The sequence below is a fragment of the Denticeps clupeoides genome, chromosome 5 (genome assembly GCF_900700375.1).
Source record: "Denticeps clupeoides chromosome 5, fDenClu1.1, whole genome shotgun sequence".
Taxonomy (NCBI): Eukaryota; Metazoa; Chordata; class Actinopteri; order Clupeiformes; family Denticipitidae; genus Denticeps; species Denticeps clupeoides.
In genome coordinates, this window is record NC_041711.1 from 20590177 (window position 1) to 20655072 (window position 64896).

General features: G+C 41.0%; 2 protein-coding genes and 1 non-coding gene across 6 annotated transcripts; 1 reads left to right on the forward strand and 2 right to left on the reverse strand.

The window, feature by feature from the left end:
• Window positions 1-1882: 1882 nt before the first annotated feature.
• Window positions 1883-42381, reverse strand: thsd7bb (thrombospondin, type I, domain containing 7Bb). Of its 4 annotated transcripts, none has more exons than XM_028981611.1 (29): window positions 42218-42381; window positions 34485-34641; window positions 26525-27392; window positions 24243-24488; window positions 23994-24154; window positions 23684-23839; window positions 21985-22185; window positions 13438-13629; window positions 12702-12933; window positions 12497-12612; window positions 12270-12402; window positions 11877-11980; window positions 11275-11466; window positions 10888-11196; window positions 10505-10683; window positions 9539-9544; window positions 9157-9308; window positions 7648-7795; window positions 6965-7106; window positions 6736-6851; window positions 6339-6450; window positions 5797-5942; window positions 5431-5602; window positions 4525-4698; window positions 4250-4345; window positions 3898-3980; window positions 3618-3795; window positions 3422-3509; window positions 1883-2631 (listed from the first exon to the last, which is right to left on the reverse strand). In XM_028981611.1, the coding sequence occupies exons 2-29, from the start codon at window positions 34615-34617 to the stop codon at window positions 2550-2552; spliced, it is 4917 nt and encodes a 1638-aa protein (XP_028837444.1). In that variant the 5' UTR covers window positions 34618-34641; window positions 42218-42381; the 3' UTR covers window positions 1883-2549. The 4 variants fall into 4 exon arrangements, with proteins under 4 accessions (XP_028837444.1, XP_028837443.1, XP_028837446.1 ...); XM_028981610.1 differs by having other exon boundaries at window positions 3898-3983; XM_028981613.1 differs by lacking the exon at window positions 9539-9544.
• Window positions 42382-49335: 6954 nt separating this feature from the next.
• lims1 (LIM and senescent cell antigen-like domains 1) lies at window positions 49336-59144 on the forward strand. The gene is made up of 10 exons (XM_028979652.1): window positions 49336-49501; window positions 50686-50845; window positions 50955-51021; window positions 52386-52506; window positions 52858-53007; window positions 53449-53599; window positions 54588-54680; window positions 55067-55115; window positions 55261-55336; window positions 56980-59144. Exons 1-10 carry the CDS (start codon window positions 49473-49475, stop codon window positions 57092-57094), a joined length of 1011 nt encoding a protein of 336 aa, XP_028835485.1. The 5' UTR covers window positions 49336-49472; the 3' UTR covers window positions 57095-59144.
• Window positions 54015-54121, reverse strand: LOC114791379 (U6 spliceosomal RNA). Its single transcript, XR_003749989.1, has one exon. It is a non-coding gene; the product is annotated as a U6 spliceosomal RNA (small nuclear RNA).
• Window positions 59145-64896: the final 5752 nt, after the last annotated feature.

Sequence of the window (64896 nt, forward strand, 5' to 3'; positions counted from 1 at the left end):
TATTTACCATTAAATGACCAAAACAGCAGGTCGCTGTTAGGGTTTTCACTTCATAGAAACCATGTTTGTGTGTGTGTGTGTGTGTGTGTGTGTGTATATACGTGCTACATTGTGTGTTTTCAGTGTCAATCAATAAGTTATTGTGAAATGATAAATTGCAGATTTGCTGATTATGCCTGTGCCTGAAGAATCAATATGATTCAATATCATCCTGTGCGAGGCCGTCGATACTCATCTCCTCTTGGGATAGTTAATGTGCCACTGAAGCTTAATGCCCTTTAGGTTGTGCTCTGCAGAATTAGACCTTCAAGCACCACAATCGCAACGTTACTTAAATTTTTTTTTTTTCATTTTTTTATTTGTGGAATCAATAAAACTGCAAAATGCCATCAGAATATAGTAATCAGAATCAGGCCGTCATTGCCCTCTGTGTCCACTTGCTGACTGTGTTGATTGCCAACAGGAACTTGTTCAGCCTTCAGCACCCCCAATGTATTATTAATTTCTTTTGGTGTAGCACCATTGTACAAACATTTATTTGACCTTTTTAAAGTTAATAAAAGAACAGAGTTTTCAGAATTCAGCAAGTTTAAAAGGACATTCCTCTTGGATAATTATGTATAAGAGCTTGCGCCTCCTATCTTGTATTAAGGAAGTTAATGCTGCCACCCAGTGATTACTTAACACACTTACAGGCACCTTCAATGGCAGGGGAGTTGATCAGGCATAAATAAAGAAATAACAGGCATGAATAAATCAACAAATGAGTGATTTAATTATGTAGGTAAAATTTTCTGGATGAATGAAAGGATTTGAATTAAATTAAGTTTACCTCTCCTGGACTGAGACTCCCGTTCCATGTATTTAACCCATGTGGTTACCACACTCATGGCAGCTTTGTGTAGTGCTGATTCCTGGAGTGTTAAAGTAGTGATAAAACACTTAAATAACTCACTGGATGACTGAATGAATTCATCTCAATTCAAGAAGGCTGACTCACTTCAGTCACTTTTGAAGATGAATCTGTCCTGAAACCCTGTAGCGGTACTGAACAACCTGAAACTTTTGATAGGATGGAAACCACAAGGAACCACTTTGCAGAAACTGTGGTGCAAATCCAATCAAGTGGACTAATCGTGCTAATTACCTGCTTAATATTCATGAGCTGACTGCCCCTGAAGGCAGAGCTGATGGGAACTTTAATCAGGCCTTAATGGCGACTGCTTGGTGGAATCCCGTCCGGTCCTGAAGAACCTTCTGATGGATTGAAGCTGACAGGTCACACCGTCGCCGGGAGTAACGCATGGACGCTAACGCCAGCTCTGTTTAATTTCATTCTGGGTCTAAACTGAGCTGACAGCCCTGACGACACACTTTGATTAATGACAGGTATGGCCAGTGTATTGCTGTGTCTGCAAGGTGCCGCCAGGTGACACTTAGGCTCTGTCTGTCCTCAGTCACCATGGAAACGGGGTCTAGGGGCAGGTGGTAATGTGTGTAAAGCTATTAAACTGCTTGACATTTCATTACATGTAACATATACCGACCGCACCTGGATCTCTGAATGGTCTTCCAATAAAAAATGTTTTATAGGGTTTATAAATGTGAATCTTTGGTAAATATTAACCATTTTTGTGGACTCAGTATAGGCAATGTCAAATTTGCACTGACTTTCTGTAAATGGAATGTGTTTCACACATGCACGTGTTTCACTGTATATCCATGCCCAGAATATCCATTCATAAGGGTCAAATTTACAGAGAATTTGGGTGTAACATAAGGTATAAATGTATTAACAGTTATTTTAACACTGCCACAGCACTGGCCAAATCAGACTGAAAAAATGTAGTATTGAACAAAGCTCAGAGGTCAGAGGATCAGATCAGTTTATTTATTAAAAAAGTCCCATCACAAAAAATGCTTATGTGGTGGAGTTTTGACGTGTTAGACATTGAACGACTTCAGAAAGTATACCCAGCTCACATAGTAGCCATTAGAACCTGAAAGGATTTAGAAATGTTCATGTACATTCAATGTTGCACTGTTTAATGACATTATTCTCCACTCTTTTGATAGCACACAGTGTATCTTCCATAATAATAATAGTGACACCAAACCACACAGCACAACACAACTTTTCCAGTAATGTTAATTTTTATACTCCCTCTGTAGTGCATGGAGCTAATTAATGAATGGACAAGAACATTGGGAGCACTATCTGAGAAACCATCCAACAGTGGATCCAATTTCTTAGAGATGCAAAAGAAAAGGAAAAGGTTCTGCACTAATATAGTGCATAAAATCTGGGCTTTGGCCAGTAGTTTTCAGTCTTGCAATTAGTGTCTGTGGATGGACATATCAGTCTTTTCAGAGATGGTGCGTTTTGTTCCTGCATGTCTTCATCACTGACCACAGAACGTTGGAATGGCAGCTGGAGACATTCTGACATCAGATCGCCCCCCCAAAACCAAGAATTCTGTTGGGGCTCTGTTAAGTTTGTGTAGATGTGAAATGGTGTCCTCAGCGGCACCGGCTCCATTGCAGACTGGTCACATGTCCACATCCCCATCGTATGCCAGTGACAGAGATTTCTGAGGAACTTCTATGCTGGCACTGTCTTTGGTTTTTTTACTGCACATAGACACACAATGACAGGACAATGTCAGAGGAAATCCTTCTGTGAACACTGGGAGTGTTGGGTCTCAATTTCAGATCTCTTCTACTTTCCTATTAAACACAGTCCTCAATGAGGAAGACATTATCATCATCACTATGCGCTCCATGTATTCAGAGATTTGAAGGATTTCTAATACGATATAGCTGTCAATTATCACACAAGTCAACACTAGACCACAAGATGGCACTAGAATTCTGTCTTCACCTGACAAGACAAGAACAAGACTGACAGTTACTACGTTTTATTGAATTCTTATTCACTGTGCTGGGTTAGCAATGGTGTAGATGTTAATGTTATATTTATCAGTAAGTTTTTATTTGAATTCATTCCAAATGTTTACAGAGAAAGGTTTTGGCCTTGCTACCATTATGAAAAATAGAAATTTTGTATGACAGCATGATCCTTAAAGAGATCTAGGTCACTCCTGGGACTCAAAATACCAACACAGCATGCTGTATTGTAGTGGTTCCTTTTTTTACCTTGAAGCTCCCCTTACCTGTGTCTAAGACCAGCCAGGCCCCCAACTACACCTCCTACCCGCATACTCACATTTAAAGAATAAAGTCATTAATGACAAACTTTGATTTGTAACACATAAACAGCAGTTGAAGGTTTTTGTTCCTGTTCTCTTTGTTTTATACTGTAGGCTATATAGACAATTTTATTTAGAAATTAATTACAACCTCACTGGTTAGGGTTGGGAATCACTGCAGTTATTGGATATACGAATAAAAGCATGCATACCATAATAGAAAAGACATGGCAGTGATGAGCAGAATGAGGATGAAGGCAGCAGCCATGAGTCCATACATCCAAGGCCTGACCCGTCCGTCTGTCAACAGAGACCTGCTATAATTGTGCTGGTGGCAGGATATTTATATTGAATAATTAAATCTATTTGCATTTCATTCCCCTGATGTAAGGGTATATTTGTTGGTACCTGGTCCCACTGGCTGCAGGACCCAGTCTCTGAGCATGCGCTGGTTCCTCAGTTGCCCTGAACTGGTTTTGACATCTGCCCTTTTATGGTCTGACCCTGGGCTTCTGGTACAGTAGTCAAGGAAGCCATGAGAGGTCATGACCTCTGTGAAGCCCTTGTCACATCCGCATACACCACTCTGAGTGACAGATGAAGAAATACAGACAGGAAAAGGGCACAAGAAGGATAAATAAAGGGCAGCTTTTGAAGGTACTGTAAGAATTGCTTCTGCCAGTATTACCTGCGTGCAGAAGGAAAACGGTTTGGTGCAGGCGGGGTGGCATTGTCTCACTGTAGAAGGTCGGTTGTGAGGAGAGCAGCCTCCTGCTGAAAAAGGGCTACCTACTCAGTCATTCGACAAAATAGATTAGTATTAAAGAACACGATGTGCTCATTTAATTTGACTGTTCAACACTCCTTGATAACAACTTCATTAGATGACAGAAATGAAAGCATGCCGTCTAAAACTGCAGGCTGCATCTGAGCGGCTTTGTGTTCATATCAGTGCTCACAGACACATACTTTGTATTCACCAGCATTGTCATTTTATTCAAATAAACCTGAAGCCCAAATTTGGAAAATGTGCTGCTCACCTGTGACATTGACCCCATCTGACCTTTGGCACCATACATTCCTCTCATTGTTCCTCCATCCACTTGTCTTCCAATTGTAGCTATGGCACACCCCTCCTGCAGCATATGGACGTTTCAGATTTTTGATCAGATTTCCCCAAAGGAATATTTATGGTTCATGTTTATAAAATGTTCCCTGCCATTCATGATTTTAGCAATAAAACTCAGAAAAAAACAGCTGCTTTGAGCTCCACATTCCCTGTGTGGTTATTCCATCTGCAGTTGGTGTCTTGTACCTTTGCAGGGCCGGGTCTCATACACGGGGCTTGGGCAAGCACTCTGGCTCTCAGGCACCTGGGGGACCACAGCCCTGGAGCGTGCCTGATGGCCCTGTGCACCAAAGCCACGCCCATCCAGACACATCAGCTGACATGAGCTCCATGGTGACCACTCAGTGAGATGACAGTCGCCTTTGGTGAAAGAAGGGAGAAAAAAGAAGAGTGAGAAATGAATGTGCGAACTGGAAGAACACAGGCGGAAGCTGTGCCAGTGAATGAAAAGCTGTGGGACAATGGAAATAATCGTATCAACATTCCAGCATCATCCTCATTAGCATTAAAGCAAGTTAGTAGTGAACTTTTTTATGTTGTGGTCTGAGGTCAGAGAAATTGTCTTGCTAATTGGGTAAATTTAAGGCCTGGGACATTTAAGAGATGGACAGCAAAGAAAACTATTTACTAACCCTAACCCAAAAAAATTGGGAACATGGCTCTGAACCATAAATGGAAGGGAATAAAGATATTTAGACAAGTATTTAAAAATGACATAAAAAGAATATTAGATGTGTTAAAAGAAATTATGTGGACAGTTGTGCAGTCAAGTCCAAAGTCTTTTTCCAGTGTTGCAGCTCCATAATGGCTCTAAAAGCTAAAGTTACTAAACTGCAGAACCGTGAGGGTCTGATAATAACAACGACCATGACGTGTTCAACTAATTTAATTATTACGGTGCAAGGTACTTACTCAAGAAGACATGAGCAATGCACCTCCTGCTATTTCATCTGTACAAGTCACATTGCTGCTGTTTATTCCACAATTCAGTTTGACTCATTTTTATTCAGGCTGCAGTGTGTTGCGGTATGTTACTGCGTGAGTGTGATATTTATTCATCTTTTGCTTGTTTCTGTTGCTGTAATCTGGTACCTGGACAGGGTACAGAACAGGGTATCTGAAGCTCCATCTCTCTTTCTCGCCTCTCCTCCTTCTCACACTTGTCTTCCTCCACTGCTGCAGAATTAGATAGGGCCTGCAGCGCCCCCCAGTGGACAACACAGGTCAGGTTCCTCTGTTTCATTCCGTCCCCACAGTCTGCCCCCTGTAGACAAAATGAGGCAAGTAAATGAATTAATGCATGGACGACTATTTTAGGGATTTTTGGACATGATTTCATTCAGAACACATTTAATATTTTAATATATTTGTGAGATGTGTGCAATTTTAATGCTCAAACTTTGTGACTGATTATTACACTGAATGATAATTTTCCTTTATAACAATAAAATCTCATACCTCTATTTGACAAGGAGACCAGTCTCCAAGCAACCAGTAGTAGCAAGGCATGATGGGACAGGGCTTGGTCTGGGAGAGCTGTAAGGGGCAGGGCTGCCCTCCCTCTCCAGGTTCCTGCACAACTACCCTGGAGCGGAGCATCTGACCTACAAAAGTACAGACTTATAATTTATACGTCCTTATTGTTGTATACATACAGCAATCATGCCAATTAATATAACGTACATACCGAGCACACATTCCCACACCCCCTAATAAACAACCTGATGAGCCATTTTCAATATAAACGCAAAAACACTGTTTACAGTCAGAGACTTAATAAGGCCCTTTAGCTTCGACTCTGGAGGATCCTCAGTTGTGTTGATGAGAGCGCACCATACCAAGATAAATTAAAGAGATTAGTGTTTTTAATTAAGCTACTAACGAGGCACTCTCCCCGAGGGGTGCCGTCATGGGACATCAAACGTATGTAGACCGAAGACAGTAGCTGAGGGAGAGACTGCATGATGGGATGAACCCTTTATTGGGAGAGGGGTTCCTACTCTGGTTTCCGCAGGTGTGTGAGCATTCAGACCACGGTGACCACACTGAAAGCAGGCAGTTCACTGGACAGCTGACTTCACAGGCGGCTTGTAATTCTCCTCCCAGACTCCTCTAAAAAAAAAAAAAAAAAAAAGAAGGTGAGCTCCATGTAGAATCTACATTAATAATGTGCACTTCCTATAAGAAAGATAAGGTGTCTATGGTGCTCAGTTACATTCTGAGGCCATTTTTGCAAGGGCAATGCTGATCTGTAAAGAATGTGTGCATTTATGTTTGATTTAAAATTTTACTTCTCTTGACCAGTAATGGATGAAAGCTAAAGAACATTGGAACAAATCATTTATATCTATGCAAGTAGTGCATATTTAAAAAGACCTAATAAACAAGAGACTTCACCTCTCTGCAAAAGGCCAAATCCACTGCCTTGCCATCACTGCGGATACAGATCTGGAGGCGTGTCCTATAGCCCCGCCCACACACAGCATTATCATTGAGCCTGCAAGAGCTCCACTCTGCACAGCAAACAAGCACAATAGTTTGAGAACTCTGAGAACGAACAGGACTGTGTGAAAGCAAAGGTATGCCTGGTGGACTTGCTATGTGATTGTGTAGGTGTCATGAATACCAGAGTTGCTGTAAGAGTAGGTGAAGCAGGTTGAGTTCAGGACGCAGGGTGCGGTTTGGTTCAGCTCAGAGCACATGTGCCCCTGCTGGGGTCTTCTGAGCACATTTCTCACCCTCCACCTATATGCATTGTCGTCACATGACTGGAAAGACATTTAGATTTAGACGCCGTCTTCTAACACTGAAAACATATCGCATTTATTTTGTGAATGAGCCCTAGTTGCCCTGTTTTTATCTTCCAGGTGGACTCCATGCAAATGCATATGTTTGTGAGAGCATGTAAATGAGATCCAAGTTACTTGAATTACAATAATGTCACATTTCGTGCTCTAGCGTTTAGTATCTTTTTTTACTTCATGCTGCAAGAGTGTTTCCTTTGACTTGCCTCTTGCTATATCACTTTAGTAATACCCTTTTAAAGCAGTGAAGATGAAATAAAATGATGCATTTTTCAGTCTCTATGAGTCCAGTCAATTGCACTAAAACATTAGAGAAAAAATCCCTGTGTTTTTTTGTGCAAACCAAAAAGGAAGGACAAAAATTATATTATTGTGATATTAAGGATACATATATGACATTATCGTGATGTTATAGGAAGGACATTTAATTTGCATTAGCAACAATAGAAATTTATAGTCATGTAACATAAATTCAGCCACAGTAGTCATTTGTTTTTCTGATTACCATTGGACAGGCACTCCACTGGCCCCATTGTGATGTCACGCAGTGGGCGGGACAAGGCAGTAGGCAGGACTGAGTTGTGACTGGAGACTCCATCTGACCACACAGAGACTTGTTCACAGCCTCCTGCTCTCTGCCTCTCTTGACACATCTGCAAGGCAAATAGACTCCATTCACACCTCCAGGTTTGAGATAATTCATCTGTCCCAGTGAATTAATTTGGCAACACTGATGAGAAGGAAGCCTTGTGTGATTCTTGTTAATCAAAGGTCAAAGAGTTAGTTTTCTTATATAAAAAGTATTCAAACAAGGACTTTTCATTTCATATTTTACAGAGATGAAAAAGTCTTCTAATTAAAACCAACTTTTATTGGCTTTCCATTGAGAACTGTGCAGCCCTTGCATTTATATTTACATTTATGCCATTTATCAGACTCCCTTATCCAGAGCGACCTACAATCAGTAGTTCAACTCAGGGTTATGAGTCTTGCTCAGGGACACGATGGTAGTAAGTGGTGTTTGAACTTGTGACCTTGTGGTCTTCTGGTAAATAGGCAAGCGTGTTATATATACCCAATTGCGTAATCAATAAAATTATTTAAATGTCCCAAAAATATGGGTTCTGATAAAACATTTGTACAAGTCACAGATAATTTGTTCATGAATAAATATCACACAATTCACAAATATATTTCTTGATTCAGCAATGAATTTAAAAAAGATTAACAATTATAATTTATAATTTACTAATAAATGTAACACCATTCACAAATGCAGTTCTCGACTCAAAAAACTATATTATACCCTATGCCCTTAACTATGGAAATAGTTTAGTTACGTGATTGGTAAAATTTTTACATGATGCACAAATGTCAGTGCAGTTACATTTATTCACAAACCATTAAACCTCCATTTACAATCCACTGTATATTAAATGGTCTGGTGTTGGACACTCGGACAGCTGCACTTGAACTTCCCTTTCCATTGGGTTGTAAGGATTTTGCTGTTAACCTGTTCAGAGAATTTCAGATCATATTCTTGTATCCAGGCTGTCTGTGTTGACATGTGATCGACAGACACCATGTGGGAAACGTTCATCTAAATTAAGCAGAAACACAGTTTCTACCACAACAAAACACTGCAGGATTTGTGTCATATTTATGACTTTTGTCCCGATTCATTTTATGCAACTTTTATGCAGCAATTCCTTCTAAGAGGCCATGACAATGCGTGAAAGTAGCGCAATCACATCAACTGAAGAAATAAACTCTGGAGAAATTTGATTGGCTAACTTTTGAAACAAAAAACACCAAAAATCAAACGAGCACCGTCAGGCAAGTTTCAAAAATCCACAAATAAATGAATAAGGGTATTCACAAATATATATGGTGATTTGTAAATAAATATAACTTCACTGACATTTAGGAATCAAGGAAAATTTACCAATCACGTAACTCCATAGTTGAGGGCATAGGGAGTAATGTTGTTTGCTGTGAATTTTTTTTTATTCACCTCTTGCTGCGTGCCTGGACCCCCTCACCACAGGCTGGTTCCTGCTCCACCACATCGAGTGGCTGGACTGGGCTGATGGTGCACTCAGACCAGGGCTCAGGCAGCCAGAAATACTGATCGCACTCGCTGTAACACGGTGATACCTCTGACACCTGCAGATACACAGCCCAGTCGTTTTTCCAAAATATCCCCCAATCCCTCGCGCACATTAATATTACACACATTACACAAACTATCATTTACCCCTTTTCCTCATAAAACATCCATTAACACACCCCAAAGTCAGCACACACTCCGCCTCTGGCTCTCATTAACACACTATAGTCAATTACATCTCACGCAAGCATTAATCTCAGATGCACCCCGACGACTGCTTACTGACCTGAGCCTTTGTCGACGGTCGTGTTAGCAGCGTGCGACCAGCAGCAGAGGCAGCAGCAGCAGCAGCACAGATGAAGGGGAAATGTTTCCGTTAGTTCCTGCTCAGACCCATTTCAAAGCTACACCTGGAGTCTATGGAAATTCATCAATAATAAACAAGCTGCCTCCGCCTAACTGACCCCAGGTCAGTAAGCAAAAGTGTTTATTTACAGGAGTGAAATAGAGCAGAGGAGGTCCCCCATGCTGTTTGTCAGGGAGGCATTTTTTGTCCTTTAATGATTCATGGTATTTGAGAGAGGAATCCTTTAAGGCTCTGAAACCACTTCTGAAACGCTGCCATTTGAAGAATAGCTTGGAAAAGGAAAGAGGAAAATGGAGTGAAAGAGTGAAGTATAACAGAGGGGTGGTGTGAAACATCTGCGCCATGGTGCTTTAAAAGCCCTTGGACTGCAAGAGGCCCAGGACAGCTGGAAAACACACACAACCTCTCTGAGGCTTTCAATTATGTAGTAGATGCTGATACACACATACACACACACACTTCCAAACCCCCTTTGTGTCTGAGTGTATATGTTGGTTTTCTCAAGTGCAGCAGGATGCAGGGTCAGTATCATCACTTTACCTGTACCCTCTGACAGCAATAATGGCTAAAACATTTATAACACACAGTGTCTGGGCAGTTGGGGTCAAACTGTACCAACACTCACTGCCAACTCCAGCTTGGAAAGTTGGGAGCACAATGTTGCTTTATTCTCAAACACACACACACACACACACACACACAAAACAAATCAAAACACAGGCAAAAAAAAAACATGGCACAGGAATTATTATGATTACACGGCATTATAATGCTGGCAATAATTTTCCATGTGAAAATGCATATTGGACTTTTCCATGTAATTTCTACATTTTACAGTTATGTATGACCTTTAGTAAATCTAATAAAAAAGATCAGAGACCTCACCTGATTCTTCAGGTCCAATTTAGGGCATGGCCGTCCCCCGTTGAAGGCTTTCTCCTTCAGCCACTGTGACCTGAGCCTCACTCCCCAGCCACAAGAAGAACTGCAGGTGGACCAGGCAGACCAGTCGCTCAGCCTGCAGTCCAGAGGGCAGGGCACATAACAGTCCTCTTCCTCCAAACCTGCAAAATGAAATGACAACCTTTATATCAGCATACACCCAACGGCAATTTATGGAATAACTACATGTAAATGAGGGTTAAGAGGAGATATTTTTTGCAATACTTCTTTCCCAGCCAAATCACTACTGTAACTTCTGCATTATGCATTTGATTAATTTTGATGTAGTGAGGGTTTAAAAGGAGTGGTCTCATTTTTATACATGCCTGTGTTATTGCAGAGCACCGGATTAACCAATCTTCCTTGGTAATCCAGACAGGCCAAAGCTCTGTAATGAAGGCCCTGTCCACATTCTCTGACTCCCCCACGGGCCCTCCACCTCGACGTCTCCTCCAGACTTTGCAGGTAGGCTCCCAGGCCGGCCTGCTGACTTGATTGACCCCTGAGCTCTGGGAATACGCAGGGCGACCAGGGACCCTGGGCCTGAGACTGAAACTCAGAGCAGGGGCATGGCTCCCTCTCCAGCAGCGGGTACAGCGCTCCCTGCTGACATTTCAGTCTCTTCTTACTGCGCCCTGATGGACAAAATAATATACGAGGAATGTGATGAAGAGTAATTATAACCCATCGTAGTTCGCATTTATTTACGGTACCTGTCAGAGACCGCGTGCGGATGCGCCAGCTGCCACAAGCCTGGCACGCAGAGAAACGGCTCCAACTGCTTAATGTGCAGACGTCCCTGCATGTCACATGACATGGCCTCACCCGTGCGGGCATGGGCCCTGCCCATTCCAGGCAGTTGCCAATGTTTGCCGGGACATCGTCTGTCCCCACACATGTCACTTCTGGCATGATAAACAAGTGTAAGGGGACAACAGAAAAAAGCAGACAAATAACAAACAGGACATTATAACTTGTCTTGTTATGTTTAGCTCAAATGTTGACTTAACCCAAAGGATTACATCAAAGATTGTATTGGGTCTCAGAAACATCTTCAGTGCATGCAGCTGCTGTATTTTGGCACTTGGTGCCAAGGATTACAAAGTTATGAATATTGATGAGAATCCATGCAGCTGTTCCTTGAGAGACCCCGTGGAGCTGCCTCAGCCGTTCCCTTCCATAAACATCATTTAGCGCTCGGTCTCAGTGGTGAGCCCACAGCACTTTTTCATTGCCCGTGGTTTAATGTATGGGTACAGTTCAAGCTCTTTACTGATTTGCCCCTTAGGGGAGCCATTCATTTCCATTGCCTAACCTCTTGTCTCCAGACCATGTCCACAGGACTCCGTGGACCCACCAACAGCCTGTCTCACTGATCCAGGAACCAGGATGCACTTCTGCCAGCGGTGGGTCTGCCACCTGCCAACCAAACGATAGAGAGAACACACACACAGATGCTCCTGTAATGTGTCACATGGAAATATGTATTAATATGTAATTATTTCAATATTTTCTCCAAACATTTCACATTAAAACCAAATTACTTGTTTACAGACATTTATAACTTTGTCTGCAAAAATTTTAATAAGCTGTAATTCCAAAATAGTTCCCAAAATGTCGAAACTGACAAACAAGATATGAAGGGAAAAATAAATCATAAACCAGTGAAAATTGTCTCACAAACATTTCTACTTTTTCTTGTGTGTACCTGTATGTAGGACAAATTGGAGCTGCGTCACACTCTCTCTCTTCATATAGCGTGTCTGGACAGTCTCTGCCCCCATTGGCTGCTGTCTGGATGATGATCCTATGCCGTGATTGACTACTTGCTGTGACATTAACTTTTAAGACACGTGTTCACAAAAAGACTTATCAGCATGCTTCCGGAAGGGAATCTGTACGTATGTATAAAGGAGCAGGACGGAGAGCAATTACCTGTTCTACATTTGGAGGAACAAAGACTCCATTCAGTGAAAGGAGTGAAAATGCAGTCAGTTTGACAGGGGACAAGACAAGACTGGACAGACTCAGGACGAAAGGCATCTGGACACCTAGAGAAGACAAGAGAAAAACTCGTAATGGGGGAGATAAATCCCATCTTTTCTCAGTCTTTGCGCCTCTTCTTTTTCACTGTTCTGACCTTTTTGGAGAGACTGGTCCATTGTTGACCTTCACACAAGTCACCCGACGCAGTTGCGTCCCAAAGCCGCAGGTGGAGTGTGAGTCTCCATTGGTGATGTTAGTGATGGAAAGCAGGGGGTCTGGAGTGCAAGGTCCCCATGGCGAGACATGCCAGTAGAAGACTACGCATGCAGAGGTTTTGCAGGGTCTTGACTGCACCATGTCAGGGGTGGGAGGACACATTTTTCCCCCTGAAAGCAAAACACATACTGTCATATTGACTCACACATCGTAGAGAAACATTCTATCAGTCTGAAGCTTTGATTTAAAAATAATTGATGATGCCATTGGTGAATGGACGTTGGTTTTGTGTGTCATCATAAAAATATATGTCATTGTGTATTTCCCTTTCTGCCAGTCTATGATAGCTGAAACATTCAATTCAAGTAAAATTAGTCTCCTAGAGACCACAGACACCAATTATCATCTTCAGAACAGAGGTTTGCTTTCTCCCTGAACCGTCCCACTCCATCAAAACAAAGAAAGGCTTCAAACAACTTGAATACCCCAATCAGCTTCCTCATAAAGACAATTAAGGCTTCTGGAACACTTGGTATGAGTCACCTAATAGGATGAACGTGGGGGGGGAAACAGCCATTATTACCGAGGCTGAATTTACACTACTGTTTAACAGTAGGCTCTTACCAAACACGACCCTTTGGATGGGGTGAAGAGGCTCATTGTAAAAACCTTACCCATTCCTGGCAGTGCGAGGACCAAGCGGGTGCGGCTCTGCCTGCCCTCTGAGTGCTTGCTGGAGCACAAGTCAGGGCAGTCTGTCCAAGGTGACCAATCACTAAGCACACAGTCCCCAGGACAGGGCACAACACAGGGCAACGCCTGGGCAGGATGGTCCCTTGTGCACCACTCAGTCGGAACTTCTTCACCTGCAGGTGACAATAGAAAAAAAAAGATAGGGAATTTAGAATGTAATTAGTCATTGTGTTTGTACATGTCCTAGCCGCAGTCTTTACAATTCAAATGCAATTCTACAATGACCTGAACGCCTACTAATTACATGCTAGTACATTTCTTTTTCCTGGGTTTACTTCACCTCATTAACTGTCTCTGTGGATTATTTAATACGAATCTGATCAGTGCTAATCAGAGACGCTTTTCATTTCTGACTGTGATTAGGAGAGGAATGTACCAGCCAGCCAGACCTCCTGTTCATTTTGGTATGGTATCTGTCTATCAGAATAATAAATATTTTTAAATAGACGTTTTCATGAAATATGGATCTTTTTGTGCAATAACCTTATTCACTTTCACTCAACAAATGCAAATGACGTGATTCCGCCTGATGACAGTGGGGATTTTAAACTGTTTTGAATATGGAAATTAAACAAATCCTACCATTAATTTCCACATTCTTAGCACATTACTGTTCTTTAGAAGAGATAACAGATATTTCAGATATTTAAAAGGCTGTCCCTCTTTGCAAAGCATTGAATGCAAGTACATACATTACATTTACATTACATTTATGGCATTTATCAGATGCCAGAGTGACAGGGACAGTCCCCCTTGGAGACACTCAGGGTTAAGTGTCTTGCTCAGAGACACAATGTTAGTAGGTGGGGTTTGAACGTGTCTTCTGGTGTGTTGCCCACTAGGCTACCACCCTCAACTACAACCCACATAAGTTCCTTATGCTCCAGGAGGTGGCGAGAACAGAGAGAATCTAATTCACACTACTCAGCTAGTGCAGTGTTGGAAAAGGTGTAGAAATATAGACACGAGTGAGAGTCAAGTAATCTTTAGTGTCACTGAGCAGTAAATGAGAGAAACTGAGCTCACTCTTTTTTTTCTCATTCTCACGTTGATTAAAAAACTTTTATAAACCGAAGGTCCTGTGCTGTTTTGCTAGGAGAAAATATCTAGGAAGTTTCCATGGAAATGGATCGAACACGACCCTACAAGGGGGACGTGTCCGGGAACCCTTGAGATAGAACTCTCCACTTCACAAAGGAAACAAGAAAAATAAAGCTAAGAGGATTAGCCACAAGCATGCAAACAGACTGCTCATGTCTGGGATTGTACAATCAGTCATTAAAATGACAACATCTCCGTAACTGATTTCAAACCTCTCCAAGCATCCCTCTGAATAAGCAGTTTTATGACCTCAGAAATTACTTCAAGGTCTAATTTAGTTAGAAATGCTAATTTATCTTCCCTCAAGTGGAGCCAAAGTCTCCCTCATAACTCAGTAGAATTGGAATCTGAATCTGCCTTTGTGGTGTAAAAAATGAGCCATGATGTTGGATTTGTTTTGAATGATGTCCACTGGGAAAGATATGGATGACTGTAGTGATTATTTGTAGCAAAATCAAATACATTTGTGGCTTGGTGACTGTAATGCCCACCATTAACTTGTATGATGACACAACAATATGTGAGGTTTATATTTGTAGTTTATTTGAAATTTATAGATGTTTATAATATATGGATTCAAGATGAAGTTTGGAGCATTTTATTAAAACTGATATTTTCATGGATGACATTGTATGGCCTCCAGTACCTTCCAATTTCCAGTACCATTTTAATTCCCACTCACATTTAAAGCCATTTGCTTATTGCTATTATGCTGTAACAGTGTCATGTGCAATGGTAAGCAAATTGGTCTGGCTGTTAAACCAAGCTTCTACAAATATCGGACATTCATACCAGTTGATGCCCTTGCCCTGTTCCTCTCAGGATGTCTTAAAAAAAGTGAAAGTGAAGTGATTGTCACATGTGATACACAGCAGCACAGCACACGTTGCACACATTGAAATTTGTCCTCTGCATTTATCCCATCACCCTGAGTGAGCAGTGGGCAGCCATGACAGGCGCCCGGGGAGCAGTGTGTGGGGACGGTGCTTTGCTCAGTGGCACCTCAGTGGCACCTTGGCGGAACGGGATTCGAACCGGCAACCTTCTGATTACAGGGCTGCTTCCTTAACTGCTTGGCCACCACTGCCCCATGTCCATGTTAAGCCATTTAACATAGTCCACACATGGTTGTTATTGCACCGAACCCAAATCAGCCTTTAATTAGTGATAAATTACACTTTGAATGCTTGAAAGGCTTGTTATATAGTTACCTAGTTACCTTGTTGCCTGGTTACTATGCTACTATGCTAGGTTTAGGAAGCTTCCAAATTAAGAAAATAAAATGATCATTAGTTGTCTTGCTGGTGACACAGTCTCCTATATTCACTGTTTAAAGGCATTACAAAAATGTTCAGGGTGCCATGTCTGGCTTTGCTGCTTGTCCCCATAGATTACTTTGTATTAAGTCTACCATATTCCAAACAGATCAATAAATATGTGTATGATAAATGCATATTATACTGTACAACAACAACATCAACAACATAATAATAAGAACAACAATAACAACAACAACAACAACAATAATATTATTATATTGTCCATGGATGCAAGATAGAGTTTCCCACATTCACAAAAAACCTCACCGGAATGATAAAACAATCTCTGTGTTTGTACCTCAAAGAAATGTCTGTTACAGTGTTATCTGTCATTCAGAAATTCAGGCAGCTCTGTAACAGGTAGACAGCCTCCACAGGGAACATTGGGAAAGTGTCATGGCTCATATCTCTGCTGGACTGTCGCTTGTTAAAATCTCAGGGCTTTCATTCAGGAAGCGCAGAAGTCAGACTCACACACACATGTTCAGGAGGATTAGACCCTCTTTTTACAGCATGTCTCTGACAGTTAGTAGAAAAGTCTGAAAGGACTATCGGCCAATCAACTGGGGGAAAAAAAATTTTTTTTGAAGTCCAGTGGATGTCTACAGAAGTTCTTTCTCTTTTAAAGAAAACTTCAAAAGAATGGAATGTTTACATGAGATTAAAATTTCCTACCTTTCATGAGCAGAAACAGTAAATAGGTTTACTATTAGTAAATAGGTAGAACAGAAAAACTGAATAGTAAAACACATTAAAGGACCACAGGACAATAAAAAGACAAAAATGTACTAAACAGATGAAACAATGAAGTTAACAAGTCAAATCCTGACTCTTGATGACATTTGGGGCTATCTAAGCTATGACACCAGTTCCTTCTGCAATCATGTTCTGCAATGAAAGGAAAGTAAGTAGAAAGACAGACTATCTCAGCTATACCCTTTCTCTCTGTGCATCTCGTATATATATACACACACACACACACACACATATATATAATTAACACACACACACACACACACACACACACACACACACACACACACACACACACATATATATATATATATATATATATATATATATATATATATATATATATATATATATATATATATATATATATATATATATATATATATATATATTAACAATGTATTCTGTCTCAATATTCTTCCAGGTATTGATGATATAGCAGGTTATTGTGGCAGTAATGAGTGTCATTAACACACCAGAGTGGCTATGATGTCCCCTATTACCATGTGGACCGTTCAGCCCTGACTAATGTCCTGCATTCATTAGTGTGGAGAGCTGGTGCAAAGGTGACGTCGACCTCTGCCTCCCTACAGATGGTGGTATAGGGACCAGTTTGTGCTGCGTATATGTATATGCTGCATTGTTCAATATATTTTCCTTTTTTTAAATGCTTGGTCTAATGCAGAGGGCATGTGTGTGTGTGTGTGTGTGTGCATATATATATATAATTCATGTATATGTCATTTATTTCCTAATAATAAAATCTTCAAGTAGTGAAACAATTTGCCAGTGTAGCACAGTTTGTAGCCAGTGTAGCCTGAAATGTACTTCACAATATATTTTGAGGCACAGATGGTAATGGTATAAAAAAAATCAGCACTATCTGTGCCATTACCATATAGAGAACAAAGTGTCAGTAAATAATGGGTTTGAATATTTGATATAAATGTTGCACAAATCATGAACATACATGCTCAGGATTGTCAATCAGGTGTTTCCAACTATACTCTTCAAGTCCATCTGCACAGTTTTTGGTTTACTGTCATGTCTGTGCCAGCTCCACACCCTACAAGTATTAGGGTCACTGTCTGTGTGTCATGTCTTGCGTGGCCGCCAACTTCCTGTGTGATCCGGAGTTCTACAGAGCTGTACGAATCCTGAGGTGTTCCCTGTGTCCCATGTTTCCGCATACCGTGTCTGTGTGTGTCTCAAGTGTGTGTGTGTGTGTGTGTCTGCTGGGCCATTTGTTCGCTAAACTCTTGATCAACTCTTCCAATGCATAGGATTTGTGGAGGTTGACAAGTGGGCAGTGGTATATTACAGCTCTGCATGAAACACTTAAAAGCACCGGAGGTGCTCCAGTGTTTGACGTGGTGGCTTGTTCATTACCTTTCATCCTTTGTTACCCCAAAAATTAGTCATCATCTTCCTCCGCTTATCCGGACCAGGGTCGCTGGGTGGCATCCCACATAGGGAAACCCAGACAGCCCTCTCCCCAGCCTCCTCCTCCAGCTACTCCAGCAGGAACCCCAAGGCATTCCCAGACCAGACTGGAGATATAAGTGTGTCCTGGGTCGACCCGGGGGCCTCCTTCCAGCAGGACATGCCTGAAACACCTCTCATTGTGGCAGTAATGGCATCCAGGAGGCATCCTGACCAGACGCCCGAACCACCTCAGCTGGCTCCTCTCAATGTGGAGGTTCTACTGAGTCCCTCCCAAACATCCGAGCTCCTCACCCTATCTCTAAGGCTGCGCCTGGCCACCCTACTGAGGAAACTCATTTCAGCTGCTCTTATCCGCTATCTCGTTCTTTTGGTCATTACCCAAAGCACATGACCATAAGTGAGGATTGGTGACGTAGATCGACTGATAAATTGACAGCCTTGCTTTCTGGCAGGACCTCTCTCCCGTCCTGGAGTTGGCAAGTCACCCTTTTCTGGTCGAGAACCATAGATTTGGAGGTGCTGATCCTCATCCCAGCCGCTTCACACTTGGCTGCGAACCTACCCAGTAAGCTGAAGGTCAGAGCCTGACGAAGCTAGGAGGACTAAATCATCTGCAAAAAGCAGAGAAGAGATTCTCCTGCCACCAAACTCAACACCCTCCACACCACAACTGTGCCTAGAAATTCTGTCCATATAGGTTATGAACAGAACCGGTGACAAAGGGCAGCACTGACGGAGTCCAAACCTCACCGGGAAAAGGTCCGACTTACTGCCGGCTATGCGGACCAAACTCACGCTCCTCTGGTACAGGGACTGAATGGCCCTTAACAAAAGGCCATCCACCCCATACTCCTGGAGCACCCCACATAGCGTACACATGGGGACATGGTCATAAGCGTTCTCTAAATCCACAAAACACATGTGGACTGGTTGGACAAACTCCCATGCCCCCTCCATCACCCTAGCAAGGCTAGAGCTGGTCCACATTTCCACGGCAAGGACGAAAACAACAACAACAACAACATTTATTTCTTATATAGCCCAAAATCACATACAGTATGTCTCAATGGGCTTTGACAGGCCCTACAGTTGACACCCCCCACACTTGACCCTTCTGCACACAAAAACTCTAGGAGAGAGAAAAAAAAGAAAGGAAGAAACCTTGGGAAGGAGTGATACAGAGAGGGACCGCCTTCCAGGGTAGAGTGAGCCTGCAAATGGTGTCAGTGCAGGGTTGGGGATGATATAATAAGAAGTCCTACAGTTGTAGGGTTGGAGGATGTCCAGGATGTAGTCAGTGTCATGGTCTAAATTACGTGTCCATAATGATGTTACTGGTCCATTTGAAGATCCCTATAGCTGTAGTTGTAACGGTGGTGGTGGCTGTGGTGACCCTCTGGTTTGTTTCATGGTATGTCCTTGTTAAGCAGTTGTCAGGAACCAGGATTTATTTGCTGGTCTCTTCACTGGGGTCTGCCAGTAGTCTGGGTGCTTGATTCCGTGTCTCGGAGAAAAACAAACAGAAGCAACGGCAGACGGTTGCACTGTACGACCGATACTGAAATATGTGGTTATAGTGGTATATTGGTGCTACAGTGGCCCAGTACCCTAACTAGGACAGCCTAACTGGTGAATTTAACTTTGTCTGTGTCTAACAGGGGGACTCTGTGATAAACTGGACTTTATAATTGACACTGCGTCAAAATGAAGTGAAATGAGGGTCTAGGACTTTAGCAAAAAGCCAGAGAAAACAGATTAGATTTAAACACTGAGACTGTGTCTGAGTCCCGCATTGCTCCTCCTCAATCTGAGATTCAACTGGACTCTCCTCTCCAGTACCTTGCAGAAGACCTTTCCAGGGAGCCTGAGGAGTATGATCCCCCTATAGTTGGAACACACCCTCTGGTCCCCCTTCTTAAAAACAGGGCCACCACCTCAGTCTGCCATGGGAACTCTGTCTTGGCTCTTCTCTGTCTTGGCCCCTCGGTGGTGGAATGAACTTCCCCTCGAGGTCAGAACAGCTCAGTCACTGAGCACCTTCAAACGACAGCTCAAGACCTTCCTCTTTAAAGAATATTTAGATTAAATTGTAACTTTCTTGTTGTCGAACTTGTGTACAGAATCTACAACAGAGTGAATAAATAGATGTATTCATAGTTGGGGTCCTAGTGAACCGGAATTGATCTCTTCATCGATGGTAACTTGAAAGCACGTTGTAAGTCGCTCTGGATAAGGGCATCTGCCAAATGCCGTAAATGTAAATGTAAACTTCTGCCCCTGAGATTGGATAGTCCATACCCAGGTATCCCAGCTCTGGTTCCACCTTGGAATGCACGTTGGTGGGATTGAGGAGCTCCTCAAAGTATTCCTTCCACCGCCCAACTATAGCCCCAGTCGATGTCAGCAGCTCCCCATCCCCACTGTAAACAGTGTGAGTGAGTTGCTGCCTTCTTCTCATGAGGCATCGGATGGTTTGCCAGAACCTCTTTGGAGCTGATCGGTAGTCTTTCTCCATGGCCTCACCGAACACCTGAAGGCTCCCCTAACCTCTTGTGTCCACAAGCTTGTACGGGGGTTACCACCATGACTTGCAACCACAGCTAGCAACAGCCGCCTCAACAATTGCAGAGCGGAACATGGTCCATTCAGACTCAATGTCCCCCACTGCTCTCGGGAAGCGGTCAAAGCTCTGAGGTGGTAACTGAAGACCATCTTGACAGGTTCTTCTGCCAGGTGTTCCCAGAAGACCCTCAATATACGTTTGGGTGTGCCAGGTCTACGTGGCATCTTCCCCTGCCACCTGATCCAACTAACCACCAGGTGGTGATCAGTTGACAGCTTTGCTCCTCTCTTCACCCGAGTGTTCAAAACATATGGTCGCAGGTCAGATGATACAACTATAAACCTGCGACCTAGGCTGCCCTGGTACCAAGTGTACCGATGGGCATCCTTATGTTTGAACATGGTGTTCGTCATGGCCAACTGTGGCTTGCAAGTACAATAATGAAACACCCCTCGAGTTCAGATCCGATCTTCAGATCCGGTGGGCCGTGCTGTCAAGTCCCCCAGCAGGACAATGGAGTCCCCAGCCAGAGCACTATCTAGCACTAGTCCAAGGGACTCCAAAAAGGGTGGGTACTCTGAGCTGTTATTTGGTGCATAAGCGCAAACAACAATCAGGGTCCATTCCCTGACCCGAAGGCACAGGGAAGCTACCCTCTCGTCCTCCGGGGGAAAACCCCAACAAACAGGCTGAGAGTCTTGGGGCTAACAAAAAGCCAACCCCAGCCCTCCGCCTCTCACTCGGAGCAACTCCAGCAAAGGAGAGAGTCCAACCTCTCTCAAGGACTTGACTTCCAGAGCCAATGCTCTGTGTCGAGGTGAGTCCAACTACATCTAGTCGGTATCGCTCAACCTCTTCCACAAGCTCAAGCTTCTTCCCCTCCTTCCATGAAAGTTCTTCTGATCCGTTCTTTGTCTCAACCTTTGCCTAAGACCAATTTGTCATGGGAGACCCCACCAAGTGCCCCAGACAAAATAGCTCCTAGGGTCATTAGGGCTCCTCCACCACGATAAGGTGATGGTTCAAGGAGGAGTCCTCCATATCTCCTTGTTGTCAATTGATTTTTAAGATAAATTCTTTCTTTCTTTATATTGGTCAAGATAAAAGTCATGTGGGACACAAGAAATTAACAACCAGCACATGACATCCTTACCTTAACTCATCATCAAATATGTGCTTCTGTAACAGAACTATAGTATGTGTAGATTTTTGTATTACAATAAATACCCAATGATGATTTAGGTGTTGTACAGTCTAGTACATTGATTCCAGTGAAAAATTCTTACCTGTTATATTAAGACATGTGGCAATTTGTTCTTGAAGTCCAGAGCCACAGACACCATCTTGAGGTATGCAGGGCCCCTGTGAGGTCACTTTCCACAGGAAGCAGACCGGGTCTTCACATGGCTCAGACTCCAGCAAATGAGGGCAGTTCTCTGTCAAACCTTCAATCTGTCCCACAACAGTGCGACTCCTCTGCCTGAATCCTGCAAATGACAGACAGGCTGCTGTACAGTTACTGCTGAAATGGCCTGATTTTCTCTCTTTTTTGACCTATGAATTTGCCTTTTTCTGTTTTGCTTATTTTTTATATAATGGACAAGTCTTTCTCTTATATTCTTTTTTGAAGAATACAATGTAAGAAACGGGTTTAATATTTTTGTGTAGCCAGTGAAACCAAAGTATGTCTGATGAATATGTTGATAAGTCACATCTTTTACCTTCATGACGGCTTTGTTCACTGTTTTCTTTATTATAAAATTTTAATAACAACATTTATTTCTTATATAGCCCATAATCACACATAGTATTGTCCCCATGGGTTTTGACCTAGAGTTGACTAAGTTATTAACAGTTGATTAACACATCAATTAACCATACAGTTATTAACATGATTAACATGATATAAACGCACACAAAAGCTAAAAAAACAGCTCAATCCGGGCTGGCAGGAGGCCAATATTATTATTCACCGCAGAGAGGAGAAAGTGGAAGCAGATGATCCAGTAAGGTGGGGTAAACACTTTTCCTGTTTCCCCTGTCAGCAGCAGGGACTAATGTGGCTAATGTGCACCAAAACAGACTAAACAAAAAAATATATATATAAACAATAATGGATTTTAACATATATATATATATATATATGTTTTGAAGAAACGTGTGAAGGACAGCTGTAAATGAAAAATCCAGTTATGACTTGTCAACTTTACTTTGACTTTATTTAGTGGGACTGACCAGCTATCTTAAGAGCTTGACACCCAGCCATGCTTGTCTGGGTAATCACTGGCTGCCTGGGCATCACTGAAATTATGGTTGGCTGGCATTTGTGGGTGAAAAAGATGGCTGGGTCAACAAATACCCACTGACGTGGAGGCAACTGCTGCTATCAGTGGGGTGCCCAAGGACACAAGAGAAGCCAAGGGAAACAGCATCCTTCTGCATGATGTGACACTCATGAAAAATAGAGGTGACCTGACAGTGGATGTGCCAGAAGAGGAATGTGCTAACCCAGCCATGCTGGAACTGATGCGAGAATTATACAACTGTGGTGACTTATATCTCCTATAGATCAGGAATATTGGCCAAAACGCAGAAAGGGGAGCAAGAGTGAGATGCACAGGATGGTGTTTATGTTACAGACACAATGGTTAAAAGATTGGGTGTCAGACAGCCCATCTACACCTCAGCTTCTGGATTAGTTCCACCTCAAAAGCTAAAAAGCAGTGCAGAGGTGAAATGGGGTTACAGCACCAGTGTGAGAGAAACACATCAGGTGTGAAATCTGAGGAAACAATGTGTAGTCGAGTCGCATTATTGATTCCAGGTTCCTTGTGGTGATGTTTTGTTATGAGATTTTGCAATTACGCTAGAATTTCAATTTGTTTTATTGAATAAACCAAATCCGGACTACACTTAAAGTTTTGGATTGCTTTGCTAGTGCATGCATATGTATGTATGTATGTGTATATGTATCTGTGTATTGACCTTTATTGCCCTGTGATTCCATGCAGTTGTCATGGATACAGCATCCCCATTCTGACCAAGATGAAAGTTTGCAGTAGCTGGGGCAGGTGATGGAGCAACTTTGCACCAGTGAGGGCAGGGTCCCCGAGCACAAATCTCGCGTCACTGGACGAAGCTCTACAACAAAGCGTAAATGAGTGAATGTTAATAAGTAATGTGTCAATGGTTCCAATGTATGAAATGTTTCCAATTAATCTCCAGACGTCATAACAGAAAACTTTTTTTGATCATCAACCAAACTGCCTGGTGAAATGTGCATGTTCTGTCTTACTGTGGGAAGGGGTAGAGTTGTTCTCAGTCTGGACACAATATGCATCCCTGGTTTGGATGCCACCCCCACACAGGAAACTGGAGTTTCGAAGGTGATAGTCATGCTGGCCAATTAGTGGAATAATCTGGCACTCACTCCAGTTTGTTACCAACCAATGGTACCTAGAGAACAGCCAACTTTAAACACTCAAGCACACACTGTACAGGTTTACATGGAAATGAAAAGCCAGGGTAGGATACTTTATCTTACCGTGGGCACAGAGGAAGATGCTCCCCTGCAACATTGCATGGTTCTCTCTGCTCCAATGATGGACAGTCCTGAACCCATCCAAGAGTCATTCCTCTAAGGCTACGCTTTCTTTTCCTATAGCCAGGTGATTGGTCTGCTGCGCCGCATGTTTTGGAACAGGGGCTCCATGCCGACCATTCAGATAACTCACATTCTCTGGGCATCACACATGACCGAAAGTTCACAGGACTATCATGGTAGCAGAGGCTTAAAAAAAAAAAAGAAATGGGTTATACTATATAGCTGTTTTTAAAGCAATCATTTATAAAAAATGAACTGCTTTTATCCCTGTTTTAGAAACATGGTGAACATAACACAAAATCATTGCAGATTTCGTATTGGTTTTTGAAGTTAATATTAAGACGCTGTAGTCAGTATCTTCTGTTCCTTTCAATGTGGTCTGATTCTGTTATGTGGGTCTTTGCTTTGGTGTCTTCTCATTACAGATTCGATTGAAGTGTGCTAATCACCAATTTTAATAATTATTCATTAAAATATATTGTCATAATATGAGTTATTAATCAAGATAGGTAATGCAACAAAGTCATTACTGTCTTCTTTTAGTCTGCATGAAAGGCTCAAGAATTATCAGCCAATGAAACTTGAAACTGTGTAAATCAATTTTACACCCGACTAATTCATTAGGGTTTTTTCTGTCTTTCATGAATTTATGAAGTTCACACGGAAACTAGATTAGAAAGTAAATTGCATGAGATATGAAGCTCAGGTGTGAAATCTGAACTTTTAAGCAGAACAAGGTTCTATTTGCAGAGGTTAAGTAGGAGCGTGGATTAGTGATAGTTTGAAAATCTGGACAAAGATTGTGTTCCGGCCCAACATTGCAGCAAAAATGAGGATTGTGTTCCATTGTGAACATTAACCCTTGAGTGGTGTTAACATTTTTCTGGCTCCAGTCATTATACAGTGTGAAATAATTGAAAATGTGTTTTAGACATGTTCTTCTAATAAACTGAGCCAAAGTGAACTAATATGCATAACATTGAAATGGTTCCCACAGATGTAAAACCTTACAAGGCTTAAGGTTTCAGAAATTGACTGACACTGAGTACAGCAGCTGAAAACCCTTTTAAACCCCCTGGTGATCCCTCACTACCATTCACACTGGAAAAAAACACACAGTAACACAACAGAGCACAGAGACGCAGTTGAAACTGGGCTTTCCTGCAAGGAATATATATAACATCTTAAAAGATGTTTGATGAGAAACATTGTCCTCACACATGAATTTAAGATAACGTGTCTCCTCTAAATGCTCTGACTGTTCAAGGATTACTTTACAGTAACCAAAAAATGGCTAAAATAAAAAAATAGATAAATTAGATTTCCACCAAACGTTTATCAAACCTGAAATTTTAATAAACACTATTATCCAAAAACAGTGCCCCGGCTGTATGTAAATAGAAATAGAAATCCATTTTGATTTTATGAAATCAACTTCTGATTTGACCACAATTTGACCAAGACAGTATTAAATGTTTAATCATGAAACATGCTCACACTCAGATCTTCTGGGAGAAGGAGACTAGTTTGAGTTTGGTATGCTCAAAGCTACCTGACACTCGAAAAGTAGACAGACCAGAGAATCCATTAGCCACACACACCCAAAGGATGCCATGATTTATTCATGTGTTCACACGTTCAGTGCAAAAGCGTGTCTCCTGAACACAACACTTACTACAAGCTCCATCACAGGACAAGTGAAAAAGCTTGTCAGCCAAACATTGTGAATTGGCTTGTTAAACACAGAATGCTGCAGGAAAATATATTAAAAGGTCCCTGCATTTATCTCCTTTAAAAAAAAAAAACAATGCAGAAAATGTACTTTTGGCTAAAAGGGTGGTCAGTTCTGGAAAGAGGATTAAACACCCTCATTTAAGTGATCCTCATTATCCTCATTATCAGATTTCTAAATGAATGCTCATTGTGTATACATAAGGTGTCCAGTCTGTCCAATAATGTGTTCAGCACCTGGCAACAATTCTCTGATCACCACACTTAAAGGGCAAAGTGGGTCAGTGGGATTCGCTGAATGATTGGTTTTGGTCATTTTTTATTTAGTGATAAACGTTACACTGAGATGCAAGGTATCTAAATGAAAGCAAAAAAAAAAAAAAAAAGCTGGGACAATTGCATGTTTATTGTGGTTTATTTCCTATTCTGATACTCAAGTTTCAACAAAAAAGGGACTAGTCAGAAGAAACAGATGAATGGATAGAAATTACCTCAGCATGACATTTTTGCCATCATTCCTTGTGCATCGGACCTGACGTGTCTGATAGCCGATGTGTATCTCGAAGAATGTTTTGGTGCCGTCATGATACTGATGATGGTGGAGGGACAAATGACGATCTGTTTCTGCGTGCCTCCTGACCAGATAGGACTCAACGGTTGAATTGGACTGTGTGGTCAGGCTCCTGCTGGAACTGTCCATGTTGAAGTCGACTGTGGTTCTCCCACCTGCTGACACCCCTCTGACTCTGCAGGCACTCCAAGGCCCCACCCATAGGCTGTAACCGTGTTCTTGTTGGTCAGCGGGGCAGGGCGGGGCGTTGCCTTGGTTGCAGCTCTGTGTCTGTGTTAAACTCGGACAGTCAGCTCCACCGTACTGCGGCGCGACCAGCACCTGTCGTGTCCGATGCTGCAGAGCAGGGCCGCAGCTGCGGCTGCAGGCAGACCAATGGGAAAAGGTGGAGAGGACGCAGTCCTGGGGGCAGGGCAGGAGACACGCTTGTTCGTTTCCTGGTGGGGGCAAGAACGCTTCGCATGACTGTGGACTCACCACGGCCGTCCCATTAAAGCGGCGCATGCATGTCACCTGGCGGCGCTGCAGGCCGTACTGAGCCGTCACGCACTCTGTGATTGAGGCGGGGGACGAGATTGGGATGCATGGCCCCCAGTGAGAGATATTCCACTCGTACAGGGCACTATGCCACTCACAAACCCGCACACACATACGCTGGGGTGCGGGGCGCTCTGCCACGGGACACCTGGATGCGTGTGTGTTCAAGCCTTCGGCGTCCACACACCAAACTTTACGGGTCTCTGTGCCTGTGGAGCCGCAACTGATGGCAACGCACACATCCCATGGCCCTATAGAAGGAGTGAGAAGAGACAAAGAAGGCAAAAAAATTTCAGTTCTGCTTTAAGGAACATTTTGGATGTACTTTGCCCTGAAATGCCCAAATAAGAAACATTAACAAGCAAAACTATTTTTTTGTGCATTGTGAAATGATTCTCATTAGAATTGTGCTTCAGAAAGGTGACCTTCACCATACTTTCTCTCCAGCAGTTGTCCAGCTAGCATGGGCACTGCTCTGTTGTTGGCGGTACAGACCAGTACAAATCCACCCCTCAGTACAGGAGAGCAGTCAAGGCTTCGAATCCAGTTTTTTCATAGAGGGAGACTTCCTATGTGAAATTTAGATTTTTAGTAGGGCTGCAAGAAAAATGCAGGGACTACATTTTTTTAAATCCTTTTTTTTATTACCAGTACTGAATTGATAAAAACAGCAGCAGGTAGTGCACTTATCAAAGGCAAAGAAACATACCTACAGACAGTACATTCAACATGTAAAACAAAGTTTCTACTGAACATGAAGAATTTTTAACATGACTAAAATCTAATATATTTTATTTAGTACATAGCATAGTACACCTTACAAGCCTCAGCAGTCAGGGCTGCTTTAAAAGAAGCGTGAGCCAGTGCATTTCGAAAATACCTCAGAAAACACTGAGAGGCAGAACTGCCCATGCTAATATTGGATTCATTTTAACTTTTGACATCAACTACAGAAGAACAGCAAACAAAGTAATAATAGGCAGCTTTAGTTATATTTTCTAACATGTCAATTTTTAGAGGGTCATACATTATGGGCCAGCTTAATGCTTTCAACTTCAATGTCAGTAACATTGAATAAAAAATCAGTAGCAGGCAATGTAGCATCTCCACACAGACAGAGAGAAACTACAGTCACCTTGGCCACTGGCTCTGGGTCAATACTAACTCATTGCCAATGCGACAGATAGCCCATTAAACTGAATTAAGCCAAATTACAATTTGCTAATTACAGCTAATGAGCTCCCCTTACCATTACAAACGACGGTTTGCACAGCGCTGTATGCTAATTACAACCCCTGCACTAAACCTCTTAAACCTTTTAAACTCTGCTCTGTGTGGTCTTTAGACTTTTCTCTGTCTGCGCATTGATTGTCACACTCTTTAATGTTGAGCAACACAAAAAAGCAATGCTAACTAAAACGAAATGAAACATCTAGTTGGGGCTGCTTATCTGTCACAAATACACTCAAATGTGAAAAAAACTGCAACAAAAAATGGTTCTTAGAATAATTTAAGTGAGTGAGTTTAATGCAGCGCATGTTCAGTGGGCTACACAAGGAGACATTTTGGTGGGGTCAGTCAAGGGTCAAGGTCAAAGAGGAAAGCTAATAACAGCAGAGTAACACTGTCCCACCCGCCCTGTAAACTACACCACAATCATTTCTGTACCAACAGGTATTGCAATGAAGATTTCACTCATTACACTGCAATAGAAACAGTTCCCTCCTGAAATCTATTTTATCTACGGATCTATCATTAGCCTGCTTTACCAGTTTATGCCGGGTGAAAAGGTAAACAAGAACCATGGGATGTTTGAGGCTCACAAAATGCCAGTTCCATGTACAAATCTTATACAACAAAACCAAGGTTTTAAAACCGATACTGAATAATAATGACATGTTACGTTTAGGGTCGTTCACAAATGTGCTTGTTTAGATGGGAAACAATTGTTTGGTGCATCCGAAGGGTTGAAATTCCTGTCCAGACAATGCTTATGTTGTAAATGACTCTGGCTGTTAATAATGGAAAATCTGCAGACATGTAGAGAGGGACCTTATCTGTTGCAGTATAATTCTGTGTCTGTTATCCCTTTCAAAGCTTAATTATTACAAAACCGTTTCCCACTGTTTTAGTTCTTACACATATTTACAAAAGAATTTGCATTACTTTTCAATTACTGTAAGGCAAATTTTCATGACCATATGGTCTCAGTAATTTTTGTGCAAATGGAAGCAGCAAACGCAGTACCACGTGATATGGTTCACTACGTAAATCTGGCAAAAGTAACACACAGTCTTACGGGAACTATGTTCTTCATGTATCTTCATTGATGTATCAATCAGATTTCAATAACTTTTCCAAAACTTTGACTTTTGTAGATTTTGAATGGCCGTAGGAACCCTGGTTGCACTGATTAAAGAAGCAATAAAACTGGCCAGTTTTACACTAGTACATATCACGGGTCCTGGTCCGTCGCCACTCCAGCAAGGGGAGCTTGGACGTCCATCATATCCACGGTGTCCAACAAAAACATTCGGCCGCCACCTTGATTCCCCGCCCACTCTTCATTGTGGATTTATCCCCCCCTTGTGATAGTGCAGTATCTAGTGCACCGGCAAATGTGAGATCAGCCACATCATTAGTTCAAACCTTGTCAATGTTTATTTATTATTCTTTTTGTTTTGTTTTTTGTTTCAAACCAATTTCATGTTGGCAGTATTTGTAAGGAGCCCCTTGTGATGACTGGCACCTCTGACGCACCATCAATCCTCATTGTGATTTAAAGCCCCACACCAAGCAGACATCACAAACCCATGACCTCTTTCTGCTAGTAGGCCAAACATGCAGATGGATTATCAGCATCTTAATTCAAGCTTTCTCACTGGCAAAATAGTGAATGTCACATTAGCAAATTTCCTTCAGTAAGAGGATCTGTTAAATAACAGGATGCATATTGCACACGAGTCATCTATCGCTGTGTGTTTCCTTACTGGCATGAGGAACGCAGCAGATGAGCGACAGGACCTTCCTCCTCTGCTGCCGCATCCACCAGTCGGTCCGGTGCGGCGTGTAAAAACGGCGTGCTTAGACAGCGTGGGCAGGCGGTGAGTGGCCCGCAACAAGAGACCAGCTCAGCTGATGTTTCCCTCGCCCCGCGCCGTGCTGATCGGTGGAGACACGTGCTGTCACCGCCTGGAGCAGAAGCCTCAGCTCACAGTGCTCTAATAAAGTGATCTTTTCCATTCTGACACCTAGACACACCTCACATGTCTCTTCTGTCCATTATTTTCTGTCTCTAGTTTGACATCAATCTCTTTTTTTTTCAGCAAACAATAGATCGAAATATCTGCACAGGCAGTAGAGTTGCATGATGAATTTGTTTTGAAGAAAGCATTATTCTTTACTCTTCTTCACAGAAACTGTCATCCCACTTTTAATCTGAGCAGCTCTGTGGAGTGATGTTACCGTAGCATCACACAGCACTGCTGGGCTGCCATTCGTGCTGCAGTGGTATCATTTTAGCAGTGGTGGATGGAAGCCTTATAAATTAAAACATGGTCAAAACAATCAAGGTCTTGATGGCTGATGTAGGGAGCTGCAGTTTCAGCATCCATAGTGCAGTTCAGGGACTGAAAAGGGTTCATCTAATAAAAAGCATTTTCAGGTGCAAGTACATGATGCACAGGGTCCACCCGTTTATTATTGTTGATACTTTGGATGGTGGGTGATCTCTGGGTTTGCATTCATCTACCTCAACTCAAATGTGAAACCTTATAGTCTTATACTCTGGAATGTCACCTGTCACACACTCTACACATAAAGCAATCTCAGTCCAGGCTACCCTTACTTACGGTTCACATTCTAATCCTCATACTCTTCACTTTGAATGGCTGGGCAATTCATTGCCCTGAATCTTGAATGCTTTTCCTACTCTGTAGGCCACTGGGATAAAAGTGGCTTCTATGGAATGGAATGTAAAGTCATTTGTTTTGTTCTGCCAGCATAATTAAGGAAATTTGGCTCCTTAAACAGAAATCCTTTTACTTTTATATTTACACCCTTATTCACAGCAATGTACAATGAGTAGTTACAGGGACAGTCCTCCTGGAGACACAAACTGGGGTTTGAACCTGTGACTTTGTGATCTTCTGGTTCATAGTGTTACCTACTAGGTCACTACCTCCCCCAAACCTGCAGTTGACATGGGGAGAGATTTAGATTTTTTATTCGTAGTGCAGTTATATTGTTGGTGACTGGCTCATAAGAACAACAAGTAACTCCCAAATCACGTTACAGTATTCATATTAACATGCATCATGGAATGCAAGACATTCATGGAATGGAAAGCACAGACTGAGGAAAACCTCACTTAACCATCGGCCGTCTCACAATAAGCTGGCAAGAAACACAATCTGTCGCACGGCAGATGGATACGCATCACCGCGAACTGGGGATGAAACTTTAATTGCTTTGATGTTGTAATTGCAATTTATAATGTACTCTGTCTCTGACAGAGGATCTTCACAAATAATTTAAGCCTACCTTTAATATTAATACTTAATCAAGACATTCTATGAGAGCCCATTTCCCAAACACCCACAACGGAGCTTTTCTCTGTTAACATACTGCAGAAACAGTTAATAAGCATTTAATCACACTGCACTCCATTTTTAAGGACACTTCCACCATTCCCATAGCACCCTGCTGATTTCTGCCCACTAATAAAGAAATGATCAGTCAGTAATTTCAATGGTAGGTTTATTTGAACATTGAGAGACAGAACAGACAGAGCATGTTTGGCAAAACCTTTTTTTTTGCCATCACAGACATTTCTTGTAGTCGGCCACATTGCACATATTTCAGAGTGGATTTTTTCCAAGTCCTCTTTGCAGATAATCTCCAAGCCATTTTCAATACCCTTCCTGATAGAAGATTTAAGAGGTATATATTTATAGATTCAATATTTAATGGTATATGACCCCATCCATCCTCTCAAAGAATAATATTTCCACCTCCACGTTTGATGGTGTAGATGGTGCTGTTGGAGTCATAGGTAGCATTTCTTCACCTACAAACACAGCTAGTGGAGATGATGCCAAAGAGCTCAATCTGTTTTCATCTGACCACAACACTTTCACCCAGTCCTCCTCTGATCATTTAGATGTTCAGTGGGCCTTCAAACGGGCCTGTACATGTGCTTTCTTGGCAGGGGAAGCTTGGATTTCAGTCCTTCTTGTGTGTAAACCAACTGTTTTCTTGGTGACTATGGTTCCAGCTGCCTTGAGATCATTGACAAGTTCCTCCCAAGTAGTTCTGGACTGGTTCCACACTGTTCTCATTATCATAGAAACTCTACAAGGTGAGATCTTGCATGGAGCTCCAGACCGAGGAAGACTGGAAATTATTTTATGGTTTTTCCATTTGTGAATAATCACACCATCTGTTGTCTCGTATTTACCCAGTTGCTTGGCGATGGTCTTGTAGCCCATTCCAGCCTTGTGTAGGTCCAGAATCTTGTCCCTGACATGGTCTTGGCCGTGATGCAGAGTTTGGAATCAGGATAGATTGATTACAGAAGTCTTTTAAACAGGTAATGAGTTGAGAAGCTCCCAATGGAGACTATTTTTTTTCATTATTTCTGTGTTCACTGTTCAAAAAAACCTACCATTGAAATGAATGGACTTTGTTCTATGCTAGTGTGGAAACGTACAAAATCAGCAGGGGATCAAATAATAATTTCCCCCAACTGTGCCCTACCACCTCTACATGTTGTCTCCTTGCCAGAGCTAATTGGCCTTTATTCCCTTTCATCAAACTGTCACTCTCTCAAAGACAGCATACCAGTAAACACCAGTTCTTTAAAACACTCATTAAAATCCACCCATTCAGACTTTATGCTTTAATTAACTTTTTTACTAATTATGGCCATTGTTGCTGCACTGTATGAATATTTCTCTTGTTGAGACTCTTTGCTTTGCTGCATTGTCTTTGAAGGCCCATGGTGTGTTTTCCCACGTGAAAAAGCCAGTTTTTCGAATGTCAAGTGCTGACAGCGATATTAATATAATACATTAAATGTATATTAGCTTCAGTGCATTAACTGACCCATCTTATTTCATGACTGAATACACATTAACTACGGCCTTATTGAACCCTGCACAGTGTTTAATACTTCATTATGCCATTTCTGCACACTGAACTGATTGAACTGGGATTATTGAAACACTGGCACAATGTATATTATAATTTTTCACAAGGGATGATTCTGATTTGCCCAACATGTGGAGAGATCTGGGATTGGAACTCAAAATTAACCTGTGAAGAGGATTACCAACAACCAGATTAGTTAATATTTTGAATATTGTTTTATATTCTTGTTTTCTACTTCCTTTAGGCACCCCTGGCAGGAATGTGATATATATGTTTTAAATTAAAACCATAAGACAGTTCACCTTCTGTTTGACATCTTGCTGATATCTTCAGTTCAGTTTGCTTGCAGTTTTTCTTACCTGTGTATCGCTTTAGAGCTCATGGCTACAAGCTACACACTACCAATGTCTTGTACACGGAAAGCCTTGGATCTAACAGATCAAAAACCCCAGAAGAGTGCTGCTTCTGCCAAATCAAAACCACTGGAGAGCTGCCCTGTTTTATCTTTCACGTCTCTCTCTGAGTCTGGAGGAAAACGGGAATGTTAGCACACCGGGCTGACAGCTCAACCGCAGAGGGATTAGGACAGCCTGTTGAGAATGTAATAGAGAGCGGGGGCGAGGGAAAACGTCTTCTCACAGGAGCTGCAGCAGAACTTGGACAAAGCAACGTTGCGATGATGAACGTCTTATTGATTTTGCATTCAGGAAATCGGCACCTCTGAGGCCCACGACTCCCTGTTCGATCAGCACGTGGTCCAGACCAGGGGGCGACACCGTCCAATAACCCAGAAGAGTTTTCCCAGGGTTTCCCCGAATAGTGTACTATTCACAGCATGCTGGGATTAGCCAGAGAAAATCAATATGGATAAGGACCGTAATTAAATAGCAAACTGATCAGAATTACACAGAGCCCTGGGCTTTTTGGATGATGAATCTGTTGTGCTTTGTGAGGTGATTGGAAAATGTGGAAGAGAGCAACTTTCTCCGAGAACATTATGCCAGTTGGGGTGCAACAGATGGGCTTTGATATCCATGACTAATTGCTTTCATTGTGACCCGCAAATGGTGGGGCATTTGTCTGGGCGACTCTGGGGTGGCTGTGGATTAACATACTGTATGCACAGTTCTGTGCCGAATGTAAATTTTCCTCAGCATAGCAAATCTTTCCAAACCTGGTCATGTTCCACTCACCTGCTTTCCACAGATACGGCTTCTGTGGCCGAGTGACGGTTTCTGCTCCCACCATGGAGAGGGACAGAGAGAAAAACAGAGTCCATCTGCTGGAAATCACACCCAAGATGCACTTCAAAGGCATGATCCACATACCAATTCAGCCTTCGCTATATTCCTAGGAATAAATAGGAATTAAAAAATAATACAATTAATAATTGAATGTAAAGAGCATATTTATTATGTTTCACTTCAGTGTTTTGCTATACACTGCAAGAAATCATTGAAACATTACAAACATTTCATTATGAGGATTATGATATTCAGTGATGGGAAAAACAGCGTTACAATAACTTGGGCAAAAATATTATATGTCATACTGACAATAACATGTGATGCATTACTGTAATTAAGCTGTTTTCATCCGACCAATCATGATCTTTTCTTTGGTCAGGGTACGGGTGAGATGACTGCGAAAGTGATGATGATTGTCTAAGGTTGCATTAAACTTCACGGTAAGCCAAGCAGAGGCAGAGGACACACACACACACACACACACACACACACATAAATGCATGCAACATAAAATACCCCTGTTGAATGGGAAGGGTGTTTATGTTCAATAATACATTACTGTCTTTATTGTTGGTAACAAGCTATTCAAATCTGATGCAGCTCCTCTCATCATTTCACACTTCTTCAAAACTAGTGGTCAAGAACATGGAAGTTGATAGCAGCTTAAACCCTGATTAATCCAACGTGAGCTCTACTAACAAAGGAAGAGGCGGAGCCACGCCATTCACATTTTTGACGTATTTGAATATTTTAAGTTACCTTCCCTGGTAAGTAGATACTTTTATAATGTAACTCAGTTACTAATGCAGTTATTGCAGATGCAGAACTAACTATTAACTATAACTAATAAGTTTTATAATAAAGTAATGTGCCCTACAATGGTGATATTGCCTACAATAAAAAAAATTAAACATTGCGTTTTGTTATATAATTTCTATGCACACCACAGTTGAAACTATCAACATCATCCTATTTTACAAAGACCTGCTTACTTTTATCTAATGTATTAAATGATCATGTTGATTTTCATCTGTTCCACTGCAGACCATTATCATGCCCAGCTTGAGTGATGAAAACTAAAGGCTTCTTTTACAGGAAGACTTCATCTGTTTTCACGAAGAATGCAAGATGGATGACGGACAGGCAGACTGTGGGCTTCAGTCTGCATCACGCACTGATACCATCCACAACAAAGTCAATCTGCATAGCGTTCTTCTGGGCTTATGGGGTCCGAGCATAATATATGCTCTCTTGCACAAGGACAGAGCAGAAGTTGAAAATGAAGCCGTCTACAGAGGGTGCGAGATGAGGGAGAAAGAGAGAGAAGGAGAGAATTGGACTGATTTCACCACGCAGGATCAGATTAACACTGGACTTCGCCTTTATTTTCCTGACAAAGAAAGAATGGAGCGAGGTGCTATGCCGAAAGATGGAAAGGACAGAACGACCAAGAGAGTAATAATGAAGAAGACAGTGTCCTCTCCTCTCAGTGACACACACACGGAGAATCAGAGAAGTGCGGCGCACTTTCTTCATTATTGTGAATGGCCACACAGCCACATCGCTGTAATGGGGCTATTTAGGTGGTGTTATTGTGTGTATATGAATGTGTGGGCAGTACACTGCCCATATGTTTCAATGAGACACATCACCACATGCTTCAGTTCCATGGTCTGTGGCCACACAGTTAGATATAATTGCTTGTCTTTTGCCATTCAGATGTATGTGTGTGTGTGTGTGTGTGTTTAGACTACTTTATGTGACTAGATTTTAGCAACATTGATTTCTCTCATCTGGATGCAATGAACAATTTTGTCTCTTAACTGAACAATTTAGAAAAGATTTAGCAGAATATTGAGTTGGTTCTATGTAATAACTTGATTTGAAATGAGCTTTTCACTTTACCGGGTGCATGTTACTTACATGTCGTTGGTGCTCACAGTAATAATAAACAATTAAAGTTTAATCAAAGAAATCTTCTGTAACTTGATATGAATAAGAGTACTTTGCTGGTAGCTGGTGCTTTTTTTAGTGCAAAAATATTTGCATTCATCTCATATTACATATGCTTCTTTCAATGAGTGTGCAAACAGTATTTTAATAATAATTAAAGTGGTTCATTGTGAATTGTATTTCCCCTGGAAAAAATCCTCAGAATGAATTAAGATGATCTAATAAATACAGATCCTGTATTTAAATGTCACCTTTCATCCAAGTGTTAATGAATGCCACAGTTATTATTAACCTAGCATGCCCACACTAATCTTTCAGAGGCGCTGCAGTGATCCCTCAGCTCTCGTCGCCTTAATTAGGACTAAATGAAACATCTACACTTGAAATACAGTTCAGATGAATAAGGGGTTACAGTGTAAGAAGGGTTTATAATCCATATGATGATAATAATAAATGGTAAATTATAAGACCACAGCAATGGAGTCAGGAATGGTCTGGTTTCACTTAACTGGTTTAATTTTTGTGCTGTACTTTTGACTGCTTTCATTCAAAACTGATGAATGTCACTGCCAGGCTTCTTGCACAAGATGACAAATGATGAATGGAAGCGATTTGTAATGCATGCAATATTATTATATGAATTTATTTTAAATATAAATATATTATATTATATACCCATGGTCTTTCTGACAAATACAGCATTAAAAAAAATAACTCTAGTAAGCACAGTTGTTGGTTGCTTGGTGAAAATATGGCTTGACCAGGCATCTTAGTTTGCCAATGTGTGATTCCATCTACAAGTTGGCATAGTTCATGGTGTTGAATGTGCCTGCACATTTGTAGTTGAACATGGTTTGTAAGAGCTATTTCGCACACATTTTATGATTCAATTTTTCTTGCGAACATTTCTGTCAGCATTTTTCCCATCTGTCTGCATCAGAAATTGAGTTACAGCCTTCCACTGATAGATGCACCAGATTTTTCAAATTGAAAGCTCAAGCAATTCTTATCAATTGTAAAGCATGTGTCATGAATAATAGAGTAACAGTTCTACCTGTGATCCCATTGGCTTTAGAAGTAGAAATAAAGAAGTAAAAAGCTCATCTAATGACCTATTTAGAACTGAATGCTGCAAATTTTTGTGGGTGGTTTGTGTGTGCTTCTGGAATTCGGTGTATTTAACTCCTAAATTAACAGGAGTTCATCCCAAATTAATGATTAATTAGCAAATTGCACTCATGCATGCTTGTATTTTAAAAGTTGTGAAACCCATTCTTATTCATTTTTATTGATAATGCAGTAATGGTATCAAACATATTCATAACCAGACTTTATCTTTAAAGAGTAGTATCCAGAGCATCATGCGCTTTGGGAGGAGACGTGTGAGCATGGCCTTGAGTATAATTCCTGCAACTGTATGTCCACACAGCACTAGGTCTGTGAATGCTTGTGTATGGTAATTATGATACGTTGAAGCGTTTAAATGTTTTAATTTGATTGTGAATGTCCATGTGTGTGCGAAAGAGAAAGGACGAGAGGAAAAGTGACAGAGTGGGGCACAATGACTCATAATGACACAGATCGTGTAACGGCGATGACAGGGGCATGCCTCACTGAGCTGTGTCTCGGTCTGACCCTCCCTGCTGTTGAGTCAATTACAGTTCAATTAGGCCTGCTGTCTCGCCGAGGGCACAGCAGTCAGCTGTGGTGAGCATATGGCACAGTTACCAGCATCTTTTGGGATCGTTCACAAAGCAACTCGCAGTGTGTGACACCACAAGTGTACGTACAGTCAATGCATGAAAAAGTCCAGGTTGATGCGTACATACGGTGGTAAAACTATGCACAGTATATCACATGTCAACATACTATTACCATGACCCATACTACACACTGTACAAAAGTGAGCTTTGACTAGAAACTGAACATTCGTATTCAGATGGCCAGCTGTTGTCTGAGAGGACATTTGTTCTGCCGGATACTAAGTATCAAGCCCCGTAATTGAGAGCAATTGTGGGAGAAGCACAACCTGAGCAGGGATTCAGGTGGGGAAGAGAGAGGGGGGCACTTTCTCAAGAACAGAGCAGTGGGTGAAACTAATTTACAACAGATCCACGCAAAGTGACAAGACAGAGAACGGAAGGGGAAAATCTAGACACCATGCTAACCGGCACAGATGGTTAGAGAAGCCAGAGGTTGACACTGTAGTCACAACCAGACACAGTACTGCAGTTATCTTACCTAATCGGCAATTAATTAAATCATATATATTAAAATGGGAAAGGCACAAAACTAGTCTACAAAACTACACCAAACCATTCATTAAAGCACTACAGACTGGTGGAGTGACAAAAAAGTCTGGGTTCCATTTGTTCTACATTAGATGTAATGTTCTGACAACTCTTTCTTCCAAAGACCCACACACACACACTGCTGAATATGGCATCCAGTCAGTCGCAGCTGGCCAACCAAGGAGATGTATTGACTGAGACTGGGACCCGGCAACGCTGAGAAATGTCAGAGCCAAGATTCACTTCAATGTCTGGGGGTTGTGACTACGTGTGTATAAATATGGGCTACATTTTGTTCTGTGGTGCATAGATAAACAGAGACAAATGTGCATTGACTTGTTCTAATGCAATCTCATAGATTGAAAAGTGATTGTAGTGAATGGGCAGAAACTACTAAATGCTGCAGGAATCATAAAATGCAAATGCTGAAGTTAATTAAAAAAAACAAAAAAGAATAAATAAATATATATGGTAAATATGATTATAGAGGAATAGATATAAGTACATTTAAACAGAAAAACTAAAAGCCTAGTTGTAGTATGCATGGTGACAGCATGGCAGCATCGTGCCCAGAGTCAGTGTCACCTCTCCTCCACATGCCAACATTAATAAAAATTATCACATGTACATGCTTACAACATATGCCAAGATGCAGGTTTGTGTTCTGTCTAGAAAGGCCCTGAGAAGAAAAAGATACTGTATTTGACTAGGTTGCAAGACACTAAAGGCTCCACAGCCATGTTATCCTGATGATATCCACTGACCTATTGTTTCCTTCTTTAGACTCTTGCGTGTAGGAGATGATTCAGAGTTCGGAGAGAGCAACGTCCAGTTCAGATCTCTAGATATCTACAGCATTTCATAAATCAAACAAACTGTTTATGTATTTATATGTTTACACTTTTAGATGGTCGCTTTGTGAACTATTTCAGAGTTACTTTTGGGAAGATCAGTTTTTTTTAAAAAGCCCAAAACATTTGTACTGTGCTGTATAACAAACAATTGCAGGAATTTTGGTTAGAGACACCTTCAGCAAGGCAATTTAAGCCAGCCACTATATCTAGATTCTACTTTTTCTCTTCTTTCAGGAGGGGCATTTTCCCTTTTCATCCAATTTGCCACGGAACTTCCTCACACACTGATAGATGTGTTCCTTATGATAAATATGTTCACCTTGAGGCGGGTCAGTCAGATTTATTTTCATATCAGGAGAAGATGCTGATCTGGCGTCAGGCTGCTTTTACGACAGACCTCAGGTCATTACTGAGCTATCGGGAGTCATCATCCAGTTTCCACCTAAGCTGCCCTCTGGCACAGCAGATAACCAAATGCATGCAGTAGCCTCGGGAAGCTAAGCTATGAATCAATATGATCATTATTTAATGATTAGCAGTCAATGAAAACAATTTAAAAAAAGGCTCTAAATGGTAAATAACACATTAAAAATAAAACTGTGTGGAATATGAGTTTAACTTCATAAAATAATGTACTGTTGTATAAATCACTATATAGTGATGTTTTCTCTTTTCCATCATCTCATGCAGTTTTAACCTTATTTCTGTCCTTGTAGGCTTAAAGTTAAAAAATGTATGTCCATAAAAGTTAGTTAGAAATAAATGGGACTTCACAGGGAATAATAATTGAAAGAATTATTACACACACAAAAAAAAACATTTTCTAATATTAACATTTTAAACCCAAATTGCACATAATTAAGCCTCCTGCTACGAATTACACAGTAGTTTGGTTTTTATTGATACTGGCAAATTCTAAAAGAATTATTTCTCTGAGAGGGTGGCTTATGTCTTTTATTCTTCTGATAATAATGTTACAACAGGAAGCCACAAAGACATGATTAAACCTTTTTTAGAATATTTAAGAACATCTCCTGAGCCTGTTGATTGTTAATTTTTAATTTGGTTTAGACCACTCTCCACTACTCACACAAATCTCCTTCTGAAGGAACACAGTGTCACTCGCCACACACTGTATGTCAAATTCAGAATCCAGCAGAACCCTGGCAGAGCTCCTCCAGGATGAACGATACTTACAGGATGACGGTGACTTTGATTTGCTTTTTAGCATACAAGAAAGTGGGGAAAGGTGAATTTTCTTCAAAGAGACAATTTTCAAATGCCGTTTAACATTTCATGGTAGGCTAATGTATAATGCAACAACTCACAGAAGAAAATAGATTAATCTTTGTGTAATAATAGCTGCTTATTGATTTATCTATAGAAACCTTCTAAACCAAGAGCATGCCAGTACAACTTTTATATGAGGAATGAAAAGGAGAGTATCATGACTGATTGTTTGATACACAAAATGTGTGTGTGTGTGTGTGTGTCTGTGTGTGTGTGTGTGTGTGTGTGTGTGTGTGCATGTGCGCACGCCTGTGATCCATGGTCTGGCAAGATCACACTGACCATTTGAACTCTGATTCAGAGGATGAGTGGGGGCATCCAGTCATTAAAAATTTAAACCCCTACATATTTAATGAGAGCAAAGCTGCTGTTCCATATGGGTCTATAAGTGTGAGTGTTGCAGAGTATGTGTGTCTGTTGGGATTATTAGATGTGTTTTTGGTTTATACAGCTTCCCTACAGTTGCAGATTGATAATGTGGTTAATTACTTGTCTATTTATAGTGCATACAAGTCAGATAAAACAACTCTGGCCATTCATTTTGGAATTTTTTGAGTGTGAACCGCAGCGTGTTTTGGAGGTATAGAGCTATTGAGCATTGTACACTTTTGGACCTCAATTATCCACAATTCTATACCATTGGTCAGCCCTTTTCACACACTGATTGTGACAGCAAAGCATGTGAATAATGCACAACAATGTACGCACCAACAGACCCTGACCAGAAACCCTCCTGACTGAATGAGAAAGTGAGATGAGAGGGTGGGACGGGACTGGACACTCGGATCCTTAAAAAAATATTAACAATCAGCAGTGCACAGAGACCCATCTGGTCTATCCACAGGTAAGTCTGCGCCTCGATCAATCAGAGAGGAAAATTCAATTAGTGCTCAGAGTGAGACAGCGGCCATGTGTCTCATTTACAAACGGTTCCCTTGCTTCACTAAGCCAAAAAAATAAAAAACTGTATGCATCCAGATTTTGGGGAAACTACATCCTGGCATTTGTGTAATACGCTGTCATCTGTAAAACAGGGATTTCGGCAATAAAAGGCAACCCTGACGCTAATCACATGGTCACTACTAGCCCGACTGTGAACACACACACAGACACACGCACTCGACTTGTAAAAGTGGAATATGACTGGCAGAGTAGATTTACTATAATGTCGCTCGGCATAAACTTTTTAGCATGCATCAATGATTTAAACGTTTTAGCTCTGTGTCTCTCTTGAAAGTAGTCGTCTGTCACACACACACACACACACACAATTCATACATGCAGCTCTTACCTGACTTTCAAATTTACTGCATCTGCTGCATCTGTTCACTCCAACATGGCAGGAGAGGGCTGTCTGAGGACACGCTGGTGAGGATGGAATAGAAAATCAGTGGGAACCAGAAGAGAGGAAGATGCGAGAGGACGCGAGAGTCTGACAGAGAGAAGTATCCCAGCAGACAGCCCTCGCTGCTGTGTGAGACACGTCGGTATGAAAGAAGGGCAGAGTGTGGGAGAGAGAGGAAGGGAGGGGGGAGGTGGGAGGGAGAGCATGTCAGATGGACACAGTGCAGTGGCGGCTAACGTCTGAGTCCACCTAATCTCACCGAATGCTCAGTGAAGTTGTGCAAAGTGCCCTGTGTACACACACGGACAGCTCTGACCATATGTGAAATGGAGATGTGTATATAGAAAAACGAAAGTGCTTGATTAGTGCTTCCTACTGCCAAGAAGACAAATGAGTCCATAATCCATTCAGAAATCAGTACAGTCATTTTGGTGAATTAGAACTTCTCATACGTCACCATCAAAATGCTAAAATGACTAGGGTGTTAGCAGCCTAGTGGTAAACACATTCGCTAATGAACCAGAAGACCATGTAGTGACAATTTCAAAGCCCAATTTCTACCATTTTGTCCCTAAGCAAGGCACTTAACCCTGAGTTGGACTCTCCTTGTAACTACTGATTGTGAGTCACTCTGGAAAAGGGCATCAGCCAAAGTAATCCAAAGTACATATACTTACAGCATTGCAATATGAATAAGAAATGCTCAGCATCTGTAATAATGGTGTACATTAACCCATATTTGCTGATAAATCAAGTAGATCAGTAGATCAAGTGCAACTATGATGGCTGAAAAACTGAAACTATAGACTAATTGTTGCTGATAATGGGCCCTCTACATTTAGGCAGGTATTCTATTCATTAACAGCCATTTCCTGCCACCTTAACATTATAACACCACAACATCGACAATCACTGAACATGATTTTGATCAACGCATTGTTTGGTTTTGATCAAAGTGAAATTCAAATGTAATCAGAAGTCTGTTTTGCTACATTTGGTACTCAACATTGACGCTCATAGGAAATGGACTGTGACCACATAACATTAAAGAAAAGAATGTTTCCATTTTTTTGTTAAATCATGATCACATTTTGTGCGTTCTTTCATTTTAACGTTCTGTTAACATTCACACAACTGCTTCAATTAAATAATGATTCACACATTGATTTGCCCATTTGATTTCCCCTTTTAGGTAATTTTTGATAATCAAGATCATTTGAAAAGGTTTCACACAATTACAATTTTGAAAGCATTGAATGTAAAAGAGAAGTTGATGGGACGTGGTGACAAAGTCAACACCTGGAGATCTTTGTCATGCTCAGATCATACCTGAACAGTTTTTACAGTGTGGCAGAGGACATATCTTGCTGCAAGAAGCTCCTGCCAGCAGGGAATGCCACTTGACACACAAATCTGTGAAGCGTTCCATATTTTTGTGGAACAGTGGTTGCCTAGCGGTTAAGAAAGCGGCCCCGTAATCAGAAGGTTGCCGGTTCGAATCCTGATCCGCCAAGGTGCCACTGAGGTGCCACTGAGCAAAGCACCGTCCCCACACACTGCTCCCCGGGCGCCTGTCATGGCTGCCCACTGCTCACTCACTCAGGGTGATGGGATAAATGCAGAGGACAAATTTCACTGTGTGCACCATGTGCTGTGCTGCTGTGTATCACATGTGACAATCACTTCACTTTCACTTTCACTTCCATTAATCAATCTTCAATTAATCACTTCACAATCACTTTCACTTTCACACAGTATGTGGTGTGAAGGCATCTTAGGTGGTAGGTGGTACATGACATACTTGTGAATACCAGGTCTCAGGCTTCCTCAGCAGAACATTTCCCAGATCACCAAACTGCTCCTGGACAGGGATCAGCATGGGCCCTCGGTCTGGTCTGCAGCCCCATGCTGTATTCTGACACCTTTCTATCATGTCCAGCTATGAGGTATTCAGCCATTTTTGCTACAGTAGCTCACCTGTGGGACTGGATCAGACAGTCCAACCTTTTCTCTAACATCAGTGAGCGTTAGGTACCCGTGACCTTGTTACCGGTTCACTGGTGATCCAAGCCTGGACCGCTTTTGTTAGGTGTACTGGGAACACCCCACAAGACTTTTTTGTCTCGTGAGAGATGTTTTGAAGAAGCTCTGAATCAGGTCTGTTAGACATTACAGAGCACCCCTTATTGCTCATATAGTTATGCTGCATGTGAAATGGGAGCTCATGTGTTTATTTCATTCTGTCTTTAATATATTCATAACACCTGAACTTCAATATGTTTCAATCATAACACAACAACATTGAATATTAAGCATTTAGTTTATCATTATATTAGGTATACACCATTTTCAAACTTCAGATGATCACCGCATCCTGCTTGCACATTCCACTGTTCAGTTCAAATTCAAATTCAAATTTTATTTGTCACATACATAGTCATAAAAGGTATGATATGCAGAGAAATGCTTTTGTGACTGCTATAGACTTCATATTGTAAATATTGCAAGTATTCAAGTGAACCAATATGCAAATATTGCAAACATAACCAAATATTACAATTTTATTTTTTTAGGGTGAAGGTGTGCAAATCTGAAAAGTTAAAGTAAAGTGAAACATTGTGCAGATTTCTGGGTGAATTGAGTCCAGAAGTGAATGAAAGTGAATGAAAGTGCTGGAGTGTATTACAGTAGTGTTGTTGTGGTTGAGAGCTGGTATGGCCTGCGGGAAGAAGCTCCTCCTCATTCTCTCTGTGTTGGACTTCAGGGAGCGGAAGAGCTTCCCTGATCGCAGCAGAGAGAACAGTCCATTGTTGAGGTGGAAGTTGTTGCCAAGAGGAGGAGGATTTCAGTGTAGAAAATAAATATCCTCACAGGGATTTGGTTCCAGCTAGAAGATTCTGTTTTGAACATTTTTGCTGAAAATTGAGCTAAATATTATACAAAATCCCAGTCAGGGTTTTTCCTTTCTGAACCAGAACCACTTGCGACCCTTGACAGTTGCCAATGTAACAAAATAATCTAGGTTGGCCTTAATCCTGGTCAGACAGAATTATTACTGACCTAAGATCTGTTCATCATTAATGCATGACAGAAGAACACTGCGCTAAACAGTCCATTTGAGCATCTGTCATTCTATTGCATGTACAAGCCACTCTTGGTCGTGGCTGCCAGAACATATCCTAGGACATTGGGTGCAGGGTGGGGACTCATCCAGGAGAGGGCACAAACACACAAACACACACACAGACAATTCACTCACAACTATGGACTATTTAGAGTTGCCCCATCACCCACCTATAGCGGGAGAAAACCAGTGAACCTGGAGGAAACCTGCCCCAACATGGGGAGGGCATGCAAATTCTGCATTTGAGCCTGGATTGGAACTCACAGCCGTAGAGTTGTGAAACCATGACTGTATCTGCCATACCACCATGCGATACCACAAATTAATCATAAAGAATTCATAAAAACAAATAAATATATATGGTATACTTTTATACTTTAAATTTTCATTGTGTGTAACACTGATGTAGCAGTTTAGCCCAAATAGGCAGTTTCTTGTGTCTGAGCTGTTCTGATTTATTGTTGTGTCCTGCTTTAAACATCCAATGGTGTAACATTATAAGCATTTCAGACTTCAGTTCACTTTTTTTCTTTTCAGACATCTGAAACAATTGAAACATCTGAAAAACTACAATTAACCTGGAGAAACTACACAGAAAAGAAGATTGTTGTATATTCATCTTTATTTTAAATAATGATAATGCAAACTTGTACTTCCTCACAGCCACCACCCAATTAAAGCCAGATGTAAAGACTCCCAAGAGGACTAATTGGCAACATGCAGAAGTTGCTCACAACAGTGCAATTTTACACAAAGTTAGCACCCATTTGTTGGAGAACATGGTCTGCATCTGTGGGGATGGTCATGGCTTATTGATATTCAGTGCCAACCCTTACACCCTCTGAATTCTGCCTCGGATCAATGACTCTGCCCTTTACTTGCTCACCAAAGAATAAGATAACCTCAACCACAGACACTATACACAAGACACTTGGTGTTACCTTTCAGACCATTGCCTATTCCCAATATAATGGGCTCTTCCCATCTATTTCCCTGATTAATAAAGATGAAATAACTCTAATCGTTTGCAGTATGATAGACATTATAATGGCAAAGGCTTTATGTAACAGACTTATTTTTTAAAGTTAGAACATTAAAGTGTTTTTTTTTGTTTTGTTTTTTACCTCTGCAGTAACCAGAACTCAATTAGATATTCCAGATATAGGAATCATTAAACCCTATTATGCTGAAACTGACATGATGTGACACTGCTTTTGACACATGATGTGACAAAAGCACTGTTTGTATAAAGCATGTGCAACCAATCAGTACATGTGATTTAAAATAAATCTGTTTTACAGTCATCAGTACTTGCCTCTTATGAAACACACACACACACACATACACAAATATATGTAGGACATAACACAAGATAAAGTTCTGCAGTGCTATATATATATGTGTGTGTGAGAGTAAGTGAATAAATATGGTCTTATGTACACGTTATTTGAAAATTGCACAGTCATCTGTGGTGTGTAGTAGATCTTAGACAAAAACAATAATAATAACTAGGAACCAAAATTCCAAAGGAGATTTTGATGGGCAAAATTAACATGTTAGTTAATTAACATCTTTGTCAAGATACGTCACGTTAAATTTGGTCACGTTTGTACCATGTTAAAAATTTGCATTAGTCCCGTAGGCCCCAACGAAGCAACTGATATGTCATGTTGTGCAAGACATGCCTTTTTTTGCTTTTTTCCTAATTTTCCAGGTTTTTCCAGGTTTTCCTGACCCCTATTGGTGGTAGCGACACATCCAGTATGTCAGATTGTGACTCCTGTGTCACAAGCTCTGATGGCTACCCACAGGGATCTGAATTTTTTTCCTCTGAACAATAGTAAGTCATACTTTTTGAACTTTAAATTCAATTTGTGGGTGGCCCGGTGGCCCCGTTGTCTATTTAATGAGGGAGAGAATCATCTCATGTTCTAAGGAATCTGACTTGCTTATTTTTTCTTTGGAAGAAATATGTGGAAATAATGTAACACATTATACTGCAATTTATGAATAAAATGCACCAAAAGAAAAGACACTGCATGAAAAGAAGAAACTGAGAACAAAAACCAAGGAAACACCAACAAATTAAATTTAAAAAAAAAAAAAAAACAACAGACAAAAGACATAAATTAAGCGTTTCCATCACAGTATTTAATCTTAAATGCACAGACAGTTCTTTCTACATTTCCATAGACAAAATGCCTTATATTCTTTATTCATAGCCCATGCTAATCTCAATATGTCTGTGACTCTTTGAGAGCAATGACCACAACTGAAACATTTTTTATGTTGCCATTTACGATGAATTATATTTAAGCCATTCCAGTGATGACCTTGGTATGAGGAAGGGCTATTACTTTCATATTTAATGTAATTTCTTTTCCCCAGGCCAGGAGCTAAATTAACTACTTGATATCGCTATGAATATTGTAATAAGAGGGCATATGCTTCCTGTAATGGAATAAAGAGGAAGACTACGCTGTAAGTGAAAGTGAAGTGATTGTCATTATGATGCACAGCAAGAAGAGCACATGGTGCACACAATGAAATGCATCCTCTGCACTTAACCCATCACCCTAATGGGCAGCCATGACAGGCGTGCAGGGATAGTATTTCGATCAGTGCCACCTCAGTGCGGTTCAGGATTCGAACCCATAACCTTCTGATTTCGGGTCCACTTCCTTACCCGCTCGGCCACCACTGCCACACTGTGAGAGTCAAAGCTTCTAACAAGGGCATATGTTTTTGTGCATAATTTGTGATTTGTCATGACATCTACATGTGCTTTGAAAACAAACAAACTGTACATATTTAGTTTTTGTGCATTGTGTATGGACTGTTTGGTACTGTCCATGCAACAGCACTGCATCACCAGGACGACGCTGAAACATCTCTAAATTCAAAGGGCACGTGCAATTATGCAATTACCTGATGTCTTAAGGCAGAAAATTTGGATTCAGTGCAGACATCCTTTACATTTAGTGGCTTGTATTTTCTACAAGATACTGTCATTATCACAACAATTAACATAATAATGGTTCCGTGATTTGCTTTCTATACATCTATACTCTATGACATATTTTAAGTGAAAGGATAGCCACAAAATTAAAAGTTTGAAAACATCATAACTGAGCCCTGTGATATATTTCATCATTGGGGTAAAATTATGTCAGGATATTCATAACTACTCTCAGGACAAATTTCTTAGTTTAATGATTAATGATCATCGCACATTAGGCAGATACCATTCAGGATGTTTTTTTTTTTTCTAAAAAGTAAAATACTGTGAAAAGGTTTACTGCTAACTCTTTTATAAATTGATCCAGATTTAAATGACAAAATCTGTTTCAGGTTCCCTGATTTATTGTTCCTAAAGGAGAAGCTGCCACCTGCTGATAAAAAACGGCAAGATCACCACACAAGCTCTCCATATTTGACAACAGAACCATTTTTTAGAACCTGGGGGATATTCCACACAACAGACTTGATCAGTCAGCTCTACCCCAATTAAGCCCACAATCGCGCATTAAAATTTTTAGAAAATACATAGAACTGATTCGCTGAAGCCGTATTATTCTATAATTCGATCTACACGTTCTGGCCTACAGTCCTGCGTCCATGTGTGTATGAGAGAGACAAAGAGTTTTACTGCCGACCGGCGTTAGTTAATTGATGTCAGGACAAATGTGGAGGAGGAAAGGAAAGTAGAAATTTAACCTCCATTTAGGGATCATCTGAACGTTGCAATACAAAATATACTGTAATAAACGCATGTTTTTAAACTACAAGAGATTATTGAAGATATGCACTAACCCATGATTGTGTACATCAATATCTAATTATTATTATTATTTACCTGTCCAAATAGCTTGGATTTATTTTAGTATTCTACGTTTTGTTGGAGTTCGGAAGATATCGACACTCCCTGCAGACGTTCTAAGAGAAGGGCGTTTTTGTTCTCCCAGTCTGGAGAGCCTTGGAAAGATAGGACGGCTAGAGTCGAGTTCTTTTATTAAAAACACCAGAGCACACTATCGAAATACTAAAATCCTTCCAGAAATACAAGAGTGGAGGGGGATGCTGGGGTTCGCAGATATGACGGGCAGGTAAGCGCTGTTGGGAACCGCTAGCCAAGGGGGCTAAAGTTTTGGGCAACTCCCTGTTGCCCAAAACGCTTCATCCCGCTTAATATTATCATAAAGTGAAGTAAAATCCATAAAACGTAATTATTAATGCTGTAGTATTCTGACGACGACTGATCGGAAGTGACGGCGTAAACAATAAAGTGATTTATTTATTTGTCTTAGTTAGCTGCCTTGCTAGGTTAACAGTATAGAAACGTGTAAAACTTCTCCGTTTCAGTCAAGGAAGAGTAAAAGTAAGTTAACAGGTCGGCTGTTTAAAAGGCATGTCTACTTCCCTCACGTCTTAATTTTAAGCTTTTCTGCGTGTAATTCCTGTGTTAACGAGAAGCAGACGGCTCTGGAGTTGTAGTGTGCGTTAACATTCCTGGCGTAGTTGCTGAGACGTAGTGGCTGGAAGTTAGTTGGTCCTCGGGGGAATTTCGTGGCAAAAAGTCTCTTCCCCCCCCTGTCTTTAGCCGCTAGCTGTATTAAAAATTTAGCAGCTGGTGTCGTGAGAAGTATGGCTTGAGTGGACATGTTTCGTGTGACCATTTGTAGTCTGTTCTTCCCTCCCATCACAAGCAGATGTGTAAACACACACTGACGTGTAAATCCTGTCCAGTCTGCCTAACATGGTCTTCTGTGGACGTTCTCCCTGCGGAGCCATGTGTCCTCGAACCTGCATAGGCTTTTGTAAATGACCATATTAGGAGAGAGCAGTTTTTTGAACAAGACGCCCCCATGTATGAACTTGGGGGGGGTGTCCCGTCACCATAGTTACAGCGTTGTGGGATACACTGAGGTTCTGTCCCCGATATAGATCATACTCTCCGTATGATCTCACCAAGCTGGAATGTGTGACTGTGGAAGAAGGCAAGATACTCATCTAAAACTACTCCCGTTATGTGTATGTGTGTGTAAATACCATACTCTTCCTGTCTGAGGACCGTTTCGTACTGTTGTGTCTAATGGCATTATGGGACATTTCAGACCTGAATGCACAGGCTCACAGTATGACAGTCATTATCTTATTTGGCAGCCTGGTCAGGCAATCAAGCTTTCAACTTTTGTCCAGTTAGTTTTGAGTCTTATACACATTTCCACGATAATTGGGGAATTACTTCTTTCACTAATCATGCTTCTTTTTTCCCCCTCATTGCCTCCAGTAACATGGCTAATGCCCTGGCAAATGCCACGTGCGAGCGGTGCAAGAGTGGCTTTGCTCCGGCAGAGAAGATTGTCAACAGCAATGGCGAGCTGTACCATGAGCAGTGTTTTGTGTGCGCCCAGTGCTTCCAGCAGTTTCCGGAAGGACTTTTCTATGAGGTGGGGACTGCAGTTGAAACATCCACCCTAGTTAGTACTTTATACATCAGTTATCCCAGCGTTCATTATGTCCACGTGCTTAATCTCTTTTATTTTCTTTGGCTGTAAGTTTGAAGGAAGGAAGTACTGCGAACATGATTTCCAGATGTTGTTTGCGCCCTGCTGCCACCAGTGTGGTAAGCATCATTATGTATTTATTTATACTTTGCTGCTTTTTATTTTTATTTATATATATATATATATATATATATATATATATATATATATATATATATATATATATATATATATATATATATATTACACACACACTACTCACAATAATTTAGGGATATTGTTATTTACATGAGTGCTTTTCCTATTTGAATTTTAATTAAATAAGTAAAAGTTCCCTTTGATATTACTAATAATGTATAAGAAGAAACACCATTTTCATTAGTTTAATTTAATATTTATTACCCCCAAAATTTAGAAAATAACAGGGATGGCCCCAAATAACAAGTAGTGGGTGTTTCCACCATTTGCCGCAATGACAGCTTCACAGCGACGTCTCATGCTCCTCACTAGCCTCATGATGTTGGCAATACATTCCACTCTTCCATAAGTGCTACACACAGTTCTGCCAGGTCATGTTGGGGTGGGTACGATCATTCAGTCTCTGCCTCAACTGGTCCCAGACGTGGTCTATGTGGTTCAGGTCAGGGGACATTGATGGCCATACCATATGAGACACTCCAACTTCCTGAAGTCCACTGCAAACGTTCACACCAGTGTCTAGGTGTCAGTGGAGTCACCTGCAACACTCGTCTGGCATTCAAGCCAAAGCGGTGGAGTCGGTTGTGAATGGTTTGTCTGGGAACCCTAGTACCCCCGCATCTCGTAAACGGGCCTGCAGCTGTGTGGCAGTTGCATAACAATGTCTGAATGCATAGGTCCTTAGATTCTGGTCATCATTGTGGTCTGCCACTTGTGGGACTCCACTCCTGGGTCCGCCATGAACTCTGCCAGTAGTTCTGTGTTTTGATGCACATCTGCTGATGACACTTTGAAACACACCAAGTTCACGAGCAACATCTGACTGCCTGCCACCAACCCAAAGGCGCTCCACGGCCAGGTGACGCTGCTCGTTCATTAAGTGACGTTGTATGTTCATGGCTGTTTGAATGATGAACTTGGAATGACTTACTGACAATACCAGCTTCTTATACATTGAGAAAGGTTGTCTTTTGGTATCAGTCCCAATATAAGGCACACCTGTACACAATGAGACCATTACATGGAGAACATAAAATGAGGTGTGACCATCACCCCAATACAATTTCCTCCCTATCCCAAAAATGTCTGAAGTGAAACAAACAAACAATGTATGTATGGCATCCACTAAGTCTCTAACATTATCCCTAATTTACTGTGAGTAGTGTATATATAACATGAAAAGAACATTTTCAGAGCAACAGTTAATGATGCACTGCTGTCAGTATCGGCTCAGAATTTCACATTTGTTTTTATTTCCTTGCTTCTCCCATGTTCTGCCACCCAGGAGAGTTCATTATTGGTCGTGTGATTAAAGCCATGAATAACAGTTGGCATCCGGATTGCTTCTGCTGTGACATCTGTGAAGCTGTCCTTGCCGATGTGGGGTTTGTCAAAAATGCCGGCCGGTAAGTTCCCCGTCTCTCGGACTGTACTTTTGAGATGCACAGTACAGAACTACATTCTGATGGCATAGCCTATGAGCCAAATGTTTTAGACTAAATTTGTGGATTAACCAATGGGGTTCTCTGTGTGGAAAAAGCACATGTTTGGACTGTCTCTTATACCTGGTGTATCATCTGATCTTAACCTTGGTGTTCAACCTCAACTTGGTCATAGATTAGTGTTATGTAGGTTTAGATGGTGATTTGTGGTTCAAGATGTGGAGGGTAAGGGGAAACGAAGGTGGTTGGTCTGCTGTTGCAGAAAAGTAGGAGAAGAAATGGTGATTGTGCTTTGGTTGTCAATTTTGTTTGCAGGCACCTGTGTCGACCATGCCATAACCGCGAGAAAGCACGTGGCCTTGGCAAGTACATCTGCCAGAAGTGTCACGCCATCATTGAGGAGCAGCCCCTCATCTTCAAAAATGATCCGTACCACCCCGACCACTTCAACTGCAGCAACTGTGGGTCAGTGATTCATGGCATAATCGTTTAACAGTACACACTCAATGCAGGACTTACTGAAGCTACTCTTTAAAATTAAATAAATCATACTGACATGCCAGTTTTCTTCTAGGCCATGTATTATTCGACATCCTGTGTGTTGAAGAGAAAAATGGAGCACTGTTTACACATAATACAACAAAGCGTCCTTTTGCCGCTATTTCATTTTACTCATGCTGTAGTCACATGGTGAAAGGGTGTTATTTTAAGAATGATCTCCTCCCACTCTGCGTCCCTGAGCAAGAGACTTAACCCCGAGTTGGTCCAGGTGACTGTCCCCGTAACTATGGCTCTGGATAAGTCTGATACATGTAAATGTAGAGAGGTTCTGCTGTATTTGCCAAATAACAGTGGCCAGAAATTGATTCTGCAACATTTATTTTCAGCAAATGTGTGTATTTACAGAAAGGAACTGACTACTGATGCTCGCGAGTTGAAGGGGGAACTGTACTGTCTGCCCTGTCATGATAAAATGGGTGTGCCCATCTGTGGGGCCTGCAGGAGACCCATTGAGGGCCGAGTGGTTAACGCCATGGGCAAGCAGTGGCATGTGGAGGTGTGTGTTGCATTTATTTGGTTTTGATTGTTTTTTTTCTTTCTTCAAAGTCTTTTATGACTGAACTAAAAACATACATTTGGGCTCGGTTTTACATCCAATCATTGGGCAACTGCAATGCTTTTTAAGCCATGATGTTTGGTGGAGCTACTTTTTTAGGGGAGGGGTGGAAATTCCTCTGGGCGGACAAAGTCAAAAAGTCAGTCAAAGTCAGCTTTATTGTCAATTCTGCCACATGTACAGGACATGCGGAGAATTGAAATTACGTTACTCTCAGACCCATACAAGTAACATTAAATACAAAACAGTAACATTGAATACAAAGGTATAAATACGATAAAAAATACTATACAATTTTAAAAACACCATATACAAATAAGGGCACATGGTGGAGAAATAAGGGCACATGGTGGAGAGAAATATGGAACGCTTCATGGATTTGCGTGTCATCCTTTCGCAGGGGCCATGCTAATCTTCTCTGTATCGATCCAATTTTAGTATATGTGCAGCCGTAGCAAGCACATGAAAAGCATGAGAAAGGGGAGGAAACCTTTCCCCTTATTATGATGTAAGGGGACAAATTCCAGATCCGATCGTCTGAGCTGCCACTGTGAATGATGAAGCAGAATGGCCAAAGCACTCTTTATACCCATCACCATTTCTAGCCACTGCAGGACCATAGACAGGCTAGGGGAACTCATATTAATGTTAAATAATCGCACAAAGTGAAAATTCTATTGCATACAGGGCAGGTCTGATTGAGATTAAAAAAAAAAAAACTGTTCCCTTTAATGGATTGTGCATATCACATGTATAGACTAAATTGTTCTCTTGAGGTGTAGACTGAATTCGAATGACCAGATTAGTGTGGATTAGAAGAATGCTGCTTATACCATAATTTCTAGTTCATTTTATTTCTGTTCATCATTCACTGTTCATCCCACCTTACTGTTTTATTTGATAAAATTGTTCCTGTTTGTTTCTGCAGCACTTTGTGTGTGCCAAGTGTGAGAAACCCTTCCTGGGTCACCGTCACTATGAGAGAAAAGGACTGGCCTACTGTGAGACTCACTACAACCAGGTAAACAACCGAATAACTGCAGTCATGTTGGATTTCAAGGTTACTATTGTCATCAGCAGTTTTATACATGTACAAAGTGTGTTGAGACATCGTTTCTCTGTGGCCTGGTGCATCGTGTAGTAACATGTAGGATGTTAATATTGGATGGTAACACGAACACACCTATGAATCAGAAGACCCTGGTTCAAACCCCACCTACTTTCATTGCGACACTTAACCCTGAGTTGCTCCGGGGGGGACTGTCCCTCTAACTACTAATTGTACATCACTGTGGATAAGGGCTTCTGATAAATGTCGTACACATTGCAAAATGTATGGATTGATTTAGTCTACGAGTGTACGAGGAGCTGTACTTGAAATGACTCTCTCATCCTTCTCTCCTGCAGCTCTTTGGGGATGTGTGCTACCACTGCAACAGGGTGATTGAAGGAGATGGTAGGATCATATTGTAGGCTCTGACTGTAAATCTGTAAATAGATGTGTTTGTATTGAAGATATTGATTTTTTTTTTTTTTTTTTTTTTTTTACAGATTTTTATTTTGACTTGACATAATATTGACTTGTATTTCTCTGTTATTAGTGGTTTCTGCTCTGAACAAGGCCTGGTGTGTCAACTGTTTCTCTTGTTCCACATGCAACACCAAACTCACCCTCAAGTGAGTATCAAATGAAGGGTACAGTAGGAAGATCTTAAAATAATATATATATTTTTTAGAGGTGGGCGTAGATACATTTTCTTAATCTAGATTATTCTCACTGCAATCTTGGAATTAATCTAGAGTAAGAAAAATTAATCTAGATTAATGTAGATTAATCTAGATTAAAATGGCTCATTTGAATTCTGCCGAAGGCATTCAGAATATGTGTGCTACCCAAATAATGACTAAAAGTAAGTCTTTGAGAACGGGTTTCTCAAGCCAGGTGGCGCATTAGACCAGGGGCTCATCTCCTGTTTCCAAAATGCATCACAAACTGCTTGAGAAAGCTGTTCCACTATGATAATTGGTGATGAAAATAAATTATGTTCAACAAGATGTACTTGTGTTTACCAACTGTTTATTCAGCTGCATCCATGTTACCACGGTTTGATGTGGTAATTTCACAGTTCGAAGACTCGTTCTCGCCCCCTACAGTGCAATTCGGCTAGGTATACATCCGCGCTAAAATATCAAGGTGAAAGTCATCGTAGTGTAGCGGTTCTTCTTCTGCGTTGTGTAACTTTTTGATTTTGTTTCTTGAACCACAAATGATGAGCTGACACCCAAGAGATTTTCTGTGCAAAGTGTATTCTGAACAAAAAGCAAGGTCGCGTCAGAACATCGCGTCACACATCGCGTCTTTCTGCACCTCTCTCTACAATATACAGTATTAAAAGAACATAAAAACGGGTGCAAAATAACACACATGTAAAATATTCCTAATATGTACAGAAATTAAAATGAAAGAAATAACTTTTTGCACACAAACCCCACGCAGCTCTCACAGCTCACGCCATGTGTCCAAGAGACCTGAACCGGGTCTCAAAAACAAAATAAAAGTCTTTAGGAAATAAGAAAATAAAAGAAACAAGAAAGAAGAAATATACTTATAAATCTAGTGTAACCATTTAACTCCGGCACAAAAGCTTGCGTAGTATAGACCCAGCTCACAACCCAACTTTGTGAATAGAATAACGGCGATTTTTTTTTTTATCGCCCGTTAAGAGTCTCACGTTAACGCAGCACGTTTTAATCACCCGATAAGAGTCTCACGTTAACGCCGATAACGGCCCACCACTAATTGTTTTACAAAGGCTCAGACAATATTAACCATTTCAAAATTACCTTAAGCTTTCCTGTTGTGTGTTTGCTTGGACAATTAGACAATTGACTAAATGTTTTGCCTTCCTAAGACCTTTGTAAATCCAAAATGTTAACTTTTTTTTTTAAATCTTTCAATCTTGCATGTCTATCTGTCCTTAAACAGAGAGGTTTTAAAGTACTGTTAAGTTGTGAGAGATGCTGCTGGGTCTTCATCGTCCAGTTGCTTTGGTGTGAACTCTGAACAGAGCCATTTCTATAGCTGAGTGAATATGGATGTGGTCTGGTACAAGGTTTCTCTAAGGCCTTTTCAAAATTGGATGGAGAGTACAGAAAAGTAAACTTATAAAGTACATTTCCATCTGAAGAGCCCTTCATGTCTAAAGAGCTGAGAGTGTTAATTGAGGAAATTGGGAACTGGGCACCTCAGTGTGGTGGGATGGTTACATTAACTAGCGTCACCTTTTGGATTTATGGATTTATGCTTTTTATGGTTACAGGAACAAGTTTGTGGAGTTTGATATGAAGCCAGTCTGTAAAAAATGTTATGAGAAGTTCCCCCTGGAGCTGAAGAAGAGACTGAAGAAGTTGGCTGAGACATTAGGGCGCAAGTAGATCTCCCTACTGCCAGGTGGCGCTAAGCCCTCACTGAAACATCCACACACATTTCTCCACATTACTATGGTGCTTTAAAATTCAAGGTGGAGACTAAAAGTCTGCTATTAGGAATATTTTTAAGTGAAGGCTTGTGAAGTGCATTTACAGTTCATCTCTTCACATCTTTTTTTTTTTTTTATTTCCTTATTGAATATGCCATAGAGAAACTTAATTGGTCTCAGATCTGTGTTGAGGGAGAGGAAATAATTAAATTCAAAACCAGTGGCAGCAGAAATCTCCCTTTAATTTCTTCCTGCAGTCTCATCTTAATCAATGCTGAAACATCTCTCAGCCATTTGATTAAGTTCACTTGTGGCTTGTAAAACATGTTCCTTTTCTGCTTCTTTTTTTTTTCATTTGAAGTGTCTTAACATTTATTCATGGCCTATTACTATACACACTTAAGTCTGTGGAATATTTTATTCTGATATAATTTATGGTATTAATACCATGCAATTGTCATAAAGAAGGCATTTATTCTTTCCAAAAATACATTTTTTTTGTCACAAATAGAAATAGCGTATTAGCTTTAATTTTTTCTTAGTTTAGGGACTATTGCATATTAATTGAATGGTCCACAACATGGACCATTCTGGAAATTCAGCGGTCCTACATGTTCTGTCAGTTTATATGACCCTGTATTGTTCATTTGTTTTATTTCAGACTTTAGAACAATTTTTACTTTGTTCTCACAATACTATTGACTGCATTGTATGTTTTGTGACACAATTTGCACTTCTTTATTAAACTCAGTCACCATATACCTTGTCTATATAAAGGAAATGTTGTTAATGGCAATTAAACTGCCTCTTCAGTGTCAAGTTGAAAGTTTTTATGCATTTGCTTATCTTTCAAAGCAATTTATTTTTGAAGTGCACTCACAACTATAACCTATAAAATATATATGTATTACATTAGTATAAACTATGAGTGTTGTTATAAACTGTTGAAGTAATTTGCGTATATAATTCATCTAAATGACCAGTGTGTTAATCACGTAATATGTTGAAATGTGCTGGTTTGAACTTGTTTTATTCAAGCTTGAAAAAAAAAATCTATGTGCCTTATCAGCAATACACACCCCTCTTAAAAAGCCAGATTTTCCATATTCAATGTGACATAAAACCTGCATTCATTTATTTACAGCATTCTGTCTTCTTGGGCAGGAGAATTATCAGCACGGCACATCTTAACCATGCAAACCTGTCAGATTGCAAGGCTATCCAAAGTGCACAGTGCTCTTCAGGCCACCACAGAGATTTCCTATTGGATTTAGCTCTGGCCTCTGGCTGCAGCTGTTAAAAACTTCTTATTTTATTGATTACATTTTTTATTTTTTTTATTTTTACAGGTTATTGGTCACATCAAAGGTGGGAAAAGTTACTAAATCACACTTCTTGTGGTCCTACAAAACCTGACATTTTAAGAGTGCTGTACATGCATTATATATCCAATGTATTTTGGTAATTGTCTTTTCTATGTGAGTCCCATACATTCTTTGTTGAATCTTCAGTCTTGATCAGTGTCCATCTTGACTTCCATGCTAGATGTCTGTCCTTTTCAGGGCAGGGATGTATTTATGGTACTATAAGAAGGTGTAAGTAAATTGCATTCTTATGGTCATAGTATGGCCTTAATTTCCCACTATACCCATGAAGGCATCAGAAAAATATTAGCTGTCAGTATGGGGCCATTACAGTGATGTAGCTAATAATATGGCTAGTTTGAGCTGGCCACCTATTTGGAGAAGGAGTAGTGTGCAGTATCATTAGTGTTTTTATCAGCAGTGTTTTATGTTCACTGTGCGCTCTGTGAACGTTTCAGCTTCCCACCTCAGACATTACCCACTGGGAAGAACCCATGGTGGTTTTTGATCAACTGGGACCTTGTGATCAACATGTCATGTAAGGACAAACACCTGAACTCTAGTTTATTGTGCAATCTTCATATGACGTTGTATTGCATTTACACACACTGTTCTTCAACAATAAAATGGGAAATGAAACCACTTGCATTTTGCGTGGCTCTGTGTGTCATTTCACAGACTGGCCACATGGAGGTGGCGCTTTCGCTTGTTATGTTTGAGGCTTATAAAATTCATTGGTACTTTCATCCACTGATAAAACAGAAGTAAGACCTGCTGACTATAACATATCATTTGTTCTTGACCATGGGTAACCATGGGTTTTGAAGTGGATTCTCCTCTGGCTTAAATTTGACCCTTTAAAATGCCTTTCACATTCGCATTCAACACATTTGGTTTAGCAGTCTTTTTTTTTTTAGCAGTTACTGTTTTTGGCACATTCACTTAACCCCTTTGCCCACTTACTTCAAACTGGTGATTGTACTTCCCTCATTAACAGTCAGACACAGGAAACCAGTTCAGTGACATTTGGTTTCTTTATCATTTGTAAAAAGGATGGATGAAATGAAACTCTTCTTTTTTGACTCCTGGCCCCCCCACCGATAAGGCCCATTAAAAAATTGTACTGCCCACGCTATCCTTTGTATATTTTATCACACTAATTAAAATACCGGTAATAATAATAAACATGTTGCACTTAATCTTTTCAAGGAAGTGACAAAACCACTTTTACCTGTGGTTACAGGTATGCTGGTACTTTTTTAACATGCAATATCACTACGGTGACGGAGGAGGGCTTAACAGCATTTACTGAACAGCAGCTTGAAACCCTTTACTATGGCAATAAAAAAAAAGATCTTACTTCAAAATTGTTGGATGGATCCAGATCACTCTTTGGTGCTATTGATCTGGAGGAAAAAGTAGAACTGTTATTGCTCTCACATCGAAATCCATAGAATATTACAGATATTACGAAGCGAGCTCAGAGAAATGGATTCTTGGTGCCACCTGGGTCTCAGGCGGACGCGAAGCAGACAAGCTGCTGTGTCGGAACAGATGTTGGATTTGAAGGTGGGTTTGTTGGATTTGGCAGTACTGTCCCTCGCCTAGTCTTCGCCTGTAAGTGTTGACAGCACATGCTACCTTGCAAACACCGCCTCATGCACTTTAACATTCGCATCACTCTGCAAGTCAAAGGCTGTGGCGCTACGAGGGATATGGCAAAACTTTCAGGTGGTGCATCAGTAGCGGTATCAGTATTTAGTTGTTTTTCAACGTTTTTTTTTAATCCCAAATGGTGTGAGTTATTCAAACCCATTCTTCTGTTCATTCACTGTTTCCCCACTTCCTGATAGTTGGAGAGGTGTTAATTTGCTGAAACTCTGCACCATTTGTCTCCAAGCATTTTGACTTTGTAAATCCACAGTGCTTTTTCAGAATGCTCATGATTTGTTTAGATCTTCTGATGCTGAATTTTGGACTAAGATAATCTGCTGCAGCAATGTTAATTTCCATTTCTAGCAATTCTACAAGCAGTTCTTCAGACCTCAGCCTGACTGTCTAATGTTTTTGTCAATCACAATAGCTGAATTCTTAATAAGGAAATAACTAGATTAAAAAATGTTGCTGTTGTCTCGATGATTTCACCTGCTTTGTTCTGAATGCCAAAGAGCTATGTCTGAGGAGCTTTGTGAACTCAGTCAAGCTATAGCTCACTCACTCACTAATTCATTCACTTTCCATAACTGCTCAGTCCAAACCAAGGTCACGACTGCCAGAACTCCTTCCAAGGCACACACACACATACACACACACACACACACACCATTCATACCTACAGACAATGTAGAACCACCTGTCCACCTTTTGGGTGGAGCGAGGAAACACAGAGAGAGACAGGGAGAGCATGCAAAGTCGGCACACACAAGGTCCGAGATGGGATTCGAACTCACAACCAACTGCTAACTACTGCGCCACCACACAGCACCATGCACCACCGTACGGCTCAGCTACAGCTTAATAAGCCAATTAAGGTGTACAACCTTGGTAAGAGTTACCTGAGAAGTCAGTTTGTGTATATCAAATGGAGTGGGGTGTCCAAACATTTCACTCAAGCTCTGCAAACAAAAATACACGCTGAAAGGAAACGTCATCTTTAATTATATGCTTTTGGATGATTGGGTCATCTTTTGCTCACTTCACTAGTCACAGCAACATTATTTCAGGATTAATGCGACACTGCATGAATATACCTGGCATGCATCCTGACACTTATGCATCTTTCACTGGCTTTCATATCAAAGCTTCTGCTGTCTTGGATAGGAGCGCTTATGTGATATTTCATCTCTCATGAAAACCAGAATTATTCTAGTACTTCCTATGCCCCCTCCTGCTGTTTCTCACCACAAGGGAGTGCTGTGAGTGTGTGTGTGTGTGTGTTTCAGGATGGTTATATGCAGATATACGGAACCTTTCACAGCTTGACTGGTGGTTTCTCTCATACATAAAATAGAATGAAGAAGAACCAAAAATGGTGCTTAACAGAGCTGAGTGATTTTTTCTTCAGCAGGCACAAGGTAGCGTCATTCATGCATAATGCAAGAGCAATTTAGGTTGACAACACAATGTGTAACCATAGAAACTGGCCGTGGTGGTGGTGGTGGTGATGGGGAGGAAGGGGGGGTTGTACAAGCCAAGGTGCCAAATAAGTACAGAAGCACAAAAGTGTGAAAGTTTTCAAGCTTCTTTTGAGGTGTTGCTGGGAATTTGGATGTTCAAGCGTCCTTTTTTTTATTATCTTTCACTATATTTATATAGTGAAAAATAAAATATTTAACATTTATATTCACCTATGAATTATACCCTGATAGTTTTTTAACGTTTTTTCAGACTACAAGCCAGGAGTACATATGCCACTGATCCATCGCAGCAAATCCAAAATCAAACAAAAGAGGTTTAATGAATGTCAGTGGGAGTGAGACTTTCAGATAGTGAGAAAAGTCGCATGGAGATTAGCCCTCCCCAAAGGTTCACTGCCACTACTGTCTAAGTAAATGTCACACTTTAAGGCAGTGGAAATCACTTGCTATTTAAAGGCTTAATTATTAGGCCTCACCGTTTTTCTCCCGTTGGACATTTTACATGTAGCTTGATGGCTGACTCCAATTATAATCAGATCAAGGACAGGACGTGACATTTGATGCTGCAGTGATGAGAACGTATTCCTTGGCCAGGTTCTCAAAACTAAATAGTAGAGATTTAACAACATAAGCTAATTCTATGTCATCAAGGTCATCTCCATGGTCATCTCCATGTATTTTAATGTCAAGCAAAGCATGAATAAAGTGTTCATCCCCTGCTTGGAAACAAACATATTTATTGTTCCCAAATAGAGCTTATAGAATTTCATAAAAATGAACACGTTCTTTTCAGAGTGTACCGTATATATGTGGCCATTTTGAAACAAGAGAAACAGGCAGAATGTCAGCAGACTTCTTTATGCAGGGAAGCGGGTCTCCGCTGCAGATCATCCTGGAATAAAGCTTTTCCTTGACTGTCAGATGCTCACTTTCCTTGCAGAGGCTTTAAGAGGCAGCCGGCTGACGCAAAACACTCTTTCTGCAGATTTTCAGATGCTCTCTACTGAATTTACATATAAAAACAGGGGGTCATTTATCCATCTGAATGAAACTGCATGATTAATCACAACGAAGCATGCTTGACCAATGGATTGGCAAATGATTACACTACAGTGGACTTTTTTTGAACAGATATCTTGGGGCTGGGATGGGAAGCTCCACTGAAATGTGAAGGTGCTTATTTAAGACAAGAAGGTAAGAATTGCAGTGATTCTTATCACATTTAAACAACATTCTAAAGCTAACACTACAGCACAACATTGGCTGTAGCACTCGGACCGCCGTTTATATGCACTCAGAGACCAAAGAGTGCATGTGCATGTAAAGACGGTATCATTCATGTGAGAGTGTGTCCTATGCATTACTATTTCACATCATCCATAAGTGGTTGTCATCACTTTGATCCCAAAACTGTAATTTATTGGTTGGCTGGCTTTGCTGCAGTGTATCCTGGTTGCTATGGCTGCCATTACTGCTATCCTGCCTAACTATCTAGTTAGATGAGGACACATCCAAATAACTACTACTTTTTGTGGAAAACTACTACTTTTTGTGGAAAACGGATATAAAACCAAAGACCAATCATTTTTTTGTTCTTTGCCATGGTGCCCCATGTCCTGGGATGGGATCCAGAAGCCATAAAACAGCTTCAGTTATGAATAGTAAGTGAACGATTTGTAAGTAAATGGTTAAAAAATTTTCGAGGCTATTTTTTGTGGTAGCACTCAACTTCCTCCATCTTCCTACTGCTACCTTTATCATTACCTCCTAACAACAGAGACAGGAATCCAAAGGGTTAAAAATGGTTAAACATTTATTATGCATATCATAAAAACACAAAAAAATAGGGTATGCTCAGAGTGAGTAGTTAATTTGCTGTGCTGGTGTGTGGTGAGGGTTAAGCATAAAACACATTGTTCATCTCCTGTCTCAGTTCTATCAAGACATGCTGAGAACAAAGTAGCGGAGGAAAAAATAATATGAAACCCGCCCTTATTACGGTCTCATGGGGCGAGCCAATTCTGGAGTAAATTCAGGCAATTACACTCCGTCTCCCAGGTAATTGATGGTGCTCTGTGTTTTAAAAGGAAGGCGATGGTAGAGTTAGCCCATGATTTGTATGCCAGCGGTGCAGAATCCATGTGCCGTATCTCACTTTGCATGTCACCGCAGGTGGGCAGATGCTTCATGTCTCTCCGTTGGTGGCCATGGGTTCTAGAAGAAACTGGCGAAATTCAGTGGAAGTGTTATTTTTCCCGCAATGGAACAGCGGACTGGAGGCCAGCAGCATGTGCGGAATACAAAGAAGCAAATTGGCTGAGAAATGAATCCATTGAGCATGAACATGACAGGATGTGAATGTGACATGCTGTCATTTTGGCATTTGGCACTTAAAACTCTTTATGTGTCACCTCTCTCCTGTAAATTTGTGGCCAGAATGTGACAACAAAATCTTCTGATGTTCTTTTCTATTCCTCATTATTACAGTCAGTACACCATTCCTTTGACTAATCTAATCCAGGAGTGTTGGGCTCCAGCTACCTTATCTATGGGCAAGTCAATTCATTATTTTTTTTTTGCCAGGAATGTATTGATCCAATCAAAATTTAATCGGAATGCTCATATGGCGTTTCTGGGGTGGAACCTATGGGGGCATCATTGTCCCTAAATGACTTCAAATGAAAGTGATTGTCATTGTGATACACAGCAGCACAGCACAGTGCACACAGCGAAATGTGTACCTCTGCTTTTAACCATCACCCTTGGTGAGCAGTGGGCAGCCACGAGAGGCGCCCGGGGAGCAGTGTGTGGGCACCTTGGCGGCTAAGGATTCAAACCGGCAACCTTCAGATAAGGCCAGTAGGCCACCACTGCCCATGGTTGGGAAAAGATGCAGGAATTATATCTATGAACAGGGTGGTGTTTATACATCGAAGTGTATATTGTCATTATTGTAGTTGTACAAGTAGTCTAGTCAGGTACACATGCTGCAAGGTACTCCCTGGTCATTTGGCTTCGTCCTCGCCGTCTGTTTTAACAGATGGCCAGAGAGTGACTGTGTCAACACCACTGTGTCCTGTGAACACTTGACAACATTTTATATCTTTTTTTGGCTGCGTCTTTCTTTATTCATCCTCACAGGCTGGGAGCCGCTGTCAGCACCTCCAAACGAAATCACACTTACAGCTCTGGAATGCTGCGGATTAAGGGTAAGGGCAACCTAATGGAAATCCTCATAACACTCCACAGGAAGCAGA

Coding starts and splice junctions, on each gene's coding strand:
- thsd7bb (XM_028981610.1), bottom strand. CDS start 34,617: ATGTGGATCATGCCTTTGAAGTGCATCTTGGGTGTGATTTCCAGCAGA. Junction 4,346..4,524: donor TGAGACCCGGCCCTGCAAAG/GTACAAGACACC, acceptor CATATGCTGCAG/GAGGGGTGTGCCATAGCTAC. Junction 3,510..3,617: donor CCTGCAGCCAGTGGGACCAG/GTACCAACAAAT, acceptor CTCTGTTGACAG/ACGGACGGGTCAGGCCTTGG.
- lims1 (XM_028979652.1), top strand. CDS start 49,473: ATGCTGGGGTTCGCAGATATGACGGGCAG. Junction 52,507..52,857: donor TTTGTCAAAAATGCCGGCCG/GTAAGTTCCCCG, acceptor TTTTGTTTGCAG/GCACCTGTGTCGACCATGCC. Junction 55,116..55,260: donor CAGGGTGATTGAAGGAGATG/GTAGGATCATAT, acceptor CTCTGTTATTAG/TGGTTTCTGCTCTGAACAAG.